Source organism: Notamacropus eugenii, chromosome 4 (genome assembly GCF_028372415.1).
Source record: "Notamacropus eugenii isolate mMacEug1 chromosome 4, mMacEug1.pri_v2, whole genome shotgun sequence".
NCBI lineage: Eukaryota > Metazoa > Chordata > Mammalia > Diprotodontia > Macropodidae > Notamacropus > Notamacropus eugenii.
The window spans coordinates 314,361,370-314,433,458 of NC_092875.1; the positions used below are offsets into that span (position 1 = coordinate 314,361,370).

Sequence of the window (72,089 nt, forward strand, 5' to 3'; positions counted from 1 at the left end):
TCTTGTCCATCGAAGTTAAAACTGCATATAGCACATTGAAAAAATCTCTTAGGCAATCATACAAAGAAAATCGAGAGATTAGACCAAACTTTATTGGGTAAAAGTCACAAAGCAAACACAAAATACAAACAGACATGTGGACAGGTGAACATTTCCTTTGAACTCCAAGCCTGATATAGCCAGGAAAATGAGAAAACCAAATCTCCTTCGGTAAATGTACTTACTTTGCTATTCTGTAACAGGTATTGCTTTATCAGAGAATAAAAATTCACCTCTACCAGCAGCACCTTTGGATGTTGGAAACAACTCTTATTATAAAAGTCAAAGAGCTTTTTTTAAAGAAGAAATGTTATGACATGATTCATTCTTACAAACAGGAAGAGTTGGGTTCAAATCTAAACGGAAAATTACAAACCTTGTGATCTTGGGCATGTCATTTAGTTTCTGTGAGCCAGTTTTCTCATTTATAAAATATGGAGAATAGTTGAATTTATTTCACAGTATTGTCTTGTTGATTAAATGAAATTTTATATGTAAAGCATTTTACAAACTTTAAAGTACTATACAAATGTGAGAGATGTTTGTTTTGTTTTTATCTAAAGTTGTCATTTCATTTGTGCAGAGAGCTCCCAGGGAAAACTTCCCTCTGACAATGTAGATCTATGCTGTCTTTACAACTTAAAGAACTGCTTGATGTCCTAAGAAGTGAAATGACATTCCCAAAATCATAGAACCAGTGTGTTTCAGAGGCTGCATTTGAAACCAGATCTTCCTCACTTCAAGACCTATTCTCTATTTATACTCTTAATATTAGGTTATTATTTAATTGTTGTTGTTTAGTCATATTTCAGGTCAGATTATATGTATCACAGTATAACCACACACAATACATTTATTGCTGCCTAACACCAGGATTATAAAGGATTGCAGTCTGCTTTTCACGTCAAAATAAATATTCTAGATTTTTAAGAATGGTTATTTAGAAAAGACATGGAAATAAACTTATTCTACAGTTCTAGACAAAAACATGCTAAAGGCCATATTGAAAATATGAGACAGATGGGGTTATTCTGGATGTTCTCTTCTGATTTTTGCAATTAAAATTAGGATACAGCCACAGAAGGATTTTTCTTTTAGAGGTAGTTTAGATGTCAGATCCTATCTAAATGACAGTTTTTCAAATAAATTAGAAGTGATTTCTTTCCATATATGTATCAATTTATATTTATTTAGACATACTACCCAAATCTATGTAAATCTGCTAGCACCAAATGTTACGAGAGGTAACATTTGTAAGGGAATTGCATGATAGTCAAGATTTAGTCAGTCAGTCAATAAGTACATATTAAGCATCCTGTGTTAGGCACTGAACTGAGACTGTGAGATGTAAAGAAAGGTGAAGTGCAGTTCTATTCAGGAAGATCTCAAATTACAATGGGGGGGAAGGCAAACACAAATAGTAATCAATAAACTATATACAATATAAATTAGAAACAATCAAAAGAAGGAAGTATCTAGAATTAAAATTGATTAAGAAAGCCTTCTTATAGAAGGTGAGATTTTAACTGGGATTAGAAAACAAAAGTAAGGAAGTGGACATAGGAAGGAAGAACAATTCATGAATGAGTGACAGGCAGTGAAAAGACCTGGAGTCAAGAGATATGGACTGTCTTATTTGAGGAATAAAAAGAAAAACAGTATCATTTGTTCACTCCATATAGAGATGAGCACAGGGGATGGAAATTGTAAGAACACTAGAACATTGTGGAGGGGCAAGAAATAAAGGTCATTGAAAGTCAAAAAGAGACATCTATTTTTGATTATGGAAATGAAAGAGAACCTCCTGAGTTTACTGAGTAAGAGGAAGAGTGGGATATGGCCAAATGTGTGCTTCTGGAAGCTCACTTTAAAATAGTATTTATTTATCATTCTTTTCTTTTAAAATTTTGAATTTTAGTTTCTTTTGTCCCCAACCTAATTAGAAGGCAAATAATATGATATCAATAATACTGGTGAAATCACATAAAATAATTCCATATTAGCCATATTGGAAAAAAAAAATTTTCAGAGTAGAATTTTCTTCGATCATGATATTGCTTAGAGTAGTTGACCATCACTACAATATTGCTGTTACTGTGCACAATGATCTAGATCTCCTCATTTCACTTTGCATCAGTTCATTTAGGACTTACCACAATTTTGTTTTTGTTTTTCCCCAAACCACCCCCTCATCACTTCTTAGAGCACAATAGTATTTCATCAAAATTATATGCCACAACTCATTCAGCCATTCCCCAACTGATGAGCATTGCCTAGCTTTCCAAACCTTTGAGACTACAATAAGAATTGCTATAAATATTTTTATACATACAGGTATCATTTTCCTTTTCTTTGGTGTACAGACCTATTAGTGGTATTTCTAGACCAGAGAATTAACAGGCTTATAGCCCTTTGGACATAATTACAGTCTTCTCTAGAATAATTGGATCAGTTCACTACTCCACCAACAGTTCATTAATATACATATTTTTGCTCATGTCCTCCTGAATTTGTCATTTCTAATAGGTGTGGCGGGAGTACCTGAGGGGTGTTTAAAATTGTCTTTCTCAAATCAGTGATGACCTGGAGCATTTTTTCCCTATGTACTCAGATAGCTGCCCATTTAAGTCCTTTGAGCATTTGTCAGTTGGGTGATGGGTTATAACAGCAAGTAAAATAAAATCTTTTGATGTTTGTCTGTACTGGGTTTTAACCAATCAGATACGTGAATGTGAACTCTAGCTAATCATATGCTGAGTAGAACTGTATATAAAGAGGGTCATTGCTGAGAAAGCAAGTGTTGAGAGAGCCAGCATTGAAGGGGTGAGCCAGCAATGAGTAGAAGAGAGCTGAGAGGAGATCTCTGATGGCAGAGACTTACTTAAGGAACCTCCGAACTTTGAAAGTGAATAAAGCTATAGAATAGAATAGAATAGAATAGAATAGAATAGAATAGAATAGAATAGAATAGAATAGAATAGAATAGAATAGAATAGAACAGAACAGAACAGAACAGAACAGAGTAGAGTAGAGTAGAGTAGAGTAGAGTAGAGTAGAATAGAATAGAATAGAATAGAATAGAATAGAATAGAATAGAATAGAATAGAATAGAATAGAATAGAATAGAATAGAGTAGAACAGAATAGAATAGAATAGGAATATAAACCTGCCCATTGAAAGGAGGCTTAGTTTAAGCCCCTTTTGAGAGCTGTAAAGTGAACTGAGCTGTTATCACTGAGTCTCTGGTCTTTGGGGGCGAATTGAGATAATGGTGCTGGTGGTTGGTGTCATTATTATTGTTGCCCTGTTGGGCCTGGTTTTCCCAGAGGTAGAAGTTGCCAGCTGGAGTAGGGAGAGCTTGGAGTGGAGCAGTCTCCATGAGCTGAGACACGGCGAAGGAGTGGAAAGTTGCCTACATGTGAATCTAGGTGAGAGTCAGGAGTGGTCAGACTACAGAACATGAGCCATGGGACATGGAAATCAACTTCAAGTTATTCTAGAGGTGTATGGTGTGGTATTTTCTGCCACCCCTTAAGGAAGCATCATGCTAAGGAAGACTTTAGCCTGGGACCCACTGATTGTGTAAACAATTGTTTTGGGGAATACTACTGAATGCAATGATATATGCTAGGTGCCATATGACATATTGAGTATCATGGGGTATGTTTAAGGATGTTGCTAAGAAGATTATTCTTTACTTTATTTAACAATGTTTAGTTTATTGCTCAATAGAGTTCATTTTACTACGCAATTTGACCCTAAAAAGTATTCACAGCAACAGTCCTCAGGTGCCCTGTCATGACTGGCATTGCATGGTTCATATTTTTATACAGTTTACTTAGTTCTCAATATATTTCAGACTTTTATAAGCTTAAATTTTTAAAAGTTTAATTTTATTGACTACCTAGTGGTTATTCTTTCAACTTTTTAACTTTTTTATGTTTCTTTTGCATCTTGTGTTTGAATATCAAAATTTCTATTTTGCTCTGTTTTTTTTCAAGAATGTTTAGAAATCCTCTATTTCAATAAATATTCATTTTTTCTTCTGAAGAGTTATACCAGGCAGGGAATTTTTGGTTGTAATCCTAGCTCCTTGGCCTTTTGAAATATCATATTTCAAGTTCTCCATGACTTTAGCATTGAATCTGACAAATCTTATAAGTTCTTGACTGCTTTTTTGAATGCTTTTTTTCTAATTGCTTGCAATATTTTTCTTTGACCTGTGAGCTCTGGAATCTGGCTATAATATTCCTGGGAGTTTACATTTTGGAATATCTTTCAGGAGGTGATCAGTGGTTTATATAAATTTCTATTTTATCCTTTGAAGTCAAAATATTATGGCAGTTTTCTATACTCAACTCATTGGGTACTTAATACCAATTGATTTGTGTATGCAATAACCTCTTTGAACCAATCTTGCCACGAGTAAAGTTAAAATGATGTCCTTTCCCTCATTTTTCACTCCATTAAAATAAGTCTTTTGCATCTCTTCATGTGAGATAATTTACTCCAATCTACCTCTTCTTTGTCTCTGCTCTCAGTGTAATTATCTTTCTTGTATCTTAATTTTTTTATATCATCCTGTCAATGTCACCTTAAACCTACTCCCTCTGTCCAAGTATATATACTCCTAGATGCTCCAATAGAGATATAGTTTTTTTTTTTTTATTTTTAACATAGTTCATATCACACAAAACAATTCCAACTTTTGTTCAGGAGATAATTCTATTTAAAGAATTTAAAATATAAACCACCAGAGAACTGTTTTTAAACATTAACCGAGACACAAATAATTTTATATATGCTAACTTCACAAGCCCTTGACCCAATTGTTTCCACAGTATTACTAACAATTAAAGGACCCTAACTTATTGTTGGTGGTCTAAAGTCCTAAGCCTAATAGCTTAATTTTAAACTTCACCTCAGATGTTCCCCTACCAACAGTTTATAATTTAATAGACCTGGTATTAACTTACAAACTTTTTGACTATAGGAAATTTCCACTAAGAGTAGGGACATTGCAGGGATACAATATCTCCCCAGCTTCATGTCAATTCCAGGTAGGAGTAGATTGTCATCTTGCATTCAGGCAGGCTTAAAGTCTGCCAGGTGTCAGTGGGGAAATTGAGCCAGGAGAATATTACCTCAGCCCAGGCTTGACAGTCTCTCTCCCACCCTTCCTATGAGATCACCTTTTCCAGTTCATACCAGCATCTCACAAGTTTACTGGAATCATGGATTGGAGGTTCAGACCATCTTTCTTGCTATCTATACCTGGAGTTCGTCTCAGAAGAACAGTCACTTAATAGTCCCATAGCATCTTAAAATAGCAAGTTCCAATAAGCAGGTTTCAAATATGACTATAATTTCACTTTGGCTAAGGAATATCTTTTGAGGCAAGTCTTAAGTGGCTTACGTGCCTTTCTATACATATTCTAGTTCTGGATTAAATAGCAATCATAAAATCAAATTTACCATTAAAACCATAACTTTTCCATCGATGTCAAATTTTACCTGAGGTTACCTGACTCTAGGAAATTTACACTAAAATTCTTTTCCCCAAACTAAAGATGTCTTTGATTTATTCTCAGTAATTAATTCAGTCAACTGTTTTAATACTAATTGCTTTTATATCACTTTGTAACATGTCTAATTTTTCTCCCCATCGCTCCCCTCCCCCCACTCCCTAATACCTTACATTCTGATTACCCCTTCCCTCAATGTACCCTCCCTTCTATCACATCCCACCCTTCCCTTATCCCCATCTTCTCTATTTTCTTGTAGGGCAAGATAAATTTCTATACCCCATTTCCTGTATTTCTTATTTCCTGGTTATATACAATAAAAATTCTCAATATTTGTTACTAATACTTTGAATTCTTACTTCTCTCCCTCCTACTCTCTCTACCTATATCCACTGAGAAGACAAGCAATTCAATACAGACTAAATATGTGTCATTTCGAAAAGACTTCTGTCGTAATCATGTTGTGTAATACCTAACTATATTGCCCTCTAGACTACTCTCTCCCCCCTTGTTTTCTTTTATATATTTTTATTCCCTCATTTGACTTTGTCCCTTCTCAAATGTGTTTATTTCTAGTTACTCCTTTCTCCCATTTGCTTTCCCTTCTGTCATTCCCCCCACCCCACTTGTCATCTCCTCCCATACTTTCCTGTGGTATGAGATAGATTTGCATATCAAATTTAGTGAGCATGTTATTCCCTCCTTCAGTCATGTGGAGAAAGTAGCTTCACTTTTCCCCTCTCCTCCTTTTTTTTCCTCCATTGAACAAGAGTTTTCTTTATCTCTTTCATGAGTTATAGCCTGCCCCATTCTTTTTCTCCCTTTCTCCTCCCAGTACTTCCTCTCTCACCCCTTAATTTTTATTTAATTTTTTTGTGTGTGTGTGGATATCATCTCTTCTGATTGAACACAACCTGTACTGTCTGTCTATATATGTGTATGTGTGAGTGTGTGTGTGTGTATGTGTGTGTATGTTTTCAATCCCTCCACCTACTCAAATACTGAGAAAAGATTCAAGAGTTATAAATATTTTCTTTCCATGTAGAAATGTAAACAGGTCAGCTTTAGAAAGTCTTTTATGATTTCTCTTTCCTATTTACCTTTCCATGCTTTTCTTGATTCTTCTCTTGGAAAGTCAAATTTTCTACACAGTTCTTGTCTTTTCATCAATATGAATGCTTCAAAGTCCTCTATATCATTGAATTTTGCCCTCTGGTTCTAGAATCAGCTCAATTTTCCTTGATAATTTCATAGAAGTTAATGTCTAAGCTCTTTTTTTGATCATGGCTTTCAGGCAGTCCCATAATTTTTAAGTTGTCTCTCCTGCAGTTATTTTCCAGGTCAGTTGTTTTTCCAATGATATGTTTCACCTTCTCTCCTGTTTTCTCAAACTTTTGGTTTTATTTCTTAACTGCTTTGTTTATCTCATAGTTATTCATTTCCCTGAACTCAATTCTCTCTTTCAACTAATTATTTTGCTCAGTGAGCTTTTGAACTTTCTCCTCCATTTGGCTAATTCTGCATTTTAAAGCCTCCTTCTCCTCACTGGCTTTTTGGACCTCTTTTTCTAATTGAGTTAGCCTCTTTTTTTCCTCAGGTTTTTCTTTTTTTGATTCTCCTTTAGTAAGCTGCTAAGTTGCTTTTCAAGCTCTTCTATTGACTGAGCCCAGTTTAAATTTCCTTTGGAGGCCCTGGAGACCAGGGCCTTGATTTCCTTGGACAGTATGCCTTGTTCTTCCTCATTTGATAGGATGGGAGGAGATACCAGTTCACCAAGAAAGTAACCTTTCATGGTCTTATATATTTTTTCCATTTTGGGGGCATTTCCCACTCAGTTACTTGACTTCTGAGTTTCCTTTCCACAACCACCTGGCCTCCAGTTCTGTCAAGCTGGCAGTAGGGGCTGAGATTCAGATGAGCTGCTTCAATCCCCCAGGGGCTTTAGGCAGCAGCAGGGTAGCTAATCAGTGTGAGATTATCCACACAGGGCTCAGTTCCCTCAGGGGCTTTACAATGAGGTCTTCAACAATGGATGTAGGCTGCTGACTGCCTTGGGAGCCCTTGTCTGCTGCTGCCTCTGCTGCTGCCACCTAAGGAGACCTGAGTTATGGGGATACTCTGCTCTCTTCTCTGCCAGTCGAAAAAACCCTCTTCAAGATGGCAGAGTGAGAGCAATGACTCACCTAAGCTCTTGGACAAACTCCTTCAGATACCTCTGAAAGGAGAATCTGACCAAATTTTGGAGGTGTGGAATCCAGTGGGAGACAGACTGACAGATTTGGAGCCCAGGTTAGACTACAAGGTCCACGGGAAGGATCTGTTCTGTGGGGGTGAGCCCTCAGCACACAGCACAGCATGGCCAGTGCAGCAGAGTGGAAAGGAACCGAGAAACCTGAGAGCGGTGGGCAGAACCTGTGAGCAGCATCTGAGGGCAGGAGACAAGCCAAACCAAGCCAGTGAGAGCCACTGAGTGCCAGATAACAGAGCAGCAGCTCCGGAGATTTTCACCCTGAAGATTAAACATGGGTAAGTCACCTACTTGAACTTCTGGGAGCCAGGATGGTGGAGTGATCAGTAAGTGCTCTCTCCTCCCCCCTTGATGACCATGAAAGAATCATTAAATATTTCCCCAGAAAAATCTTGGATCAGCGGGAACAGCAGAAGGGGCCAATAGTCTCATAACACCTGAGGTTAGGAAAATAGCTAAGGGGGATTCCTCCTACTGTGGCAGAGGCAAAGCAGAAGGACAGAGGACCTAGGGCAGAGAAAACTCGCACTAGGACCCAGGCAAGCCTCAGCACCAGGAGACGAGCCCTAGGAGGGGTGGAAACATGCATTAGCATTTAGGCTTGCCTCAGCACTCCAGGGGAAAAGGGAAGACAATAGGGCAGCTGGGATCACCATCCCCTGAGCTTGCCTTTGCCTCAGTTCTTGGTTGTAATCAAATTTCCTTTGCCTTCTGGCATATCATGTTCCAAGACCTAAAATCTTCTAATGTAGAATTTCCTAAATTTTGTGGCATCCTCACTGTGTCTCCATATTTGAGTTATTTCTTTATAGCTGGTAATAGTATTTTCTCCTTGAGGTAGGAGGAGTTCTGAAATTTCACTATAATTTCACTACTCATGGGAGTTTTCGTTTTGAGATCTCTTTCAGGAGATGATCTATATAGTCATTCAATGTTTATTTTACCCTCTGTTTCTAGGATATCACATCAGTTTTTCTTGATAATTTCTTCATATGTCATTTCTTGGTCCTTTTTCTATTTTTTCATTCCTTTGATTTTGTTTAATTGATTCTTGAAATCTCATAGAGTCATTAGCTTCCACTTGTCTAATTATAATTTTTAAGGAGTTATCTCCTTCAATTAGATTTTATTCGTCATTTTCCATTTGTTCAATTTAACTTTTTAAGGAGTTATCTCCAAACAATTTTTGTACATTTTTTCACATTTTTTGTGCTTCCTTTACCAAGATGTTTTTTTTTAATAGTTCTGTCACATTAATCATTTCTTTTCCTGATTTTTGTTCTATTTCTCTTATTTGGGTTTTAAAATCTTTTTGAGCTTTTCTTGTTCTTTTGGGTCTTGAAGCCAATTGATGTTTTCCCTTGAAGCTTTGCATATAGCCATTTTGTCCATGTTGTCCTTTTCTGAGTTTGTATTTTTTCCCTGTCCTTGTACTAATTTCCTATGGTCAAATTATTTTCTGTATTTTTGCTCAATTTTATTGCATGTTTCATGACTTTTAAAATTGAACTCTGCTTGTGGAATGGAGGGTACATTGTCCCAAGCTTCTTGTGGCAAAGTTTGCAGGTGATGGCCACTCACCTGGAGCTTCACTGGCAGCAGGGATGTCTTACTGCTTTCCTGGTACAGTACTGAGACACCCAGGGAACCTGGTGCTACATTGTGGGTGAGAGGGGCCCTGGTTGCCCACCTGGTATTGCTTTGGTGCCTTTGGGGAGCCAGACTGTTTCCCTAGAGCTCTGCCAGAGCCTATGGGTTGGTAATATTACAATAGGACTTAAACACTGGGGTAGGCTGGCCTAATATCATTCTGAGACCTTTGCAACTGACCTATACTGGGCCTTAAGTCCAGCCACTGGCTTTCTGGGGTGTAGCTTGACCTGGAATGTGTTCTCCTTTTACCCACATAAAACACACCTTTTTCTGCCAACTTGGTATGTTGTCTTGCCTGGAAAAATATTTATCCCTTAGTTTGGTTGGTTATGTCCTTCCAGAAGTCATTTTGAGGCATTATTTTATAATTATATGGGGTTGAATTTTGGAGGGTTGGGGCAATTTCCTGTCATATTCCTCCACCTTGTCTCCTAGAAGTCCTCTCCCTCATTCCTAACAGACAAGTAACCTTCTTGCAAAATGTCAAGGCCTCCTTTTTTGTGAGAGGGACAGGTAAGAGAAAGTCCTTATTTCTGATATGGTCAGAAAGTTGCCTTTCATTTTAGAGAAGCAGATGAAAGAACATGTGGTAGCAAGCCCCCCATGTTTACTGGGATGCTTACTGATATAGGTAAGATACCCAGTTGAGTGTCTGTATTATTCCCTCCTTAAAGCAAAGTCAATGAGAGTAACGTTCACTTATTCCCTCTCATGTTCTCCCTTGTTCCCTACATTATGAAAGCTTTTTCATGTCTCTTTTATGTGAGTTAATTTGCCACGTTCTATCTCTCTCTTTCTCCTTCTCCTAATATATCTGTTCTTTTCAGTCAAAATGCTTGAAATCCCTCTCTTTCATTGAATATCCATTTTTCCCCTGAAGTATTATATTACCCAATTTTGGTGGTAGGTAATTCTCGATTTTAATTCTAGCTCCTCTGTTCTGTACAATATAGTATTCCAAGCCCATTGATCCTTTAATGTAGAAGCTGCTAGACATTGTGTTATCCTAATTGTATTTAAAGAATGTTCAAATTGTTCCTAGCTTCTTGCAAAATTTTCTCCTTGATTTGGGAACACTGGAATTTGGCTACAATATTCCTAGAAGTTTTAGTATCTTTTTCCAGAGATGATTGTTTGATTCCTTCCATTTCTATTTTACCCTCTGGTCTTAGGATATCAGGGCAGTTTTCCCTGATTACTTATTGAAAGATGATATGTAGGTCCTGTTTTTGATCAAGGCTTTCATGCAGTCCAATAACCTTTAAAGTATCTCTCTGGGATCTATTTTCCAGGTCAGTGGTTTTTCCAATGAGATATTTCATATTGTCTTCTATTTTTTCACTCTTTTGGTTTTATAATTTCTTGATTATTCATAAAGTCATTAGCTTCCATTTGTTGTATTCTACTTTTGAAGGAATTATTTTCTTCAGTGAGCTTTTGGACCTCATTTTCCATTTGGCCCACACTGTTTTTTTAGGCATTCTTCTCCTCATTGGCTTTCTGGACTTCTTTTGTTATTTAGGTTAGTCTATTTTTAAGGTGTCATTTTCTTCAGTATTTTTGGGATCTCTTTTATCAAGCTGTTAACTCGTTTATCATGATTTTCTTGTATCACTATCTTCTCTCTGCCCAATTGTTCCTCTGCTTCTCTTATTTGATTTTCAAAATCCTTTTTTGAGCACTTCCATGACCCGAGACCAATTCATATTTTTTCTTGGAGGCTTTTGATGTAGGAGCTTTGACTTTGTTGTCTTCTTCTGGTTGTATGTATTGATCTGCTTGTCACCAAAGTATGATTCAATAGTCTGATATTTCCCTCTGCTTATTTTACTAGGCAAATACTTGACTTTCTCTCTCTTTATTAAGGTAGGACTCTGCTTCCAGTGTGTAGGGTGTCCTATACCAAATTACAGCGGTTTTGTGCAGCTATTTTCTGAGATACTTCTAGAGTCCTGTAAATTTCAGTTCTTCCAAGGTGATATGATCAAAGGAGAGTTGTTTACTCCTTTCATGGCCAGTGTTCTATTCTGTGAGTGAGCAACAAGTTCGTTTTTCTGTCTTGCAACTCTGAGGAGTATTCCATCTCCACTGCAGCCATAATCTCTGCCACACCAACACTCCTCCTCAACACCAGGACCACCACCCAGGACTGTGACCCAGATCCAAGCACAGGCAAAGCAAGATAATCTTGCCTCAGTGACAGTAAGAGGCCTCTGAAATCTCCATCTGATCAGCCACTCTATTCCTACACTGTCTGTGGACAGGGAGATCTGGAAACAGTGGCTGCTGCTGCTGCTACTTCAGGTACCACTTCCATTACCACAGGGGTGTGGCCTATACTGTGCTCCTCTGTCACTGAGATTCAACATAGTTTTCTCACTGACCTCTTTTCCCCTTATACATTTTTAATAAATTAATTTGTTTTTGGTTTTCTACAATCACTTCCATAAGTTTTAACTTTTCTCCCCCTCATTCTCTTCTCCTTCACCAAGAGGACATGCAGTCTTACCTGGGTTTTACACATACATTTTATTAAATCTTTTTTCACATTAGTCACTTTACATAGAAGAATTAAAATGAATGGGAGAAAACCAAAAACCAAAACAAAACATAAGAGAAGAGAAAATAGTCTGCATCATTCTGCATTGTAATTCTATAGTTCTTTCTCTGGATGTGAATGGCATTTTTCATTAAGACTCCTTTGGAAATGCTGTGCATTGCTGTAAAAGGCTAAGTCTACCAAAAACAGTCTTGAACACTGTGGCTGTTACTGTGTATAATGTTCTTGTGGTTGTGCTCATTTCATTTAGCATCAGTTGCTATGTCTTCCCAGGTTTTTTTGAAGTCCTCCTGTTCATTGTTTCTTATAGCACAATAATATTTCATTATGTTCATATACAACAACTTGTTCAGCCATTCCCCAATTGATTGGCACTCCCTTAATTTACAATTCTTTGCCACCACAAAAAGAGCTACTATAAACAATTTTGTACATGTGCCTCTGTTTCCCAGTTTTATGAACTTTTAGGGATATATCCCTAGAAGTGATATTGATGGGTCAAAGGTTAGATACATTTTTATAGACCTTTGGGCATAGTTCCAAATTGCTCTCTAGAATGATTGGATGAACTCACAGTTCCATCCACAATTAATTAGTGTACCAACTCTCTCTCATCTTTTATAACATTTAACACCTTCTTGTTTTGTCATGCCAAACAATCTAATTGGTGAGATCTGGCACCTCAGAGTTGTTTTGATTTGCATCTCTCTAATCAATTGTGATTTAAGAGCATTTTTCCATATCACTATAGATATCTTTAAATTCTTCCCCTGAAAAGTGCCTGTTCATGTCAATTGGGGAATGATTTATATTCTTGTAAATTTGACTAGGTTCTCTATGTATTTTGGAAATTAGATCTATATCATAGACACTAATTGTAAAAATTCTTTTCCATTTTTCTAATTCCTTCTTAATATTGGTTGCATTGACTTGGTTTGTGCTAACACTTTTCGAATTTAATATAATCAAAATTACCCATTTTGAATTTTATAATGTTCTCTATTTCTTTCTTGGTCACAAATTTCTCCATTCTCCATAAATCTGCCCCCCAAAGAACTATTCCTTCATCCACTAATATTTTCATAGTATCAACATTTATATCTAGATTGTATACACATTTGAACTTTGTTCTTTTGTATGCTATCAGCCAATGGTCTATGCCCAGTTTCCACCACTCTATTATCCAGTTTTCCCAGTAATTTTCTTCAAACAGTAAGTTTTTGTCCCACAAGCTTGGGTCCATGGATTTATGAAACATTAGACTGCTATAACCATTGACTCCTGTGTCTTGTGGTGATAACGGACTCTTGTAAGTGTACCTAGCTTATCTCCATTACATTTCATGGTTGCTCATGGTTTGGGGTAGATGCTATTTATTATTTTAAGTGAGGCTCCATTTATTCCTCTGCTCTCTAGAGTTTTCAGTATGAATGTGTGTTGTATTTTATCAAAAGCCTTTTCTGCATCTGTTGAGACAATCATATGGTTTCTGTTAGTTATGTTGTTGATATGATCAATAGTGCTGATGGTTTTTCTAATTTTGAACCTGACCTGCATTGCCAGCATAAATCCTACCTGATCAAAGTGTATTGTTCTTATACAATCATTTTGCTAACATATTATTTAAAAATTTGCATCCATATTCATTAGGGCAATTGATCTATAATTTTCTTTCTTTGTTTTGGCTCTTCATAGTTTAGCTCTCAGAACCATACTTGCATCACAAAAATAATTTGGTAGGGCTCTGCCAATTTTCCCAAACAATCTACATAGAATTGGAATGAGCTGTTTCTTAAATCTTTGATAGAATTAATTTGTAAAGCTGTCTGACCCTGGAGACTTTTTCCTAGTGACTTCATTGTGGCTTGTTAATTTTTTTTTTCTGAGATGGGGTTATTTAAATATTTTACTTCCTCTGGGCAATTTGTATTATTTAAAAAATATTTATCCGTTTGATACTGTCATATTTATGGCAGTAATGTTTGGTAAAGTAATTTCTAATTACTATTTCAATTTCCTCTTCATTAGAGGTGAGTTCACTCTTCTCATTTTTGATATTGGAATTTGGTTTTCTTCTTTCTTTTTTGAAATCAAAGTGACTAAAAGTTTATCAATTTTGTTGGTTTTTGCATAAAACTAGCTCTTAGTTTTATTTATTATTTCAATAGTTTTCTTAATGTAAATTTTATCAATCTCTTCTTTACTTTTTCAGTATTTCTAATTTGATATTTAATTGAGGATTTTCATTTTTTTCTTATTTCTAGCTTTCTCACTTGTATGCCCAATTAACTAATCTCCTCTTTCTCTATTTTATTCATATAGGCATTCAATGATATATAACTTCCCCTAAGAACTGCTTTCACTGCATTTGATTAATTGTGGTAGGTTGTCTCATTATTGTCACTCTCTTGAATGAAGTTATTGATTGTTTCTATGATTTGTTGTTTAACCTACCAATTCTTTAGGATTAGATTATTTAGTTTCCAATTAATTTTTGGTCCATCTTTTCATGGTCCTTTGTTACATATAATTTTTATTGCATCATTTTCTGCAAATATGCGTTGAGTAGGTCTGCTTTTCTGCACTGGACTGTGACATTCTTATGTCCTAGGATATGGCCAGTTTTTGTGTATGTGCCATGAAAAGGTATATTTCTTTCTATCTCCATTTTATTTTCTCCAGAGGTCTTTCTTAACTGCCTTGTCCAGAATTCTATTCCCCTCCTTATTTCTTGTTTATGTTTATGCTAAATTTATCAAGTTCGGAGAGGGAGACATTGAGGTACCCCTCTAGTATAGTTTAACTATTTCTTTGTGTAACTGAACTTCTCTTCTAAGAATTGAGATGCTAAACTGCTTGGTGCATATGTTCAGTAACATTATTTCATTCTCAATGGTGTGTTTTAGAAGGATATGGTTTCCTTCTTTATCTCTTTTGATTAGATCTATTTCTGCTTTTGCTTTTTCTGAGATTTGAATTGCTACCCCTGCTTTTTTATATCAACAGAAGCATAATATATTCTTCTTTTACCTTTAACTTCACCCTGTTTCTATCCCCCAGTTTCAAATGTGTTTCTTGTAAACAATATGTTGTAAGATTACGGTTTTTAGGGGGAGGAGATAAGATGGCAGAGTACAAAGATACACATACACTAGCTCCGAACCCACAGCCCATAAAATATCTGTAAAGAAGATCTCCCAACAAATTCTGGAGCAGCAGAAGCCACAGAACAATGGAGCGGATGAGATTTCTGTTCCAGAGAGCCCTGAAAACCTCACACGAAAGGTCCCTCACACCCTGGATCCGGAGCAGAGCCAAGCCTTGCCTTGGCCATGAAGCACCGAGAGGAGCGGATCCGAGCAGGCTTCAGGGATGGAATCTCTAGCAGCCCTGCACGTCCCTCCACCCAAAGGCGCCAGGGGTAAGAGAGTCATTTTTTGGTGGCCAACAGGGGAGTGGGGTGTCCCTGTGGCTCCCCCTTGGGAGGCAGCAGTGGGGTGGCAGATGACTGGGGCTCCCCAAGCAGGCAGGAGCCAGGATCCATTGCTGAAGGTCTCTGCATAAACCCCCTGAGGGAACTGAGCCCCGTGTGGCAGCCCTGCCCCAACCTGAGCACCTGAACTTAATCTCACACTGAATACCTGCCCCGTGCCCGCCCAAAGACCTGAGGCTGGGAAGCAGCATTTGAATCTCAGACCGCAAGAGCTGGCTGGGAAGATCTGGAGGCGAGGTGGGGGTGGAAACAAAACGCAGAAGGCAAGTCACTGGCTGGGAAAACGCCCAGAAAAGGGGAAAAAAAATGAGACGATAGAAGGTTACTTTCTTGGTGAACAGGTATTTCCTCCCTTCCTTTCTAATGAGAAAGAACAAAGCTTAACATCAGGGAAAGACACAGAAGTCAAGGCTTCTTTATCCCAGCCCACTCAATGGGCTCAGGCCATGGAAGAGCTCAAAAAGGATTTTGAAAATCAAGTTACAGAGGTGGAGGAAAAACTGCGAAGAGCAACGAGAGACATGCAAGCAAAGCATGAACAGCAGGTCAGCACCCTGCTAAAGGAGACCCAAAAAAATGTTGAAGAAAATAACACCTTGAAAAATAGGCTAACTCAATTGGCAAAAGAGGTTCAAAAAGCCAATGAGGAGAAGAATGCTTTCAAAAGCAGAAATAGCCAAATGGAAAAGGAGGTTCAAAAGCTCACTGAAGAAAATAGTTCTTTCAAAATTAGAATGGAACAGATGGAGGCTAATGACTTTGTGAGAAACCAAGAAATCACAAAACAAAACCAAAAGAATGAAAAAATGGAAGATAATGTGAAATATCTCACTGGAAAAAGAACTGACCTGGAAAATAGGTCCAGGAGAGACAATTTAAAAATTATGGGCCTACCTGAAAGCCATGATCAAAAAAAGAGCCTAGACATCATCTTTCATGAAATTATCAAGGAAAACTGCCCTGAGATTCTAGAACCAGAGGGCAAAATAAATATTCAAGGAATCCACAGATCACCGCCTGAAAGAGATCCAAAAAGAGAAACTCCTAGGAACACTGTGGCCAAATTCCAGAGTTCTCAGGTCAAGGAGAAAATATTGCAAGCAGCTAGAAAGAAACAATTCAAGTATTGTGGAAATACAATCAGGATAACACAAGATCTAGCAGCTTCTACATTAAGGGATCGAAGGGCATGGAAGATGATATTCCAGAAGTCAAAGGAACTAGAACTAAAACCAAGAATCACCTACCCAGCAAAACTGAGTATAATACTTCAGGGGAAAAAATGGTCTTTCAAAGAAATAGAGGACTTTCAAGCATTCTTGATGAAAAGACCAGAGCTGAAAAGAAAATTTGACTTTCAAACACAAGAATGAAGAGAAGTATGAAAAGATAAACAGCAAAGACAACTCACAAGGGACTTACTAAAGTTGAACTGTTTACATTCCTACATGGAAAGATAATATTTGTAACTCTTGAAACTTATCAGTATGTCGGTAGTTGGTGGGATTACACACACACACACACACACACACACACACACACACACACACACACACACACATGCACACACACAGAGAGACAGAGAGCACAGAGTGAATTGAATAGGATGGGACCATATCTTAAAAAAATGAAATTAAGTGGTGAGAGAGAAATATATTGGGAGGAGAAAGGGAGAAATGGAATGGGGCAAATTATCTCTCATAAAAGAGGCAAGCAAAAGACTTTTTAGTGGAGGGAAAAAGAAGGGAGGTGAGAGAAAAACATGAAGTTTACTCTCATCACATTTGACTAAAGGAAGGAATAAAATGCACACTCATTTTGGTATGAAAACCTATCTTACAATACAGGAAAGTGGGGGATAAGGGGATAAGCAGGGTGGGGAGGATGATGGAAGGGAGGGCATGGGGAGGAGGGAGCAATTTGAGGTCAACACTCTTGGGGAGGGACACGATCAAAAGAGTGAATAGAAGGAATGGGGGCAGGATAGGATGGAGGGAAATATAGTTAGTCTTACACAACACGACTATTATGGAAGTCATTTGCAAAACTACACAGACATGGCCTATATTGAATGGCTTGCCTTCCAAAAGGAATGGGTGGGGAGGGAGAGATGATGAGAAGTTGGAACTCAAAGTTTTAGGATCAACTGTTCAGTACTGTTCTCGCTACTAGGAAATAAGAAATACAGGTAAAGGGGTATAGAAAGTTACCTGGCCCTACAGGACAAAAGAGAAGATGGGGACAAGGGGAGGGAGGGATGATATAAGAGAGGGCAGATTGGAGATAGGGGCAATCATAATGCTTGGTGTTTTGGGGTGGAGGAGGGGACAAATGGGGTGAAAATTTGGAACCCAAAATTTTGTGAAAATGAATGTTAAAACTTAAATAAATTAATAAAAAATACACACACAGGCACACACAGACACACACAGACACACGCAGACATATATATCTATATCTATGTCTATATCTATATATATGTCTATATCTATATCTATATCTATATCTATATCTATCTATCTATCTATCTATCTATCTATCTATCTATCTATCTATCTGTCTGTCTGTCTGTCTGTCTATCTATCTATCTATCTATCTATCTATCTATCTATCTATCTATCTATCTATATATATATATATAAAAGACTGTGGTTTTTAATCCATTCTGTAATCTGCTTCTGTTTTATAGGAGAGATATTCCCACTCACATTCCCAGTTATGATTACTATCTGTGTCTCTCTCCATCCTATCCCCCCATTTATGTTTTTATTCCTCCCTTATCCATTCTTCTTTTCAAGAATTTGACTTTTGACCACCCCTTCCTTCAGTCTTCCCTCCATTCTATCATCCACACTCCCTTTTATTTTCCTTTCCCTTACTACTTCTTTCCCTTTCAATTCTCCCTCCTTTTTCTTTTCCATTTCCTACTGCCTGCAGAGCAAGTTAGATTTCTATACTTAATTGAGTGTGTTGTTCCCTCCTTGAACCAAATCCCATTAGAGTAAATCTGAAACAATGCTCATTTCTCTCCCCTCTTTGCCTCTACTGTATTATGTTTTTGTGCCTCTTTCTGTGATGTACTTTAGATTTTTCTGCCTCCTCATTTTCTCTTCTTCTGTTGCAATCCCTTTGCACAGCTTAATTACATTTTTGTCATCTCATTAGTTAAATTGTACTCTTTCTCCCATCTATATAGGTCCATTTTAGATGTAAAAATAAATTTATAATACTGAAAATAAACAAGTATCATCCTCCCATATAGGGACATAAGCAGTTTGCCCACATTGCATAACGATTTTTTCCCTGTTTACATTTTTATGTCTCTATTGAGTCTTGTATTTGGATATGGGCTCTGTTGGGCTCTGGCCTTTTCATCAGGAAGGTTTGGAAATCCTTTATGTCCTTGAATGTCTATCTCCTGAAAGGTTATGTTCAGTTTTGCTGGGCGATTTATCCTTGGTTGTAAAGTCCATTTACTGTGTTCCATGACTGTGATACATGATTAATTACTTATTAATTAATTAATAAAACTTTTTTTACTCTATATGAACTTGGCAATTTCTTACTTTTATTATTGTTGTACTTCTTTACTTTCAAAACTAGTCTCCAAGCTCTTTGATTACAGTCTGGCTTTACAGTTTATACAAGAGTCCCCAAAAATCTTAGTGTAGCCTCAAACTTTAATACATATCAAAGTTAAATTTATATAGTATATCCTAATGCACTTTGAATAGCTATTATTGTTTAAAAGAGCACTAAGACTTTTGGGACACTTTTTTAACTTTGCATATTCATATTTTTTTACTGTGTTTGCATGTATTATGTGGTTAATAAAATTTGTTGAATTGAAAGAACCTCAAAAATACCATATGAAGGCCTACTGTGCAAAGCTTTATAAGCCATGATGAGAATTTATTACTATAGTAGAAACAGCTGGTTTTCAGTTTGCACAGGAAAGGCAAAATGAATATTTGATTGAAGTTAGGCTGTATGTTACATTCTATTGCTCACCAGCCACTGCAAAATTACAGGTTCTCATCCTGAGCTTATATTTCTTTGCTCAAAGGTAAGTTTTGTTATTTGCTAAATTGTTTTATAGGCTTAGCCAAGGTGATTTAAAAAGAACTGAATCAAAGATAATATTTTGTCTACAAAAAGATTATGGTAAAATTTTAGATTAAGTTCAAAAAGAGAATGGAGCAATAAAGTGATGATAAAATCACATGCTTATTACTAATAATCATGACTCATTTCTAGATCATATACTATGATTGTCTTTTTGTATATAGTGAATACTCAGAATGTGCAAAATGTTTTGAGAATCTTAACATTAAGGTTCCATTGATAACAGTGTTTACTGGGAGTACAAGACATATGTCTAAGATATTGTTCCAGATCCCCATCATCAACAGTAATCCCTCCCCAACAAATAAACAAACACTCCTTCCTCTTTTATTGTGTCCTGAAGCCTTGAACACCCACAGGGGATACAAGAAATGTCTTTCAAGAAAAAAATGAAATTCAACAAAGCTGCTATTTCAGTGCCAACACGAATTTCTTTGCCTGAGGGAGAAAAAAGATTAAATGATTGCTGTTGTTTCATTCCTTGGAGTTCTGATAAGTGAAAGGAAGGTCTTCTTTCTGATGTTAGCTTCTTCCAGTTTTTTGAGTGAGAGGTGAAGGAGGTAACTATTTCTTCCTTCTACTTGCCTTTTGATCAGTCTATCATTGCTAAGAAATTAGGTACCCATGTGAGCAAACAGCCATTTCCTTCTCTTATGTGACCATTGCTTCAGGTATTATAATTACAAAGACTAAACTTTCCAGCATAGAGGTTCATATACACTCACTGTACATATTTGAAATAATATATGTGTATATGTGTACATATATGTATGTATATACGTATATGTATACATGCATGTATATATATATAATATGTCACATACAAATATTAGAGAGTTATATAAATATTAGTATTTATTATGTATCTTTAAAAACATAAATGAAATCTATGGAGCCATCAATTCATTCCAACTCTACGAATATTTATTATTAATTATTCTTTAATATTTTAGAAGACTTGTGATTTTATCAACACAGAACTCCAGCCATGATATAGTGAAAATAGCTCTGAATCTTCATATCTATATGACTTTAAACAACTCATTTCTCAAGTCATAGACTTGCATTTTTTCCTCTTGGTAATGTTGGGTTTTAATGGGCTATTCTCAACAATTCTTTCTCAGTTTTTCTGGTTACTCTTATCACGATCATAAAGCATCCCAACATCTATTTTCTCTACTATGTTCCTTTATCACAAGGCATATTCTTCCAAAGTCATACATGTTTGAGGCATGCATCACAACCCACTTTGTACCATACAATAAATTAGGATTGCCTCCATTGTTATTTTCCTTAGCCACTTAAGTTTGTTCATATTTAGGGCAGCTAGGTGGCATAGAGTCCTGATTCTGATGTCAGTAAGAGTCATCTTTCTGAGTTCAAATCTGCCCTCAGTCTCTTGCTAGCTGAGTGACTGGGCAAATCACTTAACCTCAGTTTGCCTCAGTTGCTCATCTATAAAATGAGCTGGTGAAATAAATGGGAAACCACTACAATATCTTCACCAAGAAAACCCCAAATGGGCACATGCAGAGTTGGACACAACTGAGCAATGATAACAAGTCATTCTTCAGCCTCTGTATCCTTCAAATTAAAGGTAGAAGCTAGATATTTGAAAATTGCCAGACAGCTAGATGGTGCAGTGGATACAGTGTCATTTAACCCTATTTTCTCAGTTTCTCTATCTGTAAAATGAGCTGGAGAAGAAAATGGAAAATCTTTCCAGTATCTTTGCCAAGAAAATCCCAAATGTGGTTATGAAGAGTCAGAAATGACTGAAAAACAACTGAACAACAAAAAAAAGTTGGAAACCAATCAAGGAAACAGAGACAGAAGACAAATGTGTAGCAAAGTTTTGTAAGAATAGTGATCAGTGAACTAAGACTCATATTAAGCTGAAAATATTCTTTGTCTAAATGTGAAAGAAAAAAATACAGTTTCTTAAAATCATATTAAGTATTCATCCGGAAGAACAAAAACAGAATGGATGTTTTTCATATGTTTTATTAGACATCAATAATGAATACTATGAGCTCAGTCAGAACTACTCAACTCTAATTCTGTTTTCTTTCAAGAATAATCTTCTTTATACGAAAATATAGTAAAAAATTTGATAATTGTGATTTAAAAGTAAGTGAAATGTTAAGAAAGCATTTTTCCAGCTTCAGTAACCTCAAATCACCAGGCATAGATTAAATATAACTAAAGGTTCTGAAAGAAGTCTTGAATGTGACACTAAAAGCAAGTTACTCATATTTATGAAGCTACAGAAAATAAGAGAAATAGCATAGGAATATAGAGAGGCATATGTATTTTTTAAATTAATTTTATTTATTTTCAGTGTTCTACAATAACTACCATATAACTTAGATTTTTCCCCCTCCTTACTCCATCTGCCCCCCTTCCTCCCCCCAAGACGACATATAATTTTATATAGGTTCTACACATACATTCCTATTAGATACATTTTCACTATAGTCATGCTGTATAGAAGAATTAAAACCAATGGGAGAAATTGTATAACAGACCAAAACATAGTATATACACACACAAAATGATCTGCTACATTCTGTGGTTGAATTCCATAGCTCTTTCTCTGGACGAGAAAGGCATTTTGCTTTAAAAGACCACAGGGAATTTTTTTTTTTAAGTCCTTGCATTGCAATGAAGTTACAAGTCTACTAGAAAAACTCTCCCACACTATGATCACTGCTTTGCACAAAATTCTCTTGGTTCTTCTCCCTTCACTCAGCATCAGATCATGTATGTTTTTCCAGGCCTCTCTGAAGTCTTCCTGTACATTATTTCTTATAGCACGATAGCATTCCATTACATTCATATACCATAATTTATTCAGCCATTCCCCAACTGATGGATATCCCCTTGATTTCCAGGTTTTAGCCACCACAAAGAGTGCTGTTGTAAATATTTTTGTACATGTGGGACCCTTTCCCATTTTTGTGATCTCTTGGTGATACAGTCCTAGAAGCAATATTGCTGGGTCAAAGGGTATGCGTATTTTGTGGCCCTTTGGGTATATTTCCTAATTGTTCTTCAGAATGGTTGGATCAGATCGCAGCTCCACCAACAATGAATTAGTGTTCCAACTCTCCCACATCCCCTCCAACATTTATCATCTTCCTGCTCTGTCATGTTTGCCAATCTGATAGGTGTGAGGTGGTATCTCAGAGTTATTTTGATTTGTATCTCTCTAATCAACAGTGATTTAGAGCATTTTTTCATATGACTATAGATATCTTTAACTTCTTCCTCTGAAAACTGCCTGTTCATATCCTTTGACCATTTATCAATAGAGGAATGAGAGAAGAATATGTGTTGTTTTTTTTTTTAAATGGGAAAATAGAGACTACACAGTACAGTTGTTAGATTTACTATAATTTGTGACAAACCTATATAAAATACATACAAATGGATCATTTATGAGCATTTGAAATGAGAAGTAATAATCACTTCATCAGGAATAGTTTATGCAAAATTATCCTGTTTTACAAAGACTTACTTAATGGTTAGGTAACAGAAGTGATAACAAAATTATTATTCTAAAACAAATCAAGAGGAATAGCATATCAAGATATCAGTAGAAAGCATTTGTCCACATTTTTTTTTTGTAATATTTTGGAGATGTGAATTATATCAACGTACAGTTAGATAGAGCAGGGGTTGATTGAACTACTGGGATCAAGTAATTGGTGCAATATTGTCAATTTCAAGGAGGTCTCTAGTGGAGTGCCTTAGAAATCTGCCATTGACTAAATACTGTTTAATATCTTATATATGTCATCCCTTCAGGTTTTTTAATTGATATGAAACTGTAACAGTAAATGTAATAGATAATGAGATGTTATTCCATGAATATGTCATCAGACTAGAATAATGGACCAATTCTAATAAGATTAAATTTAATACAGAATATGTAAAGACTTGAAAATAGTGAAATAACAGTGAGGGGAACTGTTGCTACACAACTGTGGGGAATAGTGGGGATTTTAATGGATGATAATTTCAACATGATTCATCATATTTTTCTTCGTTCATTCATTATTCAAGTAGCACTACCAAAAGCTAGGGTAATCTTGGACTGCACTAAGAAAAGCATGAATCCAGAATGTTGGGAATGATACCCTTACTACTGTACTAGAAGAGTTTCTTCAGTTCTGGGTACCACATTTTGAAAGAGTCATTAATAATTTGGGCATTTTCCAGAGTTAGACCCAAAAGGATATTGGAATGGCTGGAGAAGAAGCTATAGGAGGATCAGCTGAAGGAAATGGGGAAATATATCCTAGGAAAAAGAAGTCTTAGGGAGATATGATTGTTGGCTTTTTTTTCAAGATTGAGGGATTGGTATAGGATAAAAGAATCATACCTTTTCTGCCTGGGGCCAAATAAAAGTTCTAGGGACGGTATAGGGAATGTTGCAATGTAGTAGATTTATGATCAATGTCGGAAAAAATCCTAAGGATTAGACATATCTAAAAGGGACTTTTGCTTCTTTAGGAAATAGTGAATTTCCTTGTAATAGGAACCTACAAGTATTAGATCAATGAAAATTGATAGGAAATGTAAAATAGATTCCCCTTCTGGTTTGAATTATATGATATCTGAGATTTGGTGATTATTTTTGATTATGTAATATCTCAACTTGCTTAATAATTTTTCCAGTCCAAATGGAAAAATCTGGTAGCATAGGTAGAGAATTGGATCATTAAACAAAGTATAATGTACAGTGTTATAAATAATTTAATTAAATCTTTATTGGCTATGAAACAAATATGTGAAAGAAACAGCTACCTACATTTGTTGAATCAAATAATAGCTTCTTTTTCCTAGAAAATTTCTATTCTTGGTAAGGTTTAGAGATATCACCTACATCATATCTTAAAAAATTCTTTTAAAAACTGTTTTACACATATTTTTTTCTACAGGAAAAGAGACTTGAATCTGTTGTTTGAAAATATTTTTTCTGCTTTGGTTGGCAGAGTAAAGAATGGAAGAAAATCCATTTGAAAACTGACATATTTTCTTGGTAAAGACGAATAACTCCGTCCTTTGGATCAGTATGCCTCATTTAAATTCACCCTTTTTTAGTGGATCATTCGGCCAAGGACATTGTTGCATTTTATTTTCTCATATGGAGACAGCAGGCCCAATGATACTTTATCCACATCTAATCCATATCTGCTGAATAACAATAAGTAAAGAGAGAAACTCTACAATGGTAAAACAGAAAAAAAAAATGCAACACAGTAATACAATGATAAACTAGTGGAGACTGAAGGCAAGTCTGAATTGTTTGAACTGAGATGTTGATTAGAGAATTCACAGCCAAAGATGAATGGGCAGACCAACATACAAAGGATGAGAAAATTATATCGGCATACATAGAACTGAGTCATAGTGATTATTCTTATAGAGTCTGCTAAAGGAAGGATTTCAGCATTCTCTATGTTATATTAATTCAGCATAAGTAACAGTATTCAAAGTATTTTGACATATCTCTTTTTCTAAATTAAACCTTATTCTATGACCTTCATTGTTTTCTTTTTTTTAAATCATGAACTTCAAAATTCTGTATTTACTTGTAAATTACTGCACTTATCTATGTTGTTAGATGAACTTTGTAAGTTTCTATGAACGGAAAAAATGAACAAATAAACAAAAAGAATCTATCCACTAGTAGTAAACCTTCAGATGAGGAGACTTTGTGAATCCAGCAAATGTGTTGCTGTAATCTAGGTATGATATGTTATTAACATACCTCTAATCTAACAATCTAAGATCAACTTCAAAACCAGAAATAAGGTTAATTGGTCTTTCCTGATGAAGCAATAATGTCAATATATTCCTTGCCCAGGATACAAAATATCCTTGGGGTGGGGGGTGGGGGCTGGGTTTAGGGTGAGGTTGGTGGTGGTGACAACAACAGCAAAAGTTCTTTCAAATGAATTCTACGATTATTCTCTGCTGACATAGTTATGTAATACCTAGAGGCATTTCCAGTCACAATAAGGTATTATAGTGGAAACAATCCTGTAACTCCTCTTCACTTATTTTAAAACTATAAGTAGGAAAAACACAACCCTTGGCAAATAGGTCAATTACCATAAATAAAGCAATGGAGAGCAGCAGCTTAGTGTCGTGTAAAGAGAGCCAGTCTACAACACGGGAAGATAAGGATTTAAACCCTTCCTGCCTCTGTTTTATACCAGATACATGGAAAGGAACTCACAATGTCCCAAACAATTCTTTAATACTATAAGTTACCAACAAGTTGTCAATCTATATTACTAGAGAATTTTGTCCACACTGTGAATTCACTATACAAATGAATTCATATCTGTCATCCAAACGAAAAAAAAAAAAAACTATCATGTTTATTTTCAAAATAAGCCCCCAAATTGTGTCTATACATACATACATATATACATACACATATACATGCCTACATCTCTGCATACACACATACATAATATGTGCTCACATATGTAAATAATAAGTTTTAAATGAATTAAGACTTGTGGTACACTTATGGTTTGGGGGTATATGCTTAGTTTGATTCATATGAAACTCATGTAAAACTGTAGTAATGAAAAATTTGGAATATACATTTAAAATTAATTAAATATATAAAAACTTCAACTACAACTAATACACCTATCTGATCCTTTAATAAATGCATAATTTTCCATGCAAAGATAATAGATTTTCTTCATTCACTCACGTTTAGGTACTTATATCTGTTAGTGAGGTCAAACACATCTGTAATGCCTTCTGCCTTGCCATAACTTTGCAAGTAAATACAGATTGTCTTTGCTTAGTTTTACTTGTACATGTCTCTTTTAATAATTTTTGAATCCTGGGTAATGTTTTCCACAACATTGCAAACTTAATAACTGTGTGTATGTGTGTTTGTGCACATATACATAAACATATACACATATATACATGCATACATACTTACATATATACAAACATCTATACATCTATAGATATACATCTATATATACATATCTGTATATACATCTATCTCTCTATAAATTTATATAGATGTATATATATCTACTTATCTATATCTATCTATCTGTTGCTATAGCTATAGAGATAAAGATACAGAGATACATATTTGAAATGTTGAGAATAGAGGGACCATTTCTGTATTTTAATTGAAGTAAGGAACTGAGGGCAGAATCATTCTCCAACAATGCAGATTAGCAACTTGTCTACAACTTACAGTCTTAAAAAATTGGCTGAACCATGAGATTATATAATTTGCTGAAGGTCACACAACTAGTTATGTGTCAGAGGCAAGACATTAATTCATGTCTTCTAAATCAAAAGGTAGCCCTCTATGTACTTTGCCATACTTTTCTGTGTTGATTCAACATTATGTTCTTTCTCTGTAGGCTCAAACACCCTCACTGTATTCTTTTAACTGATAGCCATAGAGTTCTATAGTCAAGACTAAGATCAATCAACTCCAATAATCCATTTAATAAGAAGAAATAAAAGGGTCCTTTAGAAAATTCTGGCCACTTTAACGAAGCTGTTTCTCCATTCTTTCCCATAACTTCTACTCATCTTACTGGACATATTCATATAGTCCTCCACAAACACTTCAGCAAGTAGCCTATTTATAGAAAAAAGAAATTATGATTTCTCTTCAAGTTATCCTAAATTATCTAAACTACTGATTTATTGAGTAAAATGAAATGTCAATGGCTCTATTTGAAATAGGCCCTCCTGTTGACAGGAAACAGGCACAGCATTGTGCTGTTGGCGACAAGATGAATTATGGTAGACATTTTGGACTGGAAATTGGAATCATATCCCCACATTTACTAAACTTTGCATACCTTTTGGCCCATTATTAGGCCTACACTCCCGAAGAGATTAAAGAAGAAAAGGAAAGGACTGATAGGTACAAAATCATATATAGCTGTTCTTTTTCTAGTAGCAAAGAACTGGAATATTCATCTATTGAACAAAATACGGCATGTGATCGTAAAGGAATTCTACTATTTATTAAGAAATGATGAAAAGAGTGGTTTCAGACAATTCAGAGAAGATTGTTTGAACAGAGAAAAGTGAGCAAAATCAGGGGAACAATTTATATAATAGCAACCAGAAAGCCAAGGAAAAAAACAAATCTTTAGAAGTCATAAAAATCATTTTTTCATGATGGCAGAGGACCAATGTTGCAATGTTATACCCACTTACTGGGAGAGAAAAGACTAATATGGTGGATTAAAATTTCAGAATATGACATATATTTTCTATTTTTTTCTGAAATGGGGGAAGATTTATAGGTGGGTGGGATGGGACTGAATGAGAGAAAGTAAGTTGTTGTTCACTGAAAAAATACCCCCTCCAAAAATACTTTGAAAGTGAAAAAAATATCCAAACTAGTGCTTTTTTCACTTTTGTTTTGATACAATTTGGATATTAAAAAAAACACTTAAGGTCAAGAAAGCTATCTGGTCCTACAGGACAAAAGAGAAGATGGAGACAAGGGCAGGGAGGGAGGATAGAGGAGAGAGCAGATAGGTCACAGGGGCAATTAGAAAGCTCGGGTTTGGGGGGGGAGGGGATAAAAGGGGAGAAAATTTGTAACCCAAAATTGTGTGAAAATAAATGTTAAAAATTAATAAAAAAAAAAGAAAAAAGAAAAAAATATATTAAAAAACCCCACTTAAACAGGACCAAATATCCTGCTTTTCTTGCTTTTTTTGATCTCTTCTTCTCCCTCTTAATTGAATGGCTTTATATGACTGACAGCTGTCACAGAAGTGTAAATGCTAACAAATTCTGGAGTTCTCTAAAAACTGAATTGGTTTGTAAACAGATTGTATAACAATGAAAACCTTCCATTTGTTATATGAAGTTCACTATTTACTGAGATTATAGAGAGGCAAATAATGAATAAAATTTTTCTGAGGTATTTTAAAAATTTTGTTCTTGACAGGCTAAACACTTAAGAAAATACTATGATGTTTCACTAAAATATCTGATTTAATAGCAACTTTTTAATCTTTTTTCCTTTTTCTCTCTGTCAGTTGTTGTCCTTACCACGTGATCCAACTATTGTCTTAGTTATTCAATCTACAGATTGATGAAATTGTATTAGTCAATCACTGATTAGTCAACTATTATGCATGTTCAGGTAATTAGGTAAAATAAATGATTAAAAATCAGAAAATTCTTTTACAAGAAGTTTTCAGTCTACTTTGCAAAAGAATTATAGACTAATAAGACAATGAAAGACAGCCTTACATAAAGAAGATCATTACATATAGACTAGAAGCATCATGTTATGACAGTGGGAGATAAGAGAGAAAGAGCCAGACAGAGACAGAGGTGGAAAGAAAGACAGAGAGAGAAAAAGAGAGAGAGAAATACAGAGACAGACAGACAGAAAGTCAGAGAAACAGTCACAGAGAGATAAAGCCAGAGACAGAGATTCTTTTAAGTTCTAATGCCCTCTCTTACAAACTACATTGTATCTAACTATTTTGAATTTATGCTCAATAATTATTCTGTATATTCATACATGCACATGCTTGTGTATATATACATGTATATATAAAATACATATGTGTTCATAGACATATCTGCTTCTGTTTACATGTCTATATACTTAGGGTGAACCAAAAGTCTTGTATTCCTCATCAGAATAGATACATCTTGTAATTAGGCAAATACTTCTTGTCCTTAGGCATTATTTAGTCATTTCACTTGTTTTCTAATATCTAGGTGATGTTTGATAAATACTTCTAGACTGACTGAAAGGGAAATGATGTTGTAGTCACAGGATCTTATTTACAATTCTAGCTCTTCTATTTACTAACAGTATTATTTGGGATGGTCATTTAACTTTTATGAGGCTCAATTTTCATATCTCTAAAATGAGGGGATTAAACTAGATGCTCTGCAAGATCCTTTCCAAATATCAATTCATGCTCTATAAGAAATATTAAATGGCAAATCAAAAAAATATTAAAAATATAACTGATGCCAAGTTAATGCAAAACCATATAATAATAAGCTTCATGGTAACTGAAATGCAATTACAACATCAAAATGTCACATTCATAAGTAGATAGAGACACTGTATAGGTTGGTTTTGGGCACTTTTCCTGGGGAGGAGGATTCAATTCCTAGTAGAACTAGGGAGTTCTAGGTAGATACAGAAATGTTTATAATGTTAAAAATTGAAAGCATTAATGAAAGTTATTTAAAAGTATTTATTCAAAATGTCCTGCAGTCATATAGACGTGGAAAATTCTCTACTCATAAGATTCTATCAGGATTTTTATCTGTCTTTCTGATAATGCTGAGCCTTCCTCCCTCCCCTCAGAACTCTTTTCAGCACTTATATTCTTTCTTTGAATTCTTATTGAACCACTTTTATTCTTCCACCATCAGTGACCTTCTCCCCTCTGAAAATTTCTTCCCTGCCAATTAGTGTTTATATCAGGACATGAATAGCTTTTATTATGCAAGGGGCTGAGGAGGTTGCCTGATGAAACATAAGCAATAACTGATGAAAAAGCAAAAATCTTGCTTTGTAGCAGAAAAAAAAAAAGCCTCCAACTACTGAACTTGCTAAGCACAACGGGTCTTCTTTTCATCACCAGGGTTGAAATTTCAGGAAAATGGAGGAAAAACACAATGATTATCACCCCTAAGGAAGATCATCAAAACTGAAGATTTCTCTCCAACCACATGTACTGTGAACCTGAAACTGATTATTTCAAATGTGTCACTTCAAAAATCACCACCCACTCATATGCACAGTCAGCAGAAAAGCACCTATTAATTATTTTGCAGATACAAGCAATGAAGTCAGCAGAATTATACTTATTGCTTATTACAAAGATCTGGGAACAAAGAGATAGCCCAAATATAAACCTCTTTGAACATTTTTCTGGGGAAAAAAGGAAAACTTTATAAAGCATTTCAAATCTTAGAATAGAAAATATTTTCCAAGATTCCAATTGTCTTCAACCTGTAGCTTTATAACATTTCTGAGACATTAAAATTTTCTTGATATTTTAAATAATATCATTTTAATGTGTTGTTAAATGTTAATTTATCTTTCTAAAACTTTTATTTTAATGGAATTTTTTATATTCATGAAAAAATCAAAATTTCTAATGTATTGTTATAAAACCTACTGTTCTTTGAGCAGGACTTTTATTCCTAAAGAGAAATAGCACTCATCTAAATTATAACAGAACTATAGGATATTAAAGCATTAAGGCAATTAACGGTAGTAAGTCTTTCCTAGCAGAGATCAGAAGACCAAATGTTCATGCATTGTTTATCTTGCCTTCTCATCTTGTAAATTCCGTCTTCGTGTGGACCCTTCTCACCTTGGACTATCTAACTGCCATGTCAGACCCCTTCTTTCACTGGTGAATTCCATCTTGGGGAATTGTTCTGATGTGGTGCTTGGATGCCTATGCTTGGACCCCAATCCTAAAATCACATTTCTCCCAAACTTCAAAACACTGTCTCAGGCAGTTTTTCCCCAGCTCAAGAACATAGACTTCTTCAGAAAAAAAAAATCTCCCTTCCTACTACAGTAGCCAGCTGCCCTTATAGAATTTATTAGTTGGAGCCAGCTGTGTACTGGCTGAACTGGCTGAGTCAGAAGAACATTTACTACTCACTGACTAATCATATGTATCCTAGACTTAGACATAGGAACATGCCCTTACATTTTTCTTGTCTAATGAAACATTGATGAGAGCAGCCTGGTATTACTTAGACAGTCCTGACCTTTAGTTGACTTAGTGATGTTTCAGGCCCAAAACCACACCTCCATGTAGCCCTGCCTTGTGCTATTTCCTGATGAACTCTGTGCAGTAGATACTAAAAGTGCATGTTCCTTTAAGAAGTAATAACCACTCTTTAACCACTCCCTAATACCACCCTGAATCACCTAACCATTACTCCTGGCACATGTTTTACTATAGAATATCCTACATAAACTTTCCATGTACCCTCTAAGGTTGTAGGTTCCCTAAGAATTCTTGCCTGCTGAAAAGCATAATAAATCTTTACCTTGACTTCAAGAATGCTTGAGTTCGCAAATTCATTCTAGGAGACCTGCCCCTGGTACTCTGGACTTTGGGGGATTTCAAAATGTTATCCATCCCATTCCTCTTTCCAGCCCTCATCAGTTCTACCATGCTTCATTCACCTGTAAGCTGTCCTTTTGACCCCATAGACTTTGACACCATTTATCCAAAAGGCAACCTCTCCCTACCCCCTAGTTTCTGGCACTCTTTTGTCTGTTGTCATACAGTACTAGAATATATTATCCTTAAAGGTCAGTATTGTACTTCCTTCTGGGTATATAGATTTATTGATATATTTATATAAAATAAATCTATCTGTATCTGTGTGTGTGACTTTATCGTAATGCTTGACACATGGTAAACGATAAATAAAAACTTTTTTCTTTGATGAAATTATTCTCAAGGTTTGATAGAGAGGCAAGAACTGTGTAATGCAGTGGATAAAGTCCTTGAGTGGTTGTTGGAAAGACCCCTATTCAAATCCTAACTCAAACACTTTTTACCTATTTCAATGTAAATAGGTAACTCACTCCCTCAGTACTCCAAGACAACTCACTGAGACTTTAAGTGGCAAAAGATTTGCCAAGCTACATCATTAATCTTCTCTCACTCCAATTAACCCCTTGACAGATCCGAATGGATGAAATCTAAGCAACAGCAAAAAGAATGGGATATTATTTGTTTGTAATTTCAACATTAGAGGACATCTATGGAGCTCAAGGAAGTATTATACATTTTAATGTGAAATCAATGCCATCTATTATATAAAGATCACTTATTTTCACTCCATATTGTCTGAAAGCTAGTATTTAATAACAGAAATGCTCACACCACCACAATATAATTTTGTATGAGTGAAATGGACTTACTATCTCATTGAAGGTAGTACAACATTTTCTATTTGTTTTTTCTAAGGGTTTTTGTATTTTTTGTTGCAACAGCTTCTATTGTTTAGTTCTCACACTGGCCATCGTATGTAGTTAATGGAGGGGTCCCAGGAAATATTTTGGAATACTGAAAAATACATCAATTTGTTATCTTGTTTTATTCTAACAATAACACTGCAAGGTTGGCAGCATAACTATTATAATTTTCATTCAATTTTCATAAAGTTAGATGCTGAGGGTCAGAGAGGTGAAAAATTTTTCCAAGTTTACATAGCTCAGTATTACATCATGATTAGCACTGTGGAAAGAACTGAATTCAAAGTCAGTACCTTCCTGCTGTACTGTGACACAGCAAGTCTACAATGAATGTCTATTGTGTGCCCAGAACAAGGGTATGCACTATGGGACATAATAGAAAAGTTTTATGACATGGTAAAAATCCTCAGAGATTAGAATATAGTTTAGAAATTAAATTGAATTGAAGTAAAATTAATGCATTAAAACTTTAAATAGAGAGGAGGTGCCATAGAGTAAAGATGTATTTTTTGGGAAAAAAAATTTTATCAAGGAATTAGAAGTGAATGCACACACATATACACATACACACACAAACACATATATATGTACATATACATATATATGCATTTATATGTATATGGTATATACACACATAGTTGTATATATGTACATATATTACTAAATGTGCATATAAATTATGTCTAATCAAAAATTATACATAAGTTTAAATTACTCATATACAAATTATATCTGTCTGTATATATACACCCAAAAATACACCAATAAATATACATGCACAGAAGCTTGAAGAATGTTTTTTCTAGATTCATTTCATAGATTGGAAAACTGAAACCCTCCAAAAGTTATTTGCCAATGATACTATAAGACCAGAGGCAGGATTCAGACTCTAAGCCTATAGTTCTTTCTGTTATGAAGACATTGGACATTGTTTTCACCTTGCAGATCACCCAGTATTAAGAACTACAAGTATAACAAAAGTTATACTTGTAAACATATATAAATGTCATTGAGAAATTATTAATAAAATAGATAAAATAGAATGCAACACAGATGACACTATTTTGTGGTTTCCTCTTTCTTTTTAGTTTGACACCTTTGTAGAAAAATACAAAATTCAGAACCAAAGGCATCAAGCTGGTTAGAATAAGTTCAAACTAAACATATGATATTTAAGACTATCAGTGTAAAGACATGAGCTTACTTTATTTTTTTCTCAAGTATAGAGAGGGGGGGCGGAGCCAAGATGGCGGAGTGAAAGCAACGACTCACCTAAGCTCCTGGAAAAACTCCTCTGGATATATCTGGGGGGAGAGTCTGACCAGACTTTGGAGGTGTAGAATCCAGTGGGAGACGGACTTTGACTGATTCGGAGCCCAGGCTGGACTGGAAGGTCCACGGGAGGGATCTGTTCCGCGGGGGTAAGACTCCGGCGCACAGCGCAGCGCGATCGGCGCGGCAGGGCGGAGAGGACCCGAGGGGCCCGAGAGTGGCGGGCGAGACCAGCGGAGCAGGAGATAAGCCAGGCCGAGCCAACGATATCAGCGCAACAGCCTTTGAAATCTTCAGCCTAAAGACGGGACTTCAGTGGGTCACTACTTGAACATCCAGAAGCTGGGATGCCGGAGTGATCAGTAAGTGCTCTCCCCTCCCCCCCGATGACCGTGAGGGAACCATAAAATTCTTCCCCAGATTGATCCTGGATCAGTGGGAGCAGCAGAAGGGGGCGGGTGGTCTCATAACACCAGAGGCTGGAGAGGTGGCAAAGGGGGATTTTTCCTACCTTGGTGGAGGCTGTCTGGAGGGACAGACGACCCAGGACAGAGAAAAATTCGCACTGAGACCCAGGCAAGCCGCAGCCCGGGAGACGAGCCCCAGGAGGGGCGGGAACACGCATTAGCCTCTAGGCGTGCCCCAGCCCTCCAGGGGAAAAGGGAAGACAATAGGGAAGCTGGGATCACCATTCCCGGACCTTGCCTTTGCCTCAGGCCAGCTGAGGAGATATCCTGAGACCAGACCACACCTCCCACACACCTATCAAGCTAACCCCAGGGTTGATCTGGGAAACAACAACAACAACAACAACAACAACAACAACAAAAAAGCCTGCTTTTAGCCTAGACAAACATCAACTCAACTTAAAAGATCTGTATCTTCTGACTGAAAGAACCAAAAGCTACAACACTCAGCCAACATCATGAATCGGAAAAAGCAGACGAAAAGTGAAAAAACCATAGAATCTTTCTATGGGGATAAGGACCAAAACACAAACACCAAAGAGGTCAGAGCTGAGACTGTACTTCCATCTGAAACCTCAGATGGGACTATGAATTTCTCGCAAGCACAACTAGATTACCTGGAACGTCTGAAGAAGGATATAAAAGAAAAACTGGCCATTGATTTTAAAACCATAAAAAAAGAATTCACTGATGAGAACATCAATCTGAAAAAGAAAATTGAAGAAATGGAAAAGGAAGTTCAAAAATTAACTGGAGAGAATAATTCCCTAAAAGGAAGAGTTAATCAAACGGAAAAGGAAACTCAAAACCTAATAGGGAAAATTGATCAGATGGAAAAGGAAACCCAAAACCTAACTGGGAAAATTGGTCGAATGGAAAAAGAAGTACAAAAATTAAATGGAGAAAATAGCTCCTTAAAGGGAAAAATTGGCCAGATGGAAAAGGAGATGCGAAAGTTAACTGAAGAAAACAATACGATCAAGATTAGAATTGGGCAAGTAGAAACTAATGACTCAATGAGGCAACAAGAATCAGTCAAACAAAATCTAAAGAATGAAAAGATAGAAGAAAATCTAAAATATTTAATTGGAAAAACAACTGACCTGGAAAATAGATCCAGGAGAGAAAATCTAAGAATTATTGGCCTGCCAGAAACCCATGATGAAGAAAAGAGTCTGGACAATATCTTTCAGGAAATCATCAAGGAAAACTGCCCAGAAGTACTAGACTCAGAGGGCAAAATAGCCATCGAAAGAATCCACCGTTCCCCACCGGAAAGGGATCCCAAACTCAAAACCCCAAGAAATATAGTTGCCAAATTCCAGAGCTATCAAGTGAAGGAGAAAATACTACAAGCAGCCAGAAAGAAACAATTTAAATATCAAGGTCACACAGTCAGGATCACACAGGACCTTGCAGCTTCTACATTAAAAGATTGAAAGAACTGGAACCCAATATTCCGTAAGGCAAAGGAGTTGGGACTCCACCCGAGGATCAACTACCCAGCAAAGTTCAGCATAACATTTCAGGCAAGGAGAAAGTCATTCAACGAAATAAGGGATTTCCAGAGCTTCCTGACCAAAACACCAGAACTCAATAGACAATTTGATCTTCAAATGCAGGTCTCCAGAGAATCATAAAAAGGTAAACAGAGGGGAAAAAACAAAAACAAAAACTTGCAACTCAATTAGGGCAATCTGTTTACCTCCCTGTAAGGGAAGATGATACCTGTTAATCTTGAGAACTGTGCAGCTATTATGATAAAAGGGATATATGTAGAGGGAACGGGCATAAAGTAAATGATGTCATGTCAAAAATATGATTTAAGTATGAGAAGGGAATGTAATAGGAGGTGTGGAAAGGGGGAAGCAGAAAATGGCAAGTTATATCACAGGAAGAAGTACAAAACTATAGTAGAGGGAAGGAGGGGAGGGAGATGAGCATTGTTTGAGAGGTACTCTCATCTGATTTGTTCAAAGGAGGGAACAATAACCTTAAGCAGATAATCCTAACTAGCTCTATAGGTAGTAGGAGGGGAAGGGGGAAGAAAGGGGAGGGTGGCTAAAAGGGAGGAAAGAAGCAATAAGAGTAAAGGGGACTAAAACGGAGGGGGGCTAAAAGAAGGAGGGGAAGGCTGCAGGAGGAGGGGGAGAAAAGTGAATACTATTGAGGAGGGGAAGGGAGACGGGAGAGTTAAAAGCACAAATGGTGGGAAAGAGGTTGGAGGGAAATACACAGATTGTAATCATAACTGTGAATGTGAATGGGATGAACTCTCCCATAAAACGGAGACGGATAGCAGAATGGATTAAAAGCCATAATCCAACAATATGCTGCTTACAAGAAACACATTTGAAACGGGGGGATACACATAGGATAAAGGTCAAAGGATGGAGCAGAATATATTGTGCTTCAGCTCATGTAAGAAAGGCAGGAGTAGCAATCCTAATCTCAGACAAAGCAAAAGCAGAAATAGATCTAATCAAAAGGGATAAGGATGGAAACTATATCCTACTAAAAGGCACCATAGACAATGAAGCAATATCATTACTAAACATGTATGCTCCAAGTGGTATAGCATCCAGATTCTTAGAGGAGAGGTTGGGGGAGTTGAAGGAAGAAATTGATAGCAAAACTATACTAGTGGGGGACCTCAACCTCCCCCTCTCTGAACTAGATAAATCCAACCTTAAAATAAACAAGAAAGAGGTTAAGGAGGTAAATAAAACTCTGGATAAGGTAGATATGATAGATCTTTGGAGAAAATTAAATGGGAATAGAAAGGAATATACATTTTTCTCAGCGGTACATGGAACATTTACAAAAATTGACCATGTACTAGGACATAAAAATCTCACAATCCAGTGCAGAAAGGTAGAGATAATCAATGCATCCTTTTCAGATCATAATGCATTAAAAATTACATGTAATAAAAGGCCATGGAAAGAGAAACCAAAAATCAATTGGAAACTAAATAATCTAATTCTAAAGAAGGATTGGGTTAAAGAAGAAATCATAGAAACAATCAACAACTTCATTCAAGAGAATGACAATAGTGAGACAACGTACCAAAACTTATGGGACACTGCAAAAGTATAGAAAGGCAGGACAATAATGATTTATACTGCAAATTCAATATGTATTAGCATATCAGTGTGATATACCTACAAAAAAGTGTATACTGCCCTCCAATAATAGTAGAAAATAGCAATGAGGTATCAATTAATGATATCAATATTTGTTGCAACAATTAATGACAGAAAAAAACATATGCTATGATGTTTATAGTGATACTTTTTATAGTAGTAAAGAAATGGAAACAGATGGCCATTTATTGGAAAATGTTTAAATTAGTTGTCATACATGGATGTCCTGGAAAGATATTATGTGGTATCAGATGACCAAATCCAGAAAAACACAGGAAGATGTATACTGATGCAGAATGAAGTAAGCAGAACCTGGAAATGTTCATGTAAAATGACTTCCAGAATGTAACTAGAAAGAGAAAGAATTAGAAGAAGAAGAAGAAGAAGAAGAAGAAGAAGAAGAAGAAGAAGAAGAAGAAGAAGAAGAAGAAAAAGAAGAAGAAGAAGAAGACGAAGAAGAAGACGAAGAAGAAGAAGAAGAAGAACCACAACCAAAACAATGACAACAATTAAAATGTAATGCTGAAAATTTAGATGACCAGTCTTGGCTCCAAGAAAACATATATGAAAAGGCAGCTGCTCCACCTTTACAAAGCTGAGAAATAATAAATGAATACCATAGCATGTAGTCACAATATTTTCAATGTGTTGCTTAGTTTTACTGATTTTCCAGCTCTTTTTGTATTCTTTGCTATAATATATGGGTCTTGGTCATTAAGATATACTTTTAATCAAATCATGTGCATCTGGTTTCTTAGCACTATAATGTGAAACCTACTACTCACTTTCATAGGCTCTTTAATTCAATTTGAACCAATAAACCTTTACTAAGGACTCACTACTTATAGGAGATTATACTAGCTTCTATGGATATAAAATTGAAAATAATTTACCTGAAATAGCTTATATTTAATAGAGTTGCGTGGGTGGATAAAGCATTTACATATACTACACAATAATTCAATTCAGTTCAATGATCATTTACTCAGTTCTCGTTATGTATAAAGGACTCTGGTGATTGCCATGTACATATATCCCAAATCATTGCTTCCAAGGAGTTTATATTTTAAAACATGCGTGTACAATAGGTATGTGTGTATGTTTGTCTATATGCGTGTATGACAGGCATACAAGCAGAGTTGTATTGAAGCCAGCTTCAATCCAGAAAGATGATTGCTAAATTTTGAATGTGAGCATTTATATCTCAAAAATTAGAGGAAAAACTGCAATTCAGATCTAGATTTATTGCTTTATTGATTCTTATATTTAAGAAAATGTTAATAATTCATATTAAACTTAAGCAACAAATATTAAAATATATGCATGACACACACCGTATATATATGTATATATTTATGTATGTATGTGTATATATGTATATATATATATATATATATATATATACACACACACACAGAATGAGTATATGTGTGTTTATGTCTGTATCTCTCTATATGAACTGTTAACCACTCATCAACAAATTCTCCCAAAATAACCTTCACAATTACATATTAAATAATTTTAATAAAATATAACCACTAATAATAAGAGGGGTCATTAAATGTTTTCTGTAGAAGGTAGTAGCTGAATGCAACAGCAAACAAACCTTTATTAAGTACCTACTGTTGGCTTGACACTGTGCTAGGAATAGAGGATTTCAAGAAAAAAATGAGACAATATTTGCCCTCAATGAGCTTATACTATATTTAAGAGTTATATTATGTACAGAGACAAGTAAATACAAGATATATTCAAAACAAGTGCAAAATACATTTCATATAATAGAATTGAACATGTTAATGGAAGTAGTCCAAAATACCTTTTGTAGGAAGTGGCAAATGAAATCAACCTTAAAAAGAGCTATGTCTTCTAAAAAATGGAGAGGGAGATCTAGAATATATAAGAACAACCTATGAAAAGTCTTGGATACAGAAGTTGGAATGCCTTTCACAAGGAATAATAAATAGTAAAATGGCTTGATGATAAAATAGATAAGGTATGATAAATTAAGGAAAGCTTCAAAATATAGGATGGGTTCAGATTTTGAGGGATTTTAAATTTCAAAAAGATGACTTTTATCTCACCCTAAATGCAATAGGGAGCTACTGAAACTTCTTGAGGAGAAGAGTGAAATGGTACTTATTTATCTTTTATAAAGATCAAGGTGGCAGCTCTATAGATGACGAGTTAGAGAAGTATGAACCTGGCTACAAGAATACTAATATCAATAGTCCAAGCAAGAAGTGAAAAGGGCCTGTCCTCTTGTATTTGGGAGTGGGGAGGGGAAAATGAAGAGTTGGCAGATTCAAGAGCTGCAAACAGAGAATCGGTAAGCCAATAGGTATTGCATTAGATAGAGCACTGAACTTGGAGTCAGGAAGGTCAGAGTTCAAATTTTGTCTCAGACATACATCAAGTATGCAACTTTAGACAAGTCAGAATTTCTGCCAGTCTTAATTTTCTCATCTCTAAAATGTGGATATTGGTAGCACCTCACTCACAGGGTCATTGTGAGAAACAGATGATCTGATATATGTAAACCACTTTGCAAGGATGAAAGTATAATATAAATGTTAACTATTATTCTATAATCACTTTTATTATATGGTTAACATTATCATTACTATTATTAAAGATTTGGTAATGGATGGAATAGTGGGAGTAAATGGGAGTGAACTTTCAAGTGTAATTCAGTTGTGAACCTGTTTGACCAACAGAATGAAATTCAAAAGAAATGGACAATTTAAGTGGAATGCAAGCTTTAGGAGTGCCAGGCCTAGAGGCCTGAGGGCTACCCGAGTCTTACCTTACCTCTATCGGAGGTCTTCGGCTGGCCAAACCAGATGCTCGTATGAGAGAAAGGACGTTCCAGAGTCCAACAAGGGTTGAGCTTTATTTCAGGGTCTAGTTACAAGTGCAGGGGAATTCTTCCTTAGGAGGGAGAGAGAAAGATCTCCCAAGGAGGCAAGATCTTACAATAAGAGATTGGAAGTAGAAGTATAAGTGGGGAGAGAGGGGGAGGGGAGAGAAGAAAGAGGAAATGCGGGGCCTTCTGTCCACACACGTGGCCCCTCCACCCAAGCGAGCTTTCAGGCTTTCCTGATCCTACTTAAGCTCTCCAGCCGCATAGTTTGCATCTGAATACCGTGCTGTTAGATAACAATAGTGTGCCCAGATCCGGGACAATCTCGAGGGCGGGGAGAGCTCTCTCCCATCACGTTTCTCACGGGAAGAGGCGGAAATACACGAGATAGCTCGGTTCACCTCGATTCCCAGTCATTTCCTGGGGGGCCTCGGGAGAACTCTAAGATTTAGAAGTTCCCACCTTTACCCGCCCGAGACTGTCCACATGGAATTGAGCTTCCATCCCCAGCATAGGAGTAAAGATAATGACTTCAGATTTTGATGCTTTGAAGTTGAGATGTCTAAGGGACATCCAGATTTACATGTGCAGTAAGTGATTGGAGAGATGGGCCTGGATCAAAGAAAAGAGATGAGTATGTAGGTGTTAAAGTCATCTGCATAGAGATGATGATTGAACACATGGAAGCTGATAAAAAAGACAAAATAAAAAGATCTAAAGAGAAGAAAGGAAGCCCAGGAGACAGCATGGGGGTAAAATCACACATGGGGTATGCCATGAGTTATTCAGGGAGAGAGGATATGAATTCAAGGATGTTACTGTCACTGAACACCTGAGGAGTCTTAGGTTTGTTGTTCAACTTCTCAGGGTCTCATATGTAAAATTAGGAGATCAAACTAGATGCCATCTAAGTTCCTTTGAAGCTCTAAACTTAAGATCCCAGAATTGAAAAGATAAAAGGATGCAGAGATACCAGTAGACTGAATTATAGCTTAAGAATTATCACTTGAGCAATGTCACTAAATCCCAGAGAAGAGACTATATTCAGAGGAAGCAAAACTTGTTGAACGTTATAGAAAGGTAATGCATGATAAGAATTGAAGAAAGTCATTGGACTAAACAAAATAAATGAATAGATGGATGAATAAATGAGTGAATAAATCAATCAATCAATAAATAAATGAATAAATAAATAAATGGGCAAACAGATGATAGATAGATAGATAACCTGGGAAGGAGCATTTTCGTTAAAGTGAAACTAGATAGGGAAGAAATTAGAATTCAATATGTTGAACAATGAAGAGGAGACAATAAGTGTAGACGATATTTTTAACCAGAATTTCATACTGAAAAGAAAGCTTGAGAGATGCAGTCAAAGATCAGGCAAATATGCACATGTTTATAGGCAATTAAGAAGGAGACAATAGATCAGAAAAGAGATTAAACATCTAAGAAAGAAGGTTACAATTGAAAGGACACAGTCCAGGAGTGAGAAAGGAGTGGAAAAAGACACAAATAGAGGAACTGATGTGAAGGGAAAAAATGACATTCAAGTGAAGGGAGAAAGGATTGTGTCTGTCTGTGTGTGTGTGTCTGTGTCTGTGTGTCTTTGAGGTTATCTGAAGCAAATAAATAGGGTGGGAAATGGTCCTGTCCTGTAATTGTACATTCATTTTTCTAATTTTTCAACAAAATTGAGGAAAAGAGACTTCCAACATATAATGGGGGATATTGGGGAATTCAATAGTCAATATGGAAACAGAAAAAAAATGTCACGTTGCAGTTTTACAAGTGAGTTTACATAGTGTAAGCTTATAATATACCAAGTCAGCTAAGCTATGGGACTTTGTATAGTATAATTCAGCAGCATTTGGGTAACATCAGAGGGGAAAAAAAAGCACATGTGATAGTCTAAGATTGAATTTTGGAAAGAAGTAAGCAGTGATTAGGACAAAAGAGTAAGGAACTTAATGAGAATGTTGTATCCTGTGATCAAAATGTTGCAAGGGAGAAAAATGAAACTAAATTAGGAGTGAGGGCCTGGGAAAACAGAACAGAGGGAGAATGATTAGAGGCTACAATATTAAGGATATATTCTAGGAGAGGTAAATCATAATGCAGAGTTGTAATAATAGGAAATTATATTCAGAGGGCACTTTGTAGTGCAGAAAATTGTTGATGGTGATGAGATCAAGGGTATGAGCATCCCTGTGTTTGTTTGAGGTAGAATGAAGTTAAAAATCAAAGATGTTGAGTTAATGGGTGAAATAGCAAGCAAAGATTATAGAGAGGATATCAACATATAAAAAGAAGTCCTAAAAAACAAGGACAGAGTTTGGGATGGAGAGCAATGCTATATAACAGGGATTAAAATCCTTGAGAAAGGAGAGAGAATGATCTTATGTAAACTACACCAGAATATATAAATAAATAAGTATAGGTACGTATACCTGTGTTGATATAATTGTATATTCACTTATTTTACATATATGTAAATATATATGTATAAAATAGAGATGGAAAGATGATACATGTGCACATACATACATGCATGCATGCATAGATGCATACATGCATAGATGCATACATATAGAGACGTGTAGATCTAGATTAAAAGAGCCTTAAAAGAGATGATGTATCTGACTGTGGGAAATTGGATCTAGAACTGGCAATAAGAAACAAGAAGTTTACTTAGACCTCCTTCTGGTCTAGTATGGAGCAAAGCCCATTCTTCTGTTACTGTAACGGGAGTTAAACATCTTCCTTGCCTATTAGTAGGGCTCAGATGGGGGCTATTAAGGGAAGCTTGATTAGAGGAGTCTTGTTTTGTATGAAGGTCCATACCTTTTGTTAATTGCTAATAAGGCACTGGGTCCTGAGGGTCTTGACCTCTGACTATGAAAAGTGTATATATACTCAGAGGCGAGGTTTTGCTTTGGTGCTCAAGTCAGACCAGACAAGACTCTGGGTAGCTGTTAATGAGCACCACCTCACTCCCTTGAAAACCCAGTTATTGGTGCTTCTCTTTCTTTTAACCATGTATGTGTTGTTCATATGCAGGCAGTTGGAAGCCCACTCTCTTTGTCTTTTTGTTTGCAATTTCTGCTTGTAATTTTTGTTTGTATTTTCTCTGAAGTTCAGGGAGCTGACTTTTCTCCCTGAACTAAGTGGATGATATGTGTGCTTGATTAAAGTAAGATTGTTTACCTCTTTTGAGGTTACTTTCCTTAGAAAAGCAGATCTAAAAACCTGTGGAGCAGACCCTCCTGTGTATGACAGTGTGCTTGCTGTTACAATTACATAATGCTTGGTGATTCAGAACACCTGAAGTAAGCCACAAAGGAAGCTAAGAATACTAAGAATGGAGCAAATGGAGCAATACGTTGCAGGCATGTGGAATTGTCTGTAGAAGCACATAAAGTTAGAAGATAGAATTTTATTTCTGAGTAACAGCAAGTAACGTATTTTGCCTAAAATGTAACATGTGTGGAGGGGGCTACCATGATATGGGAAATATATTCAGTTGTGTGTAGATACATTATAAGGGTCTTTAAATGCAAAACTGAGGAACTTATATTTTATCCAAGAGACAACAGATCAACCAATGATTCCTGAGTGAAAGAATGACATATGTGTGACTTAGAAAAACTATTTGGGTTACTTTTGTGGAGAGCGAATGTAATTCTTAACCTTTTTATTCTGGAAGGTGTAAAAACTCATCTATACCCTAGATTGGATGGAAAAGTCCTTTAATCTTTCTCTTCTCATATTCTACAACTTAGAAAACCTAAATTTACCTGAGAATTGTTCAGTTGACACTATAACTATGGTTAGATTTTGTAATGAGTAAAAGAATATAATACATAAGTTAGCAATATAACAAGGGGCATGCCATGGTGATAATTGGATAAAAAAAGCAAAGTTGTAGGTCAGGATTTCTGGAAAGAGCCAATTCATAGTATACTTGTAGTTTACAGTAGAGAAATTGATGTCATTATTAACATTATCCACAAAAATAGGTGACTTCATTTCAGCTGCTTGCCACTTTGTCCTCTTTCTTGCATGTACCGCTATACACAGATCTACTCAGTAAATAAATCATTTCATTTTGAAAGATAACTTTTGTTGCCTCTACCAACTTGTCCATTCTCTATTGCTTCCTAATTTCTTTTGATAAGAGGATGAACATAGAGGCTCCAACTATTCTGTTGTTATAGGTATTCTATTAGAATCCTAACCCAGAAGTAATCATGTGTAGTGCAACAGAATGGTTTAATAGCAGCAGTGGGTGGAGAAATCCCTGGTGATAATAAATAAAATATGATATTACCCCAAAGGCCCACATTCCATTTCTAAAACTCATAAGTACAGAAAATGAAATTCCAACTATTTAAAAACAACACATGGACAGTTCTGTTTTGTTTTGTTTATAAAATGCATAGACAATACATATTTATTCCAATTTGCCAGATTTCTTTTCAACATTTTTCTGCCTTCAATCAATAATCAATAGATCAAACATCAAGCATTTCTTAAGTAACTTCTACGTACCAGGCACTGTACCAGGTCCTAGCAATATAAAGACAAGTATGAAACAATCCCTGTCCTGAAGGAGTGACGTTAATTTTTATACAACAGACAAAATGCACAAATTTTGTGTATTTTTAAAAATGTATTTATTTTAACTTTCAACATTTGCATTTAAAAGATTTTAATTTCTAAATTCCTACTCTCTCTTCACTACCCCCTCCCCAAGGTGTCATGTAGTCTGACATAGGCCACACATGTATGATCATATTAACTATATTTCCACATTAGTAATGTTGTGAAAGAAGCAGAACAAGAGAGAAAGAAAAGCAAAACAAAACAAAAAAACCAAAAGACTCCAAAGTTCTTTCTCTGGGTATACATAGGATTTTTGATCATGGGTCTTTTGAAATTGACTTATATCATTGCATTGTTGGGAAGAGCTAAGTCTAACGAAGTTGGTCATTGCACAACATTGCTGCTACTGTGTATAGTGGTCTGGTTCTGGTCACTTCACTCAGCATCAATTCATGCAAGTCTTTCCAGTATTTTCTGAATTCTGCCTGCTCACCATTTCTTATGAAACACTAGTATTCCATTACATTCATATACTAGTTTGTTCAGCCATTCCCCAACTGATGAGCATTGCCTCAATTTAGAATTTTTGTAATGCAAAAAGAGTTGCTATAAATGATTTTGTACATGTGTGTCCTTTTCCAGTTTTTATGATCGCTTTGGGATATAGACCTAGTAGCAACATTGCTGGATCAAAGGATATTCACAGTTTTATAGTCCTTTGGGCATAGTTCCAAATTGCTCTCTGCAATGATTAGATCAGTTCACAACTTCATCAACAATGCATTAGTGTTCCAATTTCCCCACATCTTCTCTAACATTTTACTATTTTCCTGTTTTTTTATGATGTGGTATCTCAGAGTTCTTTTATTTGCATTTCTCTAATCAATAGTGATTTAAAGTATTCTTTCATATGACTATAGACAGTTGTAACTTTTTTCATCTTTTTACTGCCTGTCCATATCCTGTGACTATCTTCCAAATGGAGAATGACTTGTATTCTTATAAATTTGATTCAGTTCTCTATATATTTTAGAGATGAGTCCTTTATCAGAGACATTGGCTGTAAAAAATGTTTCCCAGCTTTCTGCCTCCCTTCTAATCTTGACTGTATTGGCTTAGGGCAAAAACTTTTTTTAATTTAATGCAACCAAAATTATTCATTTTGCATTTGATAATTTTCTCTATCTCTTGTTTGGTTATAAATTCTTCCCGTCTCCATAGATCTGACAAGTAAACTATTCCTTGCTATGCTAATTTTTATATATTTTCACCCTTTATGTCTAAATTGTATAAAATTCTTGCATATTTTATGCATACAAAAATACACAAGACCTATACAAGTTAATATTGTGAGGAGCCACTAAGTTAATCACACACACAGTGATAAAAATTTGAATCTGAAAGGGACATTGATTTACCTTAATCTAGCCATTTCCTTTTATTGATTCATGAAATTTTAGGATTCATGGTGATGATGATGATGATGGTGATGGTATAAGAGATTTTCCTCTAAAAATACATAATATTACCTTAAGCAAATATATGTGTGTGTGTATACATATATAATTGCATATAGGTATGCATGTTGTAAATATATCATATGTATGTATATATATATAATATTTATATTTGAATTTACATGGTGAATCACAACATTTATTATGGTTGTTTTTTAAAGCAGTTTGTGAAATCAAAAAACTAGAAGTCACTGACATATATGCCTGTCATTTTGTTGTTCAGTTTTTCAGTCATTTTTAATTCTTAGTAATCTTTGGACCAAACTGTCCATGGTGTTGTCTTGCCAAAAATTGTCGACTTACTCACCATTTCCTTCTGCAGTGAATTTCATTTTACCTGTGAGTAAATTGTAGCTCAGAGAGGTTGTTTTTTATCCATTCTCACACAGCAGATGAGAAGGGTAGGATTTACACTCATGTCTTTTTTATGCCAGATCCAACATCCTATTACAATGAAAGAATAGTGACTTTGATGCCAAAAGACCTATATTCAAATTCCAATTCTGGCACTTACCTTTGTGATATTACACAAGTTATTTCACCACCTCAGTTTTGACCTCAGTTTGCTTATCAAATATTGGATTATATAAATGACTTTGAGGATCCTTTCCAGGATAAATCTAGCATTCATTAGGAAGATACGCTCCACAATACCATAATCCCTCTCATCAACTAAGTATCAATGAAGACAAGGAAGATTTAAAAAAAAAATTGGTATATTGCTACAAAAGTATCTGTAAATAGAGAAATTCATATTAAACTGAAATTGTAGTTATTTAGAAAAACATATTTTTCTTGCTAGCATACCTAAATGTCCCATCCCCCCATAACCATTTTTCTCTGTCTTCAATGTGGAATAGGATATTAAAACTATTTTAAAAGTAATATGCACACTTTACATTCTATGAAATTCAGCATGATATGAAAATGAAGAAACTACCAGTTTTGCTCCTATTTGCCTTATCTGCAAAAAACAGCACATAACTTTGAACAATATGTAAATTTTTAAAGTTCTTTCCCTTTTTTCCTTACATGAAACGAACTACCTGATATTAAAGAGAAGTGAAGGCATTAATAAGAAGGATTAGAGAAACAACATAATTATATAGTGCAGTATGTGCTGAATTATTATTGAACTCTCAGTCCCTTTGTGGACATATTTCTGTGTTAATTAGGGAATTCCTATGGTAATCACTTTGGGAACTTTTCTAACAAGTTTTCCATTATAGCATGTTTTGCCCGCAGGAACAAAGCAGGCTAAGAGAGATATATAAACAAAAAACCTCGATGTTTCATTTTTTTTAAAGTGAGAGAAATCTCCCAAATGACCTGACAGAGGAAGAGGCCTCATTTGCAAAATAGTCTTCTGAGGAATCATTTGTAAATTTGACTGGATGCCTAAATGGGAACTAGTACTTACTGCAGCTTTTAGGGATGGTACATGGAGAAGATAAAACTCAAATCTCCAGGAGTGCGAGAGGATATATCTGACTCTCCGGACCTAATCAAGTGCTATGCTACCTTTTTCTTCCTTAGTTGTTCTTACAGGAGTCACTTGCTGGAGGGAAATGACACTATTCAGAAACATCCTCTGTTTAGGCATGATTCATGACAAATGAACACATCCAGGGAATGGGTGGTTTTTTTCTTCGATTCTGATCATTAACAGACAATAAAACACTAATAAAATCCAGCTAATAAAATTCCACATAATTCCTTGCCCAACTCCCAAAACAGTTTTTTTTTCCCCATCTTTATCATTTTCCCAGTACTACCAGTGCCAGTAGTCTATGCTAAGCTCCCACGTACAAAGACTCCAGGTGCTACAGATCACTGATTAAACAGAAATCATGGTCCTAATGATCAACATATCAGTGATATGGAGATAAATTTATGTATCTCTCTTTGTTTTGTATCCCCAACACCTCATGCAAGGATTAGTACATGACAATAGCTTAATAAATGCTTATTGCTTGGTTGATTTGTGATGAGGTGATATACTCTTCCTGTAATAAATCTGCAGACTTTTTTTAAAATTAATTTATTTAACTTTCAACATTCATTTTCACAAAATTTTGGGTTCCAAATTTTCTCCCCATTTGTCCCCTCCCCCCACCCCAAATCACCCAGCATTCTAATTGCCCCTATCACCAATCTGCCCTCTCTTCTATCATCCCTCCCTTCCCTTGTCCCCATTTTCCCTTTTCTCCTGTAGGGCCAGATAACTTTCTATACACCTTTACCTGTATTTCTTATTTCCTAGTAGTGAGAACAGTACTCAACAGTGGATCCTAAAACTTTGAGTTCCAACTTCTCTTCATCCCTCCCTCCCCACCCATTCCTTTTGGAAGGCAAACAACTCAATATAGGCCATATCTGTATAGTTTTGCAAATGACTTCCATGATAGTCGTGTTGTGTAAGACTAACTACATTTCCCTCCATCCTATCCTGCCCCCCATTGCTTCTATTCTCTCTTTTAATCCTGTCCCTCCCCAAGAGTGTTGACTTCAAATTGCTCCCTCCTCCCCATGCCCTCCCTTCCATCATCCTCCCCATCCTACTTATCTCCTTCTCCCCCACTTTCCTGTATTGTAAGATAGGTTTTCATACCAAAATGAGTGTGCATTTTATTCCTTCCTTTAGTCAAATGTGATGAGAGTAAACTTCATGTTTTTCTCTCACCTCCCTTCTTTTTCCCTCCACTAAAAAGTCTTTTGCTTGCCTCTTTTATGAGAGACAATTTGCCCCATTCCATTTCTCCCTTTCTCCTCCTGATATATTTCTCTCTCACCACTTAATTTCATTTTTTTAAGATATGATCCCATCCTATTCAATTTACTCTGTGCTCTCTCTCTCTCTGTGTGTGTGTGTGTGTGTGTGTGTGTGTGTGTGTGTGTGTAATCCCACCAAATACCCAGATACTGAAAAGTTTCAAGAGTTACAAATATTTTCTTTCCATGTAGGAATGTAAACAGTTCAACTTTAGTAAGTCCCTTTTTAGTAAGTCCCTCTTTGCTGTTTACCTTTTCATACTTCTCTTCATTCTTGTGTTTGAAAGTCAAATTTTCTTTTCAGCTCTGGTCTTTTCATCAAGAATGCTTGAAAGTTCTCTATTTCATTGAAAGACCAATTTTTCCCCTGAAGTATTATACTCAGTTTTGCTGGATAGGTGATCCTTGGTTTGAGTCCTAGTTCCTTTGACTTCTGGAATATCCTATTCCATGCCCTTCAATCCCTTAATGTAGAAGCTGCTAGATCTTGTGTTATCCTGATTGTATTTCTACAATACTTGAATTGTTTCTTTCTAGCCGCTTGCAATATTTTCTCCTTGACCTGGGAACTCTGGAATTTGGCCACAATGTTCCTAGGAGTTTCTCTTTTTGGATCTCTTTCGGGTGGTGATATGTGGATTCCTTGAATACTTATTTTGCCCTCTGGTTCTAGAATCTCAGGGCAGTTTTCCTTGATAATTTCATAAAAGATGATGTCTCGGCTGTTTTTTGGATCATGGCTTTCAGGTAGTCCCATAATTTTTAAATTGTCTCTCCTGGATCTATTTTGCAGGTCAGTTGTTTTTCCAATGAGATATTTCACATGATCTTCCATTTTTTCATTCTTTTGGTTTTGTTTTGTTCCATTCTAATTGAAAGAACTATTTTCTTCATTGAGCTTTTGAACCTCCTTTTCCATTTGGCTAGTTCTGCTTTTGACAGCATTCTCCTCCTCATTGGCTTTTTGAGCCTCTTTTGTCAATTGAGTTAGCCTATTTTTCAAGGTGTTAATTTCTTCAGCATTTTTTTGGGTCTCCTTTAGCAAGGGGTTGACCTGCTTCTCATACTTTTCTTTCATCTCTCTCATTTCTCTTCCCAGTATTTCCTCCACCTCTCTTTCTCGATTTTCAAAATCCTTTTTGAGCTCTTCCATGGCCTGAGCCCGTGGTATATTTATTTTGGATGTGTGGGATACAGAAGCCTTGACTTCTGTGTCTTTGCCTGATGGAAAGCCTTGTTCTTCCTCATCAGAAAGGAAGGGAGGAATTATCTGTTCACCAAGAAAGTAACCTTCTATAGTCTTATTTTTTTTTCCCTTTTCTGGGCATTTTCCCAGCCAGTGACTTGACTTCTAAGTTTTCTTTCCACCCCACCATGCCTCCAGATTTGCCTAACCAGGGCTTGTGGTCTGAGATTCAAATGCTGCTTCCCAGAGTCAGGGCTTTGAGTGGGGGCGGGGCTGCTATTCAGTATGAGATCAAGGTCAGGTGCTTGGGTGGGGGCAGGGCCACCTCACGGGGCTCAGTTCCCTCAGAGGGTTTATTCAGAGACCTTCAACAATGGATCCAGGCTTCTGCCTTCTTGGGGACCCCCTGTCTGCAGCCCCCACTGCTGCCTCCTGAGGGGTCCTGAGTTATGGAGACACCCCACACCCCCTCTTAGCCCCCCAAAAAGACTCTCTCACCGACACTTGTCACCTGCAGGTGGAAGGACCTGCGTGGCCACTGGAGATTCCATCACTGAAGCCTGCTCAGGTCTGCTCCCCTCTGCGCTTCGAGGCCAAGGCAGGGCTGGGCTCTGCTCCATGTCTGGTGTGCTATCGACTTTTTGTGTCAGGTTTTCTGGGCTCTGTGGAACACAAATCTCCTCTGCTCTGTTGTTCTGTGGCTTCTGCTGCTCCAGAATTTGTTGGGAGTTCTTCTTTATAGATATTTTATGGGCTGTGGGTTCGGAGCTGGCATATGTGTGTCTTTCTACTCCGCCATCTTGGCTCTTCCCCTCTGCAGACTTTTTTTGCATTATTTCATTGTACTTGCTACTTTGTATTATCTTTTCATTGTAAATCATTTCTTCAGTACAAGTTACTGACGTATAACATGAAAAATCCTACTAAACACCATGTCACAAGACAGACATTTGTCAGTATAATATACACATATTAAAACATCACATTCACTTGAGTACTTTTTGTATTCATTAAAATCAAGCACCCAAAACAAATCAACATCTATTTGTTAAATTTATATTATATAGAATACATTTTTCCAGGTACTTCAAGGATTACAAGGAAGAGTCCTTTTTCTTTAAAAAGAAGCTAATAATCTAGCTGGAAAGATATTTAAATAACATTTTATGACAATAAAAGAAGCATTGTCATGAGTGAGTACATGATTAATTGCCAAACTAATTATTAGGACCATAATTGATATAGGATTTCTGAGGAGACCTTAATGATCAGAGAATCCTTTATGAAAGAAGTAGTGTATAAGAAAGGTCTTGAAATAGAAACTAATATCCAGGAAAGCATAGAAAAGTTTCTGAAGTTGTTACAGAAATTTAAAGAAGATGCATAGATCTCATTATATATGTGTCTTGTTTCTCATCTTTCCAAATTAGACAGTTTGCCACGGTAGTTGGCAACAAAGTTTAGTCAAGAGAGATTCAGAAAATGAAAACAAAGGATTATGGAACTTTTTAGTGTAAAGGGCATGGATCACCTCATTGTAACAGAGAGAGTGTGATGTTTTTGTTTCTGCCAGTTTTATGTAACAGTTTGACATTCTTGTGTTCTATTCAGTGAGAAGCAATCTTGTCAGGTCTCAAATAAGGATTCAATATCATTTCTTGGCCATTTCATTATTTTTCAATTCATTTTATATATTTTGTTAAATATTTTCTAAATACATGCAGTCTTTTAACATTTAAAAAAATGAGTTCCAACTTTTCTCCCTCCCTACAACTCCTCCTCCTTTCTTCAGAAGAAAATCAAATTGATATCTACTACACAAGTGAAATCATGCAAAGCATATTTTCATGTCATCCATGTTGCAAAATAAAAATGAATAGAAAAGTAAGAAAAAATAAAGTTCAGAAAGTATATTTCAATTTGCATTCAAAATTCATTAGTTTTCTCTGTAGAAGTGGATATCACTTTTTATCATGGATCTTTGTCTCCATCAGAATAGTTAAGTCTTCCACAGTTCATCATACTTATAATATTGCTGTTACTGTGTACAATGCCCTACAGTTCTTACTTCATTTTATTTCAGTTCAAATAAATCTTCATAGAAGTTTCTGAAATCATCCTGCTCATTATTGTTTTTTTAATTTAAAATTTATTCCTTTTAATCAACAAGTTTTATATAACTTTATTTTTTAAAATGAAAACAGAAAGACAAAAAATTGAAATAAAAGAATGAAAATATGACAATATCCAAAATTTAGAACTTTCTGCTTTTCAAAAGCAAGAGCTCTGAAAATTCAGTCTCCCAATTGAAAGAACCCTAACAAGACAAAAATTCTGAATGGGGAAATAAGGTCAATTCACACACACAATTTTAAGTAACTAAAGAAATCTTCCTGGGGCTTAACTCTCGTCATAAGTCCTTTATCTTAAAAAAGCTAATAATCTACTTGGAAAGATAAGAATTAACATTTGAAAATTAAATATGATGTTTAAGTAATATTTAGAGCAATAAAAGAAGAAGTGTCATGATTCAGCACATGATTTATTGCCAAATTAATTGTTAGGACCATAATTTATATAGGATTTCAGAGGAGACCAAAATGATCAGACAACCCTTTATGAAAGAGGTAGGGTATAGGCTGGGTCTTCAGATAGAATCTAGTATACAGGAAAGCAGGGGTGTGCAGTGTCAAGACAGAGAAAAAATGACATTCTGGTTTTCCAAATAAATTCATTGCATAAACATAAGCCCACAGTAGCCTGGCAAACTGTAAGTTATTATTTTTTTAATTGTTATTATTTCTGTCCATTATTTCTTAAAGCACAATAGTATTCCTTCACAATCGTATGTTACAACTTGTTTAACTATTCCCCAATCGAAAGGCATCCCCTAAATTTCTGATTATTTGCCACCACAAAAAAGGCTTTAGGTTTGTGTATAAAGGTTTTTTTTTTTTTACAAATAGGCCCTTTTTCCTTTCCTTTGATCTCTTTGAGATACTGAACTAGCCATGGTATTGCTGGGTCAAAGTGTTTGAACAGTTCTACATCGTTTTACAGGATGGTTGGATTAGCTCACAAATACACCAACAGTGTCCCAATTTTTCCACATAACCTCCAGTATTTCTTATTTTCATTTTCTGTCATGTTATCCAATTTGATAGGTGTAAGGCAGTAACTCAGAGTTGCTTAAATTTGTGTTTCTCTAACCTATATTGATTTAGTACATTTGTCACATGACTTTTGATAGCTTTTCTTTTTTTTTCTGAAAACTGCAATTCCACTTCTAAACCCTGCATAGAATATGTATCCTCTTAATCAAGTCTTGTTCTCCTGAATGCATCATATATTCCTTCATCAGAATGTAAGTTTGTTTAGCACATGAACTGTTTTGCTTGTTCACATTTGTATCCAAGCACTTAGCACAGTTGAATGCTTGGAAATTTGTAATAGAAGACCTAAGTTTCTTCCTTTACAGTAGACAACTGAATCAAATCTGGAGGAAACAGCATCTTGTACTTCAAAGAATGATGATTTGAATCAATAGTTTTAATCAGGTTAGAAGAAGAGAGGTGGTGGTGATTAGGGAATCCCTGTGGAGGGGTACTGACGTAGATGTCTATTAATCTGACATAAACAATGCAGAGATCAAATGTTTTCCTGGGGAATATATCTGGCATGTGATGTGATCTGTCATACTTCATGATGACTATGCACACCTGGTGATTTAGGGATGTAAAAATGAGGAAGGGGAGGACAAATGATATCACTATAGGGAATATGTAAAGTATTCTTACATCCAGTTAAATCCCATACATTAAATTGCCTTTCCATCACTTCCCAATCTCCTAAAATGGTCTATTCTTGATTGCAGAGAGAGAGAGAGAGAGAGACAGAGAGAGAGAGAGAGAGAGAGAGAGAGAGAGAGAGAGAGAGAGAGAGAGAGAGAGAGAGAGAGACAGAGACAGAGAGAGAGACAGAGACAGAGACAGAGACAGAGAGAAAGACAGAGAGAATTGCATATTTATATAGACAGAGAAGACTGGAAGAAGAAATAACAACCTTGGTTTATTTCCTAATATTCACCCTCAATATTTATGGGCATTCACTTGTCTGAGCACAAGTATGTTTGCATTTATTTTCGTGATGATGCTTTCTCTTTAAATATTACATGTGATGTTTTGCTAGCTACCAATTTCCAAGTCCTCAGTTTACTCTATTGGAAAATTAAGTAAGTAAAAACAGGGTATAGTGGAATCATGTGTATTTCAAACCAAGGAAGTCATTCTGCTTCTCTTAGTCCTGAAACCCTGGATAAGTCACTTAATCTCTACAGTCTTCTGTTTCACCATTTGCAAAGTAGGGATAATAATATCACTTACATCATAGGATTGCTGTGAGAATTAAATGTGATGGTATATGCGGAACCTTGTAAAGCTTAAGTAACTATATAAATATTAGCTAAGCTATTTTTAAAAATTCACTTATTCATTCACTCACTCTTTCATTCATGTTTTACAGCTTTATCCTGATATGTGTATATCTTTTTTTTTTCCCTTCAGGTATCAGTGAAAGAGGGAGAAACATTCTTGAGCAAATAAGTTTTGAAAAAAAGTACCATATCAAGGCTGAGAAGACTGAAGTTTGGATAACATGTGGGTTATTACTATACAGTACTCTTTGATATCCCAGGTGTTTACATCAATTCAGGAAGAATTTTGTATTAAAATTATAGCTATATTAAATTCTTGATATATATTTCCTAAGGTATTATATTTTCCTACTAAAAATTGTAGTCCCTATAATAGCTCTTTTCCAGTTTTAGCAGTGACCGTACAATGAGTGCAACTTATCTCCTGTTAGCATTATTGGATCACAAACCTGTTTTTCAGGTTTGTCTTAAATTACATGAAGCTATGGACTGAGTCAACAATGCATAGTATTCATTGACTTATTGACTGGCATTTCATTTGGGAGCAATCCAATGTTAGAGGCATAGGGAAGCCCACAGATGTCTCTTTGGGGTATTCACATTGATACATCACTGGTTTGGCAAGATGCCTTTTTGGTCACTATGAATATCATCAGTTCTGTCAGAACTTGTTTAAACCTAACACATTATTTATCTACACATTTTTCTCCCGCTTGCCTTGTCTGTCTCTTTCCATCTCTTTCATAATTCTAAGAAAAAAGAAAAAATTCTGTGAAGAAAACACTGAAACTTTGTTTTTTTTTTGTTTGTTTTTTTTGTTTGTTTTTAAACAGCAAACTTAGCTGCAAAGAAGCTTCTAGAAGATTTCCTGTACCACTAGAAGCGAAATTTTTTTCTTCTGGGAAAACTGTTGCTCATAAAGTGGAAAACTTTTGGTCCTCTCCAAGGAATACAAAAGATAATTAAAACAGTATTTGGAACAATACTCTGGCTGTTTGCCACTTGCCATGATAAGTAAATGACCACTTCCCAAATTCCCCCATTTTTTTGCTCCTTTTTTCCCTTTCTCCCTTGTTCCCAGGGTTTTGTGAGTGATTGTGTTTCTGTCTTTATCTCTAAGTCTGTCACTCTCACTTTGTCTCTGTTTTTCTCTTTCTTTGCCTCTGCTTCTCTGTCTCTTTCAATGTCTTTATTCTTTCTCTGTCTCTTTCTGAGTTTGTTTCTGACTCTGACTTTTCTTTGTCAGTCTCTGTCTCTCTGTCTCTATCTCTTCCTGTCTCTATGTATCTGTTTTTGTCTCTCTCACCTTTTTCATGCTTCCTCTCTTCATTCAATTTCATCAAAATGATGGTCTGAACATTTTGGATAAATAGTAAAAAATGTTACATGAGAAGCAAGTTATAAGTATGATAGCAATACGTACATGCTCTTCTTCATGTAAACAGGAGCAAGGAAAAAGAAATGGTAAGTAACAAAGCAGAAAACTGAACAATAGAAGAAAAAAACAGAAACCCAATCGAGTTTCAGACAGCAATCTGAAAAGGTAAAGTAGGAAATGAGATTCAGTTTACATATGGAAAGGAAACATACAAAATCTTTTGCTCTATGATGAATAAGAAAAAGATAAAGGAAAATGTTGCCTCCGTTAAATTAATAATTTGTGAAGTGATGAATTTAGAATAAGAGGCTAAATGTTTATATATATATATATGTGGTGTGTGTGTCTATATGTATATATGTCTAGACATACACAGACACATACATACACATACATATATACATAGACACTAGCTCTTGGTTAAAAACTTGAAAAAAGGAAGATGTCTTTATGTATATATACACACACATATATAATGGAGTTTGTAACTCTGTGTTCAAAGTGAGGCTTTGACAGAAACGGTTTCATGTTGAATAACTTACTCCACTCAGTTCTGGATTTCAGTTTCTTTATTTTCTAAAGGGGGCTTTGTAATTCCTATACTTGGTTACTGTGAGGATAAAATAACGTCTATAGAAATATTCTGTAAATTGTAAATCACTGTGTAAATATCAGCAATAAGATCATTCATTGCTTTGGTGAGCATAAGAGATGGGAATAATGGTTGGAGTCAGGGGAGTGGTGATAAATGTTTAACAATCAGCTCTCGGAGGAAAAAATGCCCCCAATACACTTGGAAGTCAGTTTGCATTATTAACATTTTCTCCATCAGTTTTTAAAGTCTAGGCAGTCAACAAAACAATAAATCAAGCTCTGATTTATATAATTTTCAAATTTCTCAGAAGTAAATATTTATAGTGAAAATGTAATAATTGGTTCTCCAGAGCTGATTCTAGCTGACTTCACTAAACCTCTGACAATACTGTAGGAAAAAACAAAACAAAACAAAAACTACAAGACTTTGAGTAAAAAAACAAAAACAAAAACAATCTCAGCCTGAGTTCCAATCGTAATGTTTGTTCCCTGGGTGATATAAAGAAACAATTCCTTATTGGTAACAATAGCTTCATATGAATGTCAACACTGTCAAGGAAAAAAATATGACAAGTATTATAGACTTATAGAATTGGAAGAAAGGAGATAAAATGAAAGCCTTACTCATGTGTGGCATGGATCATGTGTTTTTAATCCAATTACTAATAAATCAATTTAATTATGACCCATTATTGAGGTTACCAAAATAACGACTAAACAGCTGACTAAATCAACTATGTATGAGCTGTTCAGTGACTGGCTATTAGCGCTTTTTATAGCCAGCATCTGTTCTCCCAAAATGACTTTAGAAACTGAATTTGTTTAGGTCATAAAGTCAACTGAAATATTTCAGAAATAATTATTGGAATGCCATATATACTTGACTGTATTCTGTCTATTTTTATGATATTTCATATACATATGAGGTTTCATTTTTTCTTTTTGTTATTATAAAGTGAATAGAAATATATGTAATATATGCTTGATTTTCCCTTTGACAAACCAATTGGGCGAATCTTCCATCTCATGACCCTCAGGATAAGTGAACTGAAAGAACCTTTCCAATGGACTTCTTGAAGAAGAAATGGGTCAACGGAGATCAGAGTGGGCTTTTCCCAGACCTAAATGCAGTTAATTCTTTCAAAGATCTTTGGCCTTCAAGGTGTTTTGACCTGAGTTGTGGCCAATTTATTGAGAAAGAAATTTTTGAAGAGGACTTTAAAAAAAAAATCAGATAATATTGGGATTACTGTGGTGTTCACAACTCATTATGCTGAGTATTTTGAATTACAACTAATTCTATGGAATTGCTCATATATTATTTATTATTTTGTTCCTCTATCCAATCTCCACTATTCTTAAACTGCTTACCTCAACCTTTATCTAATCTCTGAGTAAGCTCCCTTATTTGATGCATCACTCCCCCTCCCCTACAACTTGGTTATTAAGATTCACAGGTGAAAAGTCACAAAATTAACATTGAACTTTTGGGCAATTTTAGTTTCACTGCATCCTAAAACCTGCACAGGAAATGGTTCAAATGGTTCAAATTGATTCCTGTCACTTTGTTTATTTTGTACACTTTCCTTTCTTTTCAAAGATATAACTACAGGGGCATAGAGTCAAGATGTTGATATAATCAATTATGTTTACAGTTTTCCTAGTAATGAACCAGCCCTCCATTCCTGGTATAAATCCTACCTGATCAAAGTATATTAGTCTCTTGATGATTTGCTGTAATCTTTTTGCTAATATCTTACTTTAAAATGTTGCATCTGTATTCATTAGGGAAATTGGTCTATAATTTTCTTTCTATGTTTTGGCTCTTCCTGGTCTAGATGTCAGCACTATATTTGTATCATAAAAATAATTTGGTAAGACTCCTCCTTTGATAATTTTCCCAAATAGCCTACATAATGTTGGAATTAACTGTTCTTTGTAGGTTTGATAGAATTCATTTGTAAATCCATCTGGCCCTGTAGATTTTTTCCTAGGGAATTCATTGGTGGCTTGTTCAATTTTTTATTCTGAGGAAGGGTAATGTACATATTTTACTTCCTCTTCTATTAATCTGGGCAATCTATATTTTGTAAATATTCATCCATTTCACTAAGATTCTCAAATTTATGTGCATACATTTGGGCCAAATAATTTCTAAATATTGTTTCAATTTCCCCTTCATTGGAGGTGAATGCACCCTTTTCATTTTTGATACTAGTAATGAGGTTTTCTTCTTTCTTTTGTGTTTATCAGATTGACAAAAGTTTTATCAATTTTATTGTTTTTTTCATAAAATCTGCTCTTCGTTTTGTTTATTAGTGCAATAGTTTCCTTATTTTCAGTTTTATAAATATCTCCTTTGGTTTTCAGTATTGCTAATTTGGTATTTATTTGGGGATTTTCAATTTGTTCTTTTTCTAGCTTTTTCAGTTCCATATTCATTGATCTCTTCTTTCTGTATTTCATTCATGTAAGCATTCAAAGATACAAAACTGCCCATTAGAACTGCTTTTGCTGCATCCCATAGGTTCAGGAAGGTTGTCTCATTATTATTATTCTCTTGAATGAAGTTATTGTTCTACAATTTCTTATTTGACCCACTCGTTTTTCGGGATTAGATTATTTAGTTTACAATTAATTTTTGATTTATCATTCCATGGTTCTTTATTACATATACTTTTTTACTACATCATGATCTGAAAAGGATGCCTTGACTACTTCTGCCATTCAGCATTGGATTTTGAGGTTTCTATGTCCTAGTACATATTCAACTTTTTTGTATGTACCATGTACCTCTGAGAAAAAGGTATATTCCTTTTGATTCTCATTCAGTCTTATCCAGAGATCTGTCATATCACCTTTTCCAGAATTCTATTCACCTCCTTAACTTCTTTTTTTCTTTATTTTGAGGTTAGATTTATCAGGGGGAGGTTTATGTTCCCCATTCCCCACCAGTACGGTTATACTGTCTATTTCTCCCTTTAACTTCCTTAACTTCTTCTTCTTTCCTTCTAATCTTGATTCCATTGATTTTGATTACATAAAAGTTTTTAAATTTAATTTAATGAAAACTATTTTTCATTTTGTAATGCTCTCTGTCTTTTATTTGGTCATGGATTCTTCCCCTCCCCATATATCTGACAGACAGACTCTTTATTGAACTTCTAATTTGTTTATGGTCTTACCCTATATGTCTAAATTCTGCCAAAGGTTTGTCATATCTACCTTTTTCTAACATTCAATTTCCCTCCTTAGTTTCTTTTTATTTGTTTTTTTATTTGATTTACTGAGTTCTGAGAGGGGAGAGTTGAGATACTCCACTAGTGTTCATTTGCTTCTATTTCTTCCCATAGCTCACTTAATTTCTTCTTTAAAATCTGGATGCTCTACCACTTGGTGCATATATGTTAAGTACTGATATTGCTTCATTTTCTATGGTACCTGTTAGCAAAATGTAGTTTTCTTCCTTATCACTTTTAAGTATGTCTGTTTTTGTTTTTACTTTGTCTGGGATCAGGATTGCTGCCCCTGTTTTGTTTTGTTTTGTTTTTTTTTTTAACTTCAGTTGAAGCATAGTAGATTTTACTCCACCTCCTAACCTTTTTACTGTATGTCTCTCCATTTGAAGTATGTTTCTTGTTTAAAAAAAAAAAAACACATATTGTAGAATTGTGGTTTTTTATTCCCTCTGCTATCTACTTTTTTTTATAGGAGAATTCATCACTTTCACATTAGTTATGATTATTGTGTATTATTTCCCTCCATCCTATTCTTCCACCTGTCTGTCTTCTTTCTCTTTCACCTCTTTCTTCTTCACCAATGTTTTCCTTCTGTCCACCACCTCCCCTGATCTGCCCTCCTTTCTGTCAGTCCCACATGCCCTTTACTTGATCTGCTCCCCTCCTACTTCACTGCTGGGTAACAGAGATTTCTATATTCAACTTCTTTTGTATATAATTCCCTCTTTGAACCAATACTGATGAGACTAAGGTTGAAGCTAACCACCCCCCTTAACATCTTTCTCTCTACTGTAATATATCTCTTGTCCTTTGTTGGGGTCCCCTAGACAATTACAGGGATCCCTAAACCCTACCCAAGGCTTTTGTCCGGCAAGAGGCCTTGATCTAATGAGTAATGAAATAAGGCGGGAGACAAGGTGGTGAGGACTCCGTTTATTCCAGCTAGCTCACATGCATATATAGTCTTAATTACGTGAACATTCCTAAAACTATACATTGAACCTATCACCTAATACCTTTCCTTATATGGGTGTCTTCTCCACTGGACATCCGGAGCTGGACAAAGAACTGCCACGTTGCAAACAAAGACGAGACTGTTCTTCCTGAAATCCATCTAGTTACACCCCTACTGACAAGCCCCCAGGTTATCTAGGCAGGCTCTCAGTGTGGGGTCCTGCAATGGACAGGGGTTGGCTCTAACTCGTCTCGTTACAGTCCTTCTTTATGTGAAATAACTTACCCCATTCTACATCTCTCTTCCTTCTGCCCCCATTGTACTCCTCTTTCACATTCCTTAACTTTTTATGTAATTCCCTCAAATTTACCTTATACATACCCTCTATGTATATTTCTTTTACCTGTACAATTAATTACACAATTTTGAAAATTACAAGTAAATCTTCCCATTTAGGGATATAAATAGTTTCGCTTAATTGAATCCCTTATATTTTCTTTTCCTTTTCCACCTGTTAATTCTTCTCATGGATTTTGATACTGGAGGTAATTTTTTTTATTAGTTCTGATCTTCTTATGAAGACTTGAAATCCATCTATTTTATTGAAAGATCATTTTTCCTTTAATGTATTATGCTTAAGTTGGTTGAGTAAGTGATTTTTGGTTGTAGTGAAAGCTCCTTTGCCTTCTGAAATATGAATTTCATTACTGCTGATCCTTTTATATTACAGTTGCCAAGTCCTTTGTAATCCTGATTGCTACTTCCTGATATTTGAAATGTTTCTTTCTAGCTACATGGAGTATATTTTTTCCTTGACCTGATAGTTATGGAGTTTGGCTATAATATTTCTTAGAGTTTTTATTTTACTACATATTTCCTGTTGTGATCAGTGGATTCTTTCAATGAATGTTTTGTCCTCTGCTTCTATGATATCAGTGTAGTTTTCCCTGATAATTTCTTTAAAGATACTTTCCACGTCCCAATTTTGATCCTTTGGCTTTTGGGTAGTTCAATGATTTTGACAGTGTCTCTCTTGTATGTTTTTTTCAGGTCAGTTGTTTATCCAGTGAGGTATGTTATATTTTCTTTCATTTTTGTTTTCATTTTAAAAAAATGTTTGATTCTTGATGTCTAATAGAGTCATTAGTTTTGACTTGCCCAATTCCAACTATAAAGATGTTGTTTTCCTCAATTAGCTTTTTTGTTTTCTTTTCCTTTTGGCCAGTTGTATTCATTAAGGAGTTGTTTTCTTCAATAGATTTTTCTCTCCTCCATATTGCCAATTGCACTTTTAAGTAGTTTTTCTTAGCTGTTGACATTTTTTTTTGTAATTCTCTTTCATCATTCACATTTTGTTTCCTATTTTCATTATGTAATTTTTAAACTCCTGTTTGAGCTGTTCCACGAGTTCTCTCTGTATCTGAGACCACTTCTCATTTTTCTTTGGGGCTTTCCCCATTGATCTTTTGTCATTGTTGTCCTCTTCTGTGTTTGTGTCTTGATCTTCCCTGTCACTATATTAACTTTCTATCTTTTATTGTTGTTGTTTGCTCATCTCTTTTTTTTGGGGGGGGGGGGTTCTTATCTTTTAAATTTGAGGTCTGCAACCTGAGGTAGAAGGGGCAATAGCTCATTCTTCTTATGCCAGTGACTTCAGGCCCTAGCTGTTTACCTGTTGCTATGCTGGTGCTGCCCTGAGGCCCCTGGGGACCTTCATCTTTGGTGCTGTACTAAGGGGATGATATGGAACAACTGGTGCTACTGAAGGCTACAGGGGTCTAACAGCTTACCAGATACTGAGCTGGGGTCCTAATGGAGGTTTCTGGCACATGCTGAGGCCTGGTGGGGTGTTTTTGCATTTCCCTGGAGTTACACTGAAGCTTGGTGAGTTCTGGCCTACATTCTCATGCTGGAGGATGTCTCTTTGCTCAGGGCTACACTGAAGAAGTTCTCTGAGCTGAACTCTGCCAGTCCCCCTGGCCATGGTAAGGCATGCTCTTTGATGGAGGTGAGGTAGGACGTTCTGGTGTTGGTGTTTGCCTGCTAAACTACACTGAGGCTTAGGGTCTCCCAATGGTTTGCCAAAGTGGAGTTTTTAATACCAGTCAACATAGCACACTTGAGGGTAGCTGCTGTGAATACATTTATGGGTTGAATAATGCAGTATAATGAGCACCCTATGAAAAATTAAACTTTATTTAATAAACTAAATCATTCACAATTCATAGTAACTTATTATTTGGGTGCACACATGGCCTTCAACAGATACAAATGTATATAACATAACATAGCATACCCCTTCAACTTTATACTTGTTTATACAATCAGGGGAGCCCAGGCCAAGATCTTCCTTCACACCACATATCACCAGGGGTAGCAGATAACACAACACCCTCCATCCATCAGTAATAGTAGGTTACAATCACCTTAATCCAAACAAGGTGTAAAGAAAGTCCTCTTGCGGATATGTCCTGTTCCTCAGGCCTCTATTACAGGCTTCCACCTGGCATTCTCAGGTGCACAAACATATTCTAATGAGCCAAAGAATCCAAATCTTAACATTGCTCCAGCCCCCTCTTCCAAGTCTTGGGGAGTGAATAGGTGACAAGGCCAACATGGGGGGTCCCCAGGGTTATGGCACTTCCCCATCCCACCATAGACAGATCTACTCCCTGGGTTCCAACCCATCCTAGGGGCACATGGCAGGAAAGCATACTTACTGCTCCTGTCCTACTGCAAAGCTTCCATATCAGCTTGAGGCTGAGTCCTGAGCTCTAGGATTCCTCCTGCTACAGATCCAGGAACTGATTGCTCCTGACTCCTGCCTGAATTCACATGCAGGAATCCATCCACTTCTGCTCCATGTGTCACCTCATAAAGGAAGGGACTTTTCCATTCCAAGTTGTCCCTGTATCTGCCTAGGTTCAGGCACAGCAGGCTCCAGAGACCTCTGCCCCTAGCTTCTGTCTTGGGCCTGCACCATCCCAACTCCAGCACAGCTTGTCCTCCCCCAGCTCATGGGGTGGGGCCACTCTGGTCTGGGTTATAGGCACAGCAAAATAATGCAATACCTGGGATCAGTAGAAAGTAAAGATAAAGAAATGAGTACACTATCATATCTAATAGACAGGGCTCCAACCGTCTAAACAGAGTAATAGACATATAATCACTGGATCGAGAGACCACCAATATCTAGGTTCACAAAGCCAGGGGTCCATTAACAATGGCTACACACAGTCTTATCCAGGAAATCATAAAGGTCTCAGATGAAACATTCTTCCCATGAGTCAGCCCCAAGGCAATGTCTCACCTTAAAATATATATACACTTTCAACTAATAGACTCAGAGCCAGAAGGCCCAAAAACGTAAGTGACTCAGGACATGATGTGTTACAGCTGTGAATTGCCTGGATTCAAAGGAAATTAAGCCTTCAGATGTTTGAAATTTAGAATGAACCTGGGAAATTGAACTCCAAAAAACAATAACAAAAAAATCTTATCCTGCTTGTACGTACAGGCTTGCTGCTTGTTTGCTGGGATTCTTCCTTCCTTGATATGTGCTCCCCTTATACCTCAGTGAGATGAATCTTTTATGTCAATCTTCCTAATTTCTATGGCTAAAAGATTGTTTCATCACATTTTGTGCTGGTTTTTCTGTTCTAGCATTTATTTTGAAGTGCTATTTTATGGTTGTTTGTAGGTGAATATGGGAAAGTTACAATGATTTATTGATTTCTCTACCATCTTGGCTTGCCTGGAAGTCCCTCCAACAAGAAATCTATCAAACCATATAGGCAAATAGGAGGGAAAAGTGAGGAGAGAAGATGAGGTGGTCCGAGAAGGGAGAAAGTATTGGAGGCAGTAGTCAGAAGCAAAACACTTTTGAAGAGGGACAAGAAGAAAAGAGAGAAAGAATAGAATAAACAGGGGAGGGAGGGAAATAAGATGGAGGGAAATACAGTTAGCATTCAGTACTGTGGACAGATTTTTGATGCAAGTTTATCTGATAAAGATCTTATTTCTAAAATATATAGAAAAGTAAGTCAAATTTGTAAAAATAAAATAATCTTATTTTTATGTTAATGTTCAAGCCAGTGTTTGCTTTAACTTATCTTCTGAACTTCTCTTGCACTTATTTTCTACTCTTCTACTCTCACTAAGAGACCTCTTAATTCTTCTTCACTTTCTGTCATCAGAGTGGTACCATTTGCATACATGAGGTTGGCGATATTTATCATGGTAAGTTTAATTCCAGATTTTGTTTCATCTAGAGTGACATTTTACAAGATATACTCTGCTTATAAGTTAAATGAGTACAGTGACAACATACAGCTTTGTCATACTCCTTTCCCAATTTCAGACCAATCAATTTTTCCATCTTTGGTTCTAAGTATTGCTTCTTGACCCACATTCAGGTTACTTGAGGTAAGTAAGATGATCTGGCACTCTCATTTCATTGAGGAATTTTTACATTTAGTTGTGATCCACATAGGTAAAAGGTTTAGTGTATTCAAAGAACCAGAAATAGATTTTTTTTAGAACTCCTTTGCTTTCTCACTAATTCAGTGAATATAGGAAATTTGGTCTTTAGTTCTTATGCCTCTTCAAAAATCAGCCTACTCATCTGATAATTCTTGGTTCACATATTGCTAAAGTCTTGCTTATAGAATTTAATTAGAATCTTGTTGGTATGTGAAATGAGTGAAATTGTTTGATCTTATGAATATTCTTTGACATTAATCTTCTTTAGGAATGGGATATAAACTGAAGATGTTCTGATTCAGGTGACATAGTTAAGTTTTCCAAATTTGCTAGCACACTGAGTGCAGCACGTTAACAGTATCATCTTTAAAATAGCTCATATGGCATTATATCAACTCCACATAGCAGTTCTTCCTAAGGTTCAATTAGCTTCATTTTCTAGGATATGTGGTTCCACACTAGTAACCACACTATCATGGGTATCAGTGATATTAAGATATTTCTTCTTAGTTTTTTGGTATATTCTTGAATATATATATATATATATATTCAATATATATATATATATATATATATATATATATATATATATATATATATATATATATATATATATATATATATATATATATATATATATATATATATATATATATACAGATAAATATGTATCTGAATATAACCCAGGACAGCTTTCCTCTAACCTCAGAAATGACAAAATGCTATCTATTCCAATACAAAGCAAATCATTCAATATCACAACAATGTCAGTCTATACTCCAACCAGTGGTACCAGTCACCAAAGCTGATCAGATCTAGGAAGACCTACAATACAACAAAAAGAGTAATTAACAATAAAAAATAGCAACGAACAACAATAGTGAGGCAACAACAACAGACTTTTTTTTGTTCTTTTACTGACTATGAGAGCTACTCCATTTTTACTTCAGCCAAGCTGTTGAGTGGTTTTTCATGATTTTCTCGCATCACTCTCATCTCTCTTCCCAATTTTTCCTCCACTTCTCTTACTTGATTTTGGCAATCCTTTTTGAGCTCTTCCAAGACCTGTGACCAGTTCTTTTTTTTCTTGGAAGCTTTGAATGTAGAAGCTTTCACTTTGTTGTCTTCTTCTGGTTGTATGTTTTGATCTTCCTTGTCACCAAAGTAAAATCCTATTATCTGATGTTTTCCCCTCTGTTTGATCATTTCCCCAGCCAATTATTTGACTTCTTAACTCCTGATTAAAGTAGGTTTCTGCAACCAGTATGGAGGGTATACTGTCCAAAGCTTTAGGTTTTTGTGTGCCTCTTTTCAGAGATATTTCTAGGGACCTATAAATTTTCAGTTCTTTCAAGATTGTATGATGAAAGGTGTTTATTCCTCTCTTGATCTGTGCTCTGGTCTGTGAGTGGCCACAGGCTCTCTTTTCTGTCTTGGAACTATGAGCATTCCCTATCCACTGCCACCACAAGCTCCACCATGACAGCATTCCTCCTTACCCCAGTACCAACATCCAGGATTGCAACACAGAACCAAGCACAGGCAAAGCAAGAGAATCCAGCCCCAGCACTACCGAAGAAATCCCTGCAATCTACCTCTGATCTGCTGTTGGATCCCCACTGTCTGTATGTTGAGAATTTCATAAGCAGCCATTGCTGCTGCCACCACAGCCACCACCTCAGAGCTGGGGCTAGGGCCTGATCTTACTCCTCTCTCACCCAGGTCCGACAGACCCTTCCTAGTGACCTTTCAGTTGTCTTTAGTGTTTGTGGGTTTAGAAGTCTGGGAAATGTCACCCCTGCCAGTGATTCAGGCCTTTGAGGTCTTTACAAGCCCTACCTTTGCTGGCATAGACCACACTGGACTTTCCTCCTCTCTTAGACTGGTACAGCAGACTTTTCCTGCCAACCTTTCATGTGGTCTTGGGCTGAAAATTTGTTTTATTCTGCTTTTTGGTGGGTTCTGCTGCTCTAAAATTTGTTTAGGGTCATTTTTATAGGTATTTAAAGTGGTTTGGGGAAAAGCTCAGGCAAGTCTCTTCTTTGACTCTGCCATCTTGACTCCACCCCCCAATATTAATTTTCTCCATTTTTCCCATAAGGGATTCTTGCCCTGAATAGAATATGTAATGGTCACCTGCATTAAATTTAACCATTTCTGTCCATTTAAGTTCACTGATACCCATGGTATTGATGTTTAAATTTTCCAGCTCTTGGTTGACCACATCCTACCTACCTTGACTCATAGACCTTACAGTCCAAGTTACTATGCAATATTGATCTTTGCAGAATCAGACTTTGCTTTCACCACAGATCCATCTTCAGTTGAACTGTCTTTTGGCTTTGGCCCAGCTTCTTCATTTTTTCTGGAGCTACTTGTAATTGTCTTCTCCTATTGCTGTGTAATATTTTAGACACCTTCTGACCAGAAAGGCTTATCTTCTGATTTACCTTTTTTTTTTTTCCATTTAACATGGCACATTGGGTTTTCTTGGCAAAAATACTATAGTGGTTGCCATTTCCTTCTCTGGTGGATCACCTTTTGTCAGAACTTTCCACTGCACAATATAATTCATTGCACAAGCTCCTCTGCCATGACAAAGAAGCTATCCAGGAAGGGTATACATGGTATTACCTCCTAGACAGTACATTTTATTAGGGCAAGTACTATTTCATATCTCTCTTTATATCTCTAGTGCCTAGTATAGTGCCTGGCACCAAGTAAGCACTTAATAAATGTTTGTTGGTTCGTTCCCATTTTCTCATCCAGGGACTCATCTTCCTTTCAATCCATCCTACATCATTCTACCGATAATCAAATTTCTTTTGGTTACATTAGTTGTCTCTAATTATTAACTATACACTCTCTCTTTAAAACCTTGCAACTTCTCTGCCACTATTCTATTGAGACTACTCTCTGGCCACTGAGATCCTTCTAACCACCAAAGTCAATATCTATATTTCAGCCATCTTCTTACTTCTGTGGATCATTTAACACTAACAAAGAATCCCTCCTATTCAATATTCTCCCTTCTCTTGCTTGCAGAGACCTTATACCCTCCAGAGTCTTCTTCTATATGGAATACTTCTACAAATTTGTCTATATATAACAACAATATTGTTGTTCAGTTTACCGCTTAACAAATTTTCTTAGATCAATAATAAAAACTATCATTTCAATTTTAGAAGGCAGCATGGTATCTTGAAAAGTGTACCATTGTATTCATTGAATATCCATGTTCAAATAACACTTCAGATGTTTACTAGGGGCAGTTATGTATCATAATGGATAGAGAATGCCAGATATATGATTAGGAAGATTAGAATTCAAATTTAACCTCATATATTTATTAGCTGTGTGATGTATTGCACAGATGATCATATCCTTGTAAGTACACAGACTTATAGTAACCCCTCTTCCCTCATGTCCCAAAAGAATAAGACATATTGATCAAATGCAAATTGATTCTCTTCCTCAAAATAGTCATTCCAATATTTGATTTTCATCATCTCTTTGTTAATTTATTTTTACTGAATCATAGAGGTGAATTTTTTCTTCTGATCTCTGTTTTTTTTAATATTTTACTTAACTAATTAACCCTCAAGGTTATTTGGAAAAGAAGTCCAATTGAGTATAATATTAACTGAATGATTGTACTTACTTATTAAAATGAGTTTTTGCATTGTAAAAATTGTCTCATTATTTTTTATGCAATTTCCTGACTTTGTTTTTATTACTATTACTAAGTGGGAAATGTCTTACCATTCCAGATCTGTGCTGAGTGATGACAGACTCTCCCTTCACCTCATTCCCACTTCCCTCCTGACCCATTCATTTTCACAAATTTGTATCACACAAATGATATTTTTCCTACCACTTTTTTTCAAAAGTACGTTGTTGGCATAAAGCCAGAGGCTCCACATTCAGACACGTCAGTCTTCATTTTGGCTACATAATCCCTGTCAAGTAAAATTTCCATTCATTTTCACATACTTTTAATATAGTAATGGATATGAAGGCCACATAGCAATTCAGGATATTATTTTATCCATGTACTATAAGAAGATTGATCATCTCCTATTAAGTCAAAATGCTTTCATATTTAACACTTTAAATAAAAAGTCAAAACGGTGATTGCAAACATTCATGATCACACATAGTTAAATTATACACACAATGCATATATGTGTATGTATGTATACACTATGTGTATACATATATGTACATGTGTATATGCATATACTTTTTGGTTGTCATTCAGTCATTTCAGTCGTGAATGGCTCTTTTTATTTTACCCCATATGGAATTGTCTTGGCAACTATACTTGAGTGGTTTGCCATTTCCTTATCCAGTTTACTTTGCAGATGAGGAAATGAAGCAAACAAGGTTAAATGATTTGCCCAAGGTCACAAAGCTATTAAGTCTCTGAGGCCAGATATGAATTGAAGAAGATGATTCTTCTTGACTTTAGGTCTAGCACTCAATCCACTGTGCCACCTACCACCCCATATGAATACATATGTATTTTTATAATATACATCTATTGTGTATATACACATATGTATGTGTGTATACTTCAGATAAATGATTTGGGAGGGGGAAGGAACTTCTTCTACTGATACATATGGAACATTGTAATTTATAGATTTAGAAAAGGACTTCAGATATTTATTTGCTATCAACGGTCAGCCAATTAAGGTGTTAAAAGCAGGACTTAATTCTAGATTTTACTAATAGAAACACCAGCCATTTATCCACTATACCAGGCTGCTTTGCACCAATGATTTTAGAAATATAAAATACGAGTAAATATTGTACATCCAATAGTAAAGAAAATAATAATACAATAGTTGACATTTACATAATGATTTAATATTTGCAAAGCATTTTAAAATATGTCATTTATCTCTCACAACTGCCCTGTAAGAATAAAAAAACTTTTTATTATTCCCATTTTACAGATGAGGAAACTGAGGCAGTGGTCAAATGACTTGCTTCAGTATAACAGTTAGTAAGCATGTGAGTTAGGTTTTTAAGTCAGATCTTCCAGATTCCAGGCCCAGTCTTCTGTCTTGTTATTTAATAGACAAATAATTAATATGTATTGCTTGAAATGTTTAAGAAAATGCTTAAAATTGTATGTAGAATTATTACTAGAAAAACAAAATAAAGTCAATATCCAACACTGAGGTAAGTTTCTAGAAAACTGGAGACATTCTGTATCAACTAGAATTGTGCATGCAGAACAATTGATCTATATTTTTTCCCTCCATTTATTCCCTTTCATTTTATTTTGTGATCTGTTCAGTATGTAAACAAGTAGAAGAAAAACATTTTCGTCATAATAGTACACTGTCAATTACAACTGTCTCAAGGATTAATGGTCATAGACATGTCAGAAAAATAATGGTCATTATTTTCATATAGAGGGATTTTGAGCAGCCTCAGTCAAGGGCTTTATCAAGTGAAAGTTGGAATGTTTGTTGCTTATCATTCAAAACATGGATTGTTGTTGTTGTTTTCTGTAGAAGTTCTTTACCATTCACAGAAGATATATTCACAGGGAATAAGATCAAGCTCTTTTAATTTGAATAATCTATGAAGACCATATGCATAAAGACCTTTATATAGTAATTATAAGAACATTTCTTATCTTTTTGTTTTAAGTCTCTTGTTCATTTCCCTTACTAACATTCACTTTTAGGTGCTATGGAAAGGAAATGGATTGATGTTGAGATGCAGCAATAGCAGGAGAGTAAATTAATTAACTATCACCAGTATGCACAAAGAGAGACTATAGGTTAATTTAATAAATAAGGAGAATTCATCAGTAGGTATCATTAATTTCTGAATAGGAAGATTCTTCTTTCCAGTAAAATGCTATGAATTTGACCACCATTGATGGAATTAATTGTAATCAACACTACTTTCTGCATCACTCATTAAGAAAGGCCTTCCTGACTATGTTAATAGTCTTAATGAAATCACAGATCTAGACCTTGAAGGATTGTCAGATGTCATTTTGTGAGCCTTCATGGCACAGAATAGGAAACTGAGGTCATCCAGGTAAATTAACTGGACCAAAACCACTCAGTAGTTAAACCAAAGAACAAATCCAGTGCACTTTTCACTGTACATTTTTTATTGACAATAGCATATATATTTCTTTAAAAAAGAAAATAAAAGAATGTTTCTAAGTCAAATTTTCCCTTCCTCAAAATGTCCTTTTTATGCCTTTTTCTATCACATACATCTCCAATTAATTAGTGATTATTTACCCTTTTGGGTGTTAGCATAAATTTTAGGTGACATGCAAAAAGAATTACAAAATCAGGGCCCCTGGAATCTTATGAGAGAAAGTACATTGATTTGAATAAATGCATAAAATGTATACAGAAATCAGAATAAAATCAGCACATATTCCACTAGCAAAACAGGTCTATCATGCCTGGTTACGTAAATGCATCTAGAGACACAGTGAAACCTGAAACCATCTACTCCTCTGAATGAT

At 35.7% G+C, this 72,089-nt stretch overlaps 1 long non-coding RNA gene across 1 annotated transcript; it reads left to right on the forward strand.

Annotated features, from left to right (window-relative positions):
- The first annotated feature begins 7,110 nt into the window (after positions 1-7,110).
- LOC140498452 (uncharacterized) lies at positions 7,111-55,940 on the forward strand. Its single transcript, XR_011965097.1, has 3 exons — positions 7,111-8,090; positions 55,061-55,153; positions 55,764-55,940. It is a non-coding gene; the product is annotated as an uncharacterized lncRNA (long non-coding RNA).
- Positions 55,941-72,089: the final 16,149 nt, after the last annotated feature.